General features: G+C 46.2%; 1 protein-coding gene across 1 annotated transcript; it reads right to left on the reverse strand.

Moving 5' to 3' along the window:
* Positions 1 to 5,653: 5,653 nt before the first annotated feature.
* On the reverse strand, positions 5,654 to 45,988 carry LOC109887635 (uncharacterized). The gene is made up of 23 exons (XM_031815764.1): positions 45,983 to 45,988; positions 45,802 to 45,870; positions 45,713 to 45,759; positions 45,533 to 45,626; positions 44,661 to 45,392; positions 42,760 to 42,927; positions 36,585 to 36,787; positions 36,216 to 36,396; positions 35,337 to 35,585; positions 33,321 to 33,443; positions 31,874 to 32,000; positions 31,433 to 31,590; positions 29,344 to 29,585; positions 28,523 to 28,721; positions 24,929 to 25,082; positions 21,424 to 21,579; positions 20,112 to 20,274; positions 19,832 to 20,022; positions 19,494 to 19,657; positions 14,910 to 15,069; positions 14,017 to 14,086; positions 13,803 to 13,873; positions 5,654 to 9,329 (listed from the first exon to the last, which is right to left on the reverse strand). The coding sequence occupies exons 1-9, from the start codon at positions 45,986 to 45,988 to the stop codon at positions 35,412 to 35,414; spliced, it is 1,674 nt and encodes a 557-aa protein (XP_031671624.1). The 3' UTR covers positions 5,654 to 9,329; positions 13,803 to 13,873; positions 14,017 to 14,086; positions 14,910 to 15,069; positions 19,494 to 19,657; positions 19,832 to 20,022; positions 20,112 to 20,274; positions 21,424 to 21,579; positions 24,929 to 25,082; positions 28,523 to 28,721; positions 29,344 to 29,585; positions 31,433 to 31,590; positions 31,874 to 32,000; positions 33,321 to 33,443; positions 35,337 to 35,411.
* Between the last annotated feature and the right edge of the window lie 26,101 nt (positions 45,989 to 72,089).

A 72,089-nucleotide genomic window follows, 5' to 3' on the forward strand; every position in this document is an offset into this window, starting at 1 on the left:
GAGTGACATTGTTGCCACTTTTAGCGTTGAATGCAAGGGAAGCCAGCGAGCATTTGGCCTCTTGATATTTTTGTATATTAAATAATAGTTCATCAGTGTTGAGCTAAACAGAGTGAGCTCAGCTGTGAATGGTCCTGGCGCCCCCAAAAAAGTCTTAACGGAAGCCAGTTTTGATTTGTCTTCACACCAATCACATCACATTAGAAGCCAAACGTCATTAACAAGACTTGAATTGTTCCATCTCCTTGTGTCATTGTCCTCCAGTGGCTAGCTAGCTAAAATTGTCCCTTTTCTAAATTAGCCATGGATGGAGATAGGGATTTGGACTTATTTAAACTTAATTCTCTGTACTGGCCAATGATTATAACGGTGATTCTGATCCAACCATAAATTCATAAATTTTCTCCTGGCCTGAGAGGATGGAAGTTAAACATGCAGTTAGATGTAGTAACGTTAGGCTAATGTTCACTAGCTGGACACGGCTCATCGTTGCCCATGAAAGGAATCTAAGCTAGCGAGCAAGCATTTTAGCCAGGTAGCCTAGGTAGGACAACAAAAACTAAAAGTGTATATGACAGAGTCATAGACCGCTTAGGCAACCTGAAAGAGGAGGATGGCATTGGCATTTCTCTAAGTAGGGTGAGTAAAAATATATATAATTTACTTACACACACACACATCAGTACCATGGACAGCCACATCATATTTAGCTTACGTTAATTGGACTAAATCATTTTTGGTATCTTTTAGTTGTCACTGTATTAGACTAAGCATAGGTGATTGTTAAACAGCCAGAGAGGCGGCTGCCTACCTACAGACTTGATATCATTGGCCACTTTAATAAATGGAACACTAGTCACTTTAATAATGCCACTTTTTAAGAATGTTTACATATCTCGCATTACTCATCTCATATGTATATACTGTATCCTTCACTATCTATTCTTTACTGTCTATTGCATCTTAGCCGCTCTGTCACTGCTAATCTATATATTTGATACTTACATATTCTCATCTAATTTCTTTACTAGATTGTGTGTATTAGGTTTTGTTGTGGAATTGTTAGATATTACCTGTTAGATACTGCTGCACTGTTGGATCTAGAAGCATAAGCATTTAGCTACACTCGCAATAACACCTGCTAACCATGTTTGATTTGATTTGCTGTTGAAATGGTGCTGGAATAATAGTGGAGGCAGCTCTCCATGGTTCTAAATCAATAGTTGTTCAGTAGTCCAAACATGTTGGAAACATTAACTTGCTTGACAATGCTGTAGGTCATGTAACTGTTTGTTACATGCAATATGTTCTGTGGACTTCACCGGACAGATGTTGCTCTCGGGTTTTGTGATGAAACAAAGGTGTGGTTCAATTTATCCTGCCACTGTGTCTTCTTATTGTCTCTGCCATAGGCCTATATATCATGGTGTCAAGGCATATGAACTAGCAGGTTATAGAGCAAACAACCCAATTACCACAACACAGATTAAAATATGCCTTTTTTCCCCCCTGGCTTGGCTTCCCTGGTGATTTTACCCACACACCACTACTGTTAGAGTAGACACACCTCTGACACCCCAAACAAATACCTGTCTGGCACATGCGTTTCCACGAGGTCAGAATATGTGTCTCGAGCGAGTGCATAAAAAGGGAAATAAGTTCCATTTACGTGCACGTAACTCAGGTCTGAATTCCTCCCATAATGCAGCAACAGCTTTACATTAATGATTCCAGTGCTTTGGATTTTCTCAGCTGTGAGATGTTGAGTGTAAAGAGAGGAGCTAAGTAGATGTGTCTCTTGAGTCTGAAGCCATATGTAAATCCTCTGAGGTCATACCCAGTATGAAACAAACAGCCTTAATGATGTGCCAGTGTCATCATCGTGTTTCTGGTGACATGTCTTGATGTCCTTGTTTTCTAGTTGAAACCTTATATTCTCCTTGGCAACCATTTGGAGGACTAGATGAAAAATAGATGCTTAGTTGTGATTTATTCCTTCTTGAGTGGTGTGCAACAACTTGCTGCCTATTCCCCTGTGCTGTGTGGAGGCAGCCTCCCTCTTGAATTTTAATTTCTACTTGGTCAATCTAGTTCTCTCTCCCAGTAACCCTTATGCAAATGCAGATAATTGTGAACATTTCCTTCAACCTCTCAATTCCCCAAGTCTGCTTGATTGAGAGTAGCCTAATGAAGGAGAGGGAGGCTATAATGGACTCCACCAACATTAATGAGACAAATCTGGGCTATAGGCTGACATTTTGAAATAGTCCTTGTGTGTTAGTGTCAGCAGTCACCGTTTAAAAAAATGTATTTGCCAATTTGCCAATTTACATACAAAATACATACTGTACACCCCAACATTCTATTCAATCAACCCCAACATTCTATTCAATCTCAACTACTACTACCATACCCCGTTCAAAGGCACTTAAATACAATCCATTTCTCAATTGTCTCAAGGCTTAAAAATCCTTCTTTAACCTGTCTCCTCTCCTTCATATACACTGATTGAAGTGGATTTAACTGACATCAATAAGGGATCATAGCTTTCACCTGGATTCACCTGGTCAGTCTATGTCCTGGAAAGAGCATGAATTCCTAATGTTTTGTACACTCAGTGTAGACAAAAAGGCAAATATACACGCATAGAGAATCCCTCCAATAGAGCAGGGTGGTTTACATTATTAACCAAGCCCTGCAGGGGTGTTTGAACCTATGACTGTCAGAAACTGTTTTCATCGCAGCCGGGATTTTGTTCCACTCTACCAATGCCATATATATATATAAAAACATGTTTTCCCCAGTACAGCTCTTAAAATAACATCACATTTGATTTGTCACATGAGCCAAATACAACAGGTAGACCTTTCTGTGAAATGCTTACTTACAAGCCCTTAACCAACAATGCAGTTCAAGAAATAGTTAGTTAAGAATAGTTAAGAAAATATTTACTAAATAAACAAAAGTAAAAAATATGGCACAAAGTCTGTGGCACTGCCTCATGGCATAAGAGTGTGACTCCCTCACTGAAGTAAAATAGCTTTTTAGATACCGGGGACTGTGCCATACAGGATTTTGTGAGTCAATCCCAACAATTCCCTTTTATCAACTGTTAGCCACTGGAGTTCTCTGAGTTGAGAAGGGCCAACCTGAGAACGAGAGCTAAGATTCAGTATCACCCGTACCATTTTATTCTGTGCCGTTTGCAGTTTGTTTTTAAAACCTTTGGGGAGCTACTGTACCAGTAGTACAAGCATAATCATAGTGAGGCTGCACTAATGCTGTTGAAAGTACTTTCAAGGTACCCTTATCCAGAAATGTGGCTTTTCTGGCAAGAAATGTGACTTTCTGGTTCACCTTGGCAATAACGTTCTGTCCACTGCCCTCCTTGGTCAAAAACCTGTCAAGTTCACAGCCTAAGTACCTAACACAGCTGTCACCAACCATGACTCTGAAGCGTGGTGATCTTCCTAGCCTAATCTAGAGACAATAAAATTGACTCAGTTTCCCCCCAAATTGATAGACAATTTGTTATCTGACAGCTGGTTACTGATACCCTCCAGTTCTGCAAAAGCTGGCTCCCTAGTTGCTACCATACTCTTGTCTTTGTGTGAGACCAAAATAGCTAAATTGTTTGCATACAAAAAAAGCTGACAGGAACAAGATGATTTCATATAGTTGATATATAACAGGAAGAGGGGCCCTAAAACACTCCCTTGTGGAACTCCACAGCTGATTAACCTGGCAATAGACAAAAGTGCTATTGACATCAACCCTCTGATACCTTCCTGAAAGATACGATCTGAGCCAGTCTACTGCCATGCTGTTAAAACCTAGGGCCATTTGCTTGTAGAGTAGAATAGGGTGGTCTACTGTATCTAAGGCTTTCTGGAGGTCCAGCAACACCATGCCACAGAAATTTCCTGCATTATTTACCAGAGATTGCAAGAAGTTTCCAGGGAAAGTCTGTGTAATGATGAAAGGAATTAAAATGGCCTTCAAGGGAGTTGCAGGATTAGGGGGTAAAGACTGGTCCTCAACCTCAACACCCCTGAATGAAGAAGAGGTCTGTCGTCCTCTCACAGCACTGCAGTATCTACGCCCACCCCCCACCTACATCCTCAACAGATGTTGTTGACCGCTGAGAGATTTGTTGAAATATCTGTCCCTCATACCTCGTACCCACTCTCTTCCCCCTCTCCCCTGCTGTGTGGCAGACCAGGACAAGCCCCACTGTCATTACAAATGTAATAAGAGCACAAGTGAGATTGATGAGGAAAACAGTGGCATCAACTGCTCTTTTAATTAACTCCAATCCCACAATGGCGCTGGGACAGAGCGGAGGGCACAGAGTGGAGCGAGGCATTTATTTCCTTTCCACCCCTGTTATGTTGCCTCAATAATGAACAGCCATGATAATGAACAGCCTTCTGGGACCCAATTACATCCAAGGCCGCATTAGGAGCCCAGCAGGCCCAGTGGAAACTTAAGTTGAGTTTTCCCTCATCTCCCTCATCCGTCCCCTCGCTCTCTCCGTGTCCCTGCCTGCCGGGGATGGCCTTCGCTTGATTGAATTTAGAACACCCCCCGCACTGGTGGTTTTCAATGGAAAGAGGAGGTAGGGAATGTATGCTTGGAGTTTACTGTCCTTCACTTTCCACTGCTAGAGCGGCTGTTTTGTCGTGTGGAGGGGTGGTGCTTGAGTGAATTAAAAGCAATTCCGAGGGCCCCTCTCCCTGAAGCGGTCCTACTCTTTCTGCTGCAGCCCACACAATGGGAGATCTTGTCCTTGTAACACCTACGTACAGTATGTATTTAGGCCTTGTGAAATGACGATGGCTTACATTTAAAAGCTGTGAACTCTGACCCTGTGCTTTCAGAATGAATTAACACACAATTGGATGGAATTCCAAAATCCATACAGGACAGCCCATGTCCATGCTGGAGTAGATACTCATGGCAAAGTCAATTTTGAAGTTGTATTCTTTGTTACTTCCTGGAATCTTAACAGACAATAGATGAAAAAAGGACTTCAGGAGGTAGGGTTGATGGGAGAAAGGTCAAATTGACATATTTTAATGTATGTAATGCGATCTTATTCATATGGCAGGCAATGCCTAGAATTCAATTCTTTTTTTTAATCTTCCTGACAGAGCAGCTTCAAAGTGGCAGAGGTATAATTATGATCCTTGAGCAATCAGACAAAATAATCAATGCCTTTCTTTGGCTCTCAGAAAAAATCCTCTTGATCTTAGAGGCAAGGAGAAAGGCATTACAATGTGCTATTTCTTTAATGTCTGTCATCATGTTTCATAACACTCCACAATCAACACAAATCCATTCCTCAGCACGTGGCCGGAATAACACCTGCTATTAAAGACACACACACACAATGTTCAACATTTTATTAAATGCCATTATAAACTGGGCAGTTTGGGTCCTGGATGCTGATTGGCTGAAACAGCATTCCATCAGAGCATATATCAGACATACCACAGGTATAACGCAAAACTACTTGTTAACTGGTTTATAACAGCAATAAAGAATCTCTGGGTTTGTGGTATATGGCCAATATGCCATGGCTAAGGGCTGTTCTAACGCACGATGATTGCGGAGTGCCTGGATACAGCCTTTTGCCATGGTATATTGGCGATATACTACAAACCCCTGAGGTGCCTTATTGCTATTATAAACTGGTTACCAATGTAATTAGAGCAGTAAAATTAAATGTTTTGTCCTTCCCGTAGTATACGATCTGATATACCACCGCTGTCAGCCAATCAGCATTCAGGGCTCGAACCACCCAGGGCTGTATCCAGGCACTCCGCATTGCGTTGTGTCTAAGAACATCTCTTAGCCATGGTATATTGGCCATATACCACACCCACTTGTGCCTTATATATCACACCTCAGGCCATATTTTTTTAAATTTATTTCACCTTTATTTAACCAGGTAGGCAAGTTGAGAACAAGTTCTCATTTACAATTGCGACCTGGCCAACTGCAAAGCAGTTCGACAGATACAACGACACAGAGTTACACATGGAGTAAAACAAACATACAGTCAATAATACAGTATAAACAAGTCTATATACGATGTGAGCAAATGAGGTGAGAAGGGAGGTAAAGGCAAAAAAAGGCAATGGTGGCAAAGTAAATACAATATAGCAAGTAAAACACTGGAATGGTAGATTTGCAATGGAAGAATGTGCAAAGTAGAAATAAAAATAATGGGGTGCAAAGGAGCAAAATGAATAAATTAATTAAATACAGTAGGGAAAGAGGTAGTTGTTTGGGCTAAATTATAGGTGGGCTATGTACAGGTGCAGTAATCTGTGAGCTGCTCTGACAGTTGGTGCTTAAAGCTAGTGAGGGAGATGTGTTTCCAGTTTCAGAGATTTTTGTAGTTCGTTCCAGTCATTGGCAGCAGAGAACTGGAAGGAGAGGAGGCCAAAGAAAGAATTGGTTTTGGAGGTGACTAGAGAGATATACCTGCTGGAGCGTGTGCTACAGGTGGGAGATGCTATGGTGACCAGCGAGCTGAGATAAGGGGGGACTTTACCTAGCAGGGTCTTGAAGATGACATGGAGCCAGTGGGTTTGGCGACGAGTATGAAGCGAGGGCCAGCCAACGAGAGCGTACAGGTCGCAATGGTGGGTAGTATATGGGGCTTTGGTGACAATAATAAACTAGCACCTAGGACAAATTATTGAATTTCAGTGTGACCAATTTCTCCATAAGGCCTGAATGGGCCAAGGTTTTACCCAGAGCATGGTGCAGTAGCTCACTACTCAGTACCATTATAGTATCGGACTCAAAAGAGCAATACCATTTATAAATCAGGTTACAAACACAATACTTATTTGAAAAAAGGATGCACATCCATTTTGTAGATTTTTTTCCCATCTTTGTATTTGTGTATAGGTTTCTTAATGTATACACTACGTCTCCGGAGGGCATTGGTGTTGTGTGTGATGTTGGTTGAATGTCTGTTACACTGGAATTACCCTATAAATGCAGTACTTGGGGAAATCCTAGGCATTAATAACAATTATTGGCATTCTTTAGTTTCCACAGACAACTTAAGTGTTGGGTATTGACTGCTGTGCTGGAGAGAATGTTGCCTATTGATCTGACCAAGGCAGAAAAAGATGGTGTCTTCCTGTAAGGCTGGGATTAATCCTAGCAGGCTGCCAGTGAACAACAGACACTGCTCGATCCCATTGGCTGACTAGGGCCTCTTTAGGACACAAACCTTCCCTGTGAATACTCGAAAGTTCACCCTGCATGCTGGTGTGGATCATTACAATGTACAATGATGGGCATGGTTTATTACTGTAATTGGGGGGCACTATAGTTTGGATATCTTTAATATCTGCAAACAATAGTATTACATTTGGCTTTTGTTTCGCCTTCACCACTGCACTATGTATAGTATTCTGCCATGTCTCTCTCCCAGTGGACTGTGTGCTTACTAACAGCTCATCTACTATTGCTTAGGGCTCTTATTTTCTTCTAGTCAGAAAAAATACTTTCTACTGTCAAGCTCCGACATCCCCAGTTATTGAAAGCTGGTGGGCATGGAACTCAAGAGTTGCTCTCAAAGCTGCAGCAATGCCTGGATTCACACAGCCGACTCATGATGAATAGAGTAGTGCTAGAACAAAGGGACACTTGTTATGGGTTTAGATGTCTTTACCAGACTTTTATTTGGCCACAAAGACTTCTCTGCCTACACAATTCATTAGGACTTACATGAACTCAAGGATGTATTGCTCTAGGTGACTGAAACCATGAAATCCCCCCCCAATACATGTTTAGTACTTTGATCTAGACATCAATTAATCCTTTGACAACCTCAGAAATAAGCAGGACTATTTCTCATACCACAATAAAAGGCTGGACACTTTTTTCTAATTCTTTCTAGGTTTCTATAAAAATGTAAATCAAAACCTTGAATGGATAGATACAAATATTTGTCAGATGGGTCGTTCCACGAAGAGTGCCTTTTGATATATTAATTTTAAAAGCCTGTTATACTCAATGAAGTGCCCTTTAATATAGACGGCATGGAGAATTCAATTAATCTGATTTTTAATATGAATAAAGGCTTGCTAAATTCAGCATTTTGACATGTCCCTCTGTCAACCCTGTGTCACTTCTAGGAAGACTTCAACCCATGTAATCCAACCATTTCTCCATTGTACATCCCTAGTTATTTTAAGTCAGTTCTGAAGATGATATTTATTTCATTTGATTAGTGATTCATTCACATCTGTCCCTCATTTTAAGGTCAAACCTCTAGTTTTAATATGGTGAAACTATTCATTTAAAATGTATTTTTCAAAAGAAACATTGAACATCAAATAGTCAAATCATAGTGTAAAAACTTGTTGGGCCATTTTCTGTTTTGTGATAGAAAACTAATGGGTTTAAATTGCCACTCCCTGTTGCACACAAGCTTCCATTCCCCCTGTCACGAGAGGATTTATGGCTGATTTAAAACGAGATCGTCAACCCTGATACCGTCAACCCTGATACTTTCTATAGTATCTTTTTATGTAACCTATTGGAATGGCAACATGTGTTTTTTATGAAGTTGAACATGTGCTCTTTTGGACAGAATGTCAACATTTTGTGAAATCACTAGTTACACTTCTAAAAAGGCACCGAACTGGTGGAAGGACCCAGATACTGTACAGGTAAGATTGTAATTGTCTACTTATTCACAACACAGAATCTGTGTTCAAAACAGAATCTGTTGTGAATAAGTAGACAATCATAATATAGAACTGGGCTGAAGGAGTAATGGTAAGACATTACAATATTATTATTATTATTACAATATTGTGCCACAAAGCTTTTGAAAAAATATATACTGAAAATACCAAAGAAATTTAATTATTCAAGTTTAGTATTGTCATTAAATAATCTTAAATATAATACAATAATTTATTCATATCTATCAAGCTACAAAATCATAAATATTTGTGTGCTGTATTCTCTTGAGTCATAACTACCTGTACTTCCCTTCTCACTGGTTCATACTATCCCCCACCAGTGTCCCTCCCTGAGATGTGTAGGGCGTGGCTTGTCCCAGCTGAGAGAGCGGGTCTGCTCCAGCGGTGTTGGCCACATGGCAGGGGTCTGCGCTCCAGGGTCCTAAGGGCCACTCTTCTGACCCACTCAGCAGCAAACTTGGCCCCCCTCCCTAGCCCCAGACACAGGCTGAGTCTGGGGCTAGTGCAGATGCAGGTTGGCAGCCAGAGCACCTCCTCCACAGGTTGTCTCTCTGGCCACTGAAGGCTCCTGTCGCAGTCAGAGCAGATCTGAGACAGAGCAGAGGCAGACAGAAACAGATTATTCAAATAAGATACCTTCAATAGTCAGCCTCAGAGCTCAGTGTTACTATTTCATATGTTGGCATCGCCATGGACCTTAAGTTTGCATATTTGTCATCATGAATATTATCCATATAATTACTGTTAATACATGACTCATGAGGTATCATTCACCTCCTACTGCAGAAATACTGCCAATCATTCACCTACCTAATACTATCCCACTGTGTCCTCTGTTGGTGAGTTGATGTCCATTTCAGTGTATTAACCTACCGGTACACTACTGAACAGGTCTCCTGCTGCTAGCTTGTATCTGCTCTGGTACTGGCTCTGTTCTCTAAACTGCTGAGTCTCTCTAGAACTCCCCTCTTGGTGTGGGGCAGGGGAGGAGAGAGCTGATGGTGGTCAATGGGTCAGAGTGGAATGGATCTGCACTCCCCACCTTAACCATGACCTGTATTGACTACAACTAGTTTAGCTCCACCTCGCTGCATATATCCACATCAAAACAGAGCCTGTCTCATTACCTGATGGACCAAATGTTGATGGCTCTGTTCGTCAACAGCCCTCTAACCAAATGCAAATTCAGTCTGCTGATTTTGGTAAACCTTCCACGATGTCCCAATCCCTGTTAAGCTTCTTGTTGACCGCGTCTGCCAGCTTTGTGTACACAACTGGCTCCTCGGCTATTCCAGACGCATCGTTAATGTGGTGCCCTTTTGTGCCGTTTCAGTCCGCCGGGATAAACAGGCTCACAGATGCAAAATTATTCCAACACAGATAATTAGACGAAGAAACAATCACAAGTATGAATAATAATCTGCATTGGGAACATTAGAACTTTTAAACATGGGAACAGGGGGGATTCTGGGCACCAAGGGAAATGAGCTTATCAAATAAAGCTTGGCAAATGTGCAGTGAATGAAATAAGTCAATCATTTTAATGTGAGAGAGGAGCCCTGAGGAGAATAAATAAGCAATCGCCACATCATGCAGGGAGAACAAATTAGCATGGCGCACAATTAGGCAAGGTTACATTCTGCTGGAGCTGTGAACACGGGGTGCGCTAATGAGCTCCCTGTGTGTGTGTGTGTGTCTTGAGGGAGGAAGGAAGAGTAAGCAATCCAAACCCCTTTCCATCAAAATTCTGATAATGTACAGGCTCCTTTAAGAAAGACAGATAAGCTAGGTGGTAATTCAGGCGAGGGACAGGCTTGAAAGTGAGAGGGCTTGTAGAAGAGAGAGGTGGGCTATCAGACAATCTGGCATCTGGGCCAAGTAGACATGTAGGCAGGCAGTCAGTCAGTCAGTCAGACAGACAGAGCAATAGGCAGGTGTGTCAGCCAGACAACAGGCTGTTCAGTAGGAGCCACGTCACAGGCTTTCAAAGGAAAGTCAAAGTTATTAACTATTCAATCACATGAAGGGGAGGTGAAGGTGTGAAAGGTTGCAGACCAAAGCACTTTCTCTCCCGCGCATTAAGAGCCTGGTCCAGCGCTCCGGTGCTCTGAGTGGAAGAGAAATAGATTGCCTCCCAGGAAAACGACTGCTCATACAGTCTCTTTTCACCTTTTTCTCCTGTAATAACAGCAATCTGCTGTGAAAATCTAATCCCAAGTACCATTTACGCTGCATCTAGATAACTTCTGCTTGGGAAAGCGTACGACATGAATATTTCATTCGCTGATATCCAAATAAACAGTACAAGCCATCAATCAGCCGGCCTTCTAACAGGAAGTGAACTGGAAAGGGACATTGATAATGAACACCTTGCGTAGAAGGAAATGCACATCTCACATCAGCTGCATGCCTTTATTTCTGCGACTGGCCATTAGGGCTGGGAATGGCCCGGCATCTCACAACACAATATTATTGTGATACTTAGGTGCCGATTACGATATATACTGCGATTCTATATGTGTTGTGATTCGGTATTTGTGATTTTATTGTGATTTGATGTTCCAATCATATTGCTCACCATATGTCTGCTGCAGTGACAAGAGTCATGAGAAAACGAGTTTTGATCATTCATGGAAATAAAAAGTGCTGAATTTGTTTTGGCTCCCACATTAAAAAGAAAAATACTGGTGTTTTGGTGCAGGTACAGTCAACTAGAATATCCTGATATGTAACTGTATCGATATGCATCCTAGTCATCCTGATCTACAACACACTGCAGTGTACATAGCCCTTACAATCACCAGTGTACAAATACTTTAAATGTGCATAACCTGACCCGTATGGCATATTCATGACAACCAATCAGGCATGAATTACTGTCCTCCAGTAATAGCTATATTCTGGCCATTAAAGTCAGATATGTCTGCATCCTCCTCTCCTCTCCTCTCCTCCTCTCCTCTCAACTCCTCTCCTCTCCTCTCCCTGGCCTAATTCTCCCTCCTCAGTGGCGGATAAGAACGATCAGCAGTCCATCCATATGCACACATATCTATGGAGTGGATGTCAGGTCTCAGCTTGGCTCTAGCGCTGAAAGCCCTGGTAATGACACTTAATGAAAGCTGGGGAGCAGAGCCAGGCATGCGTAAGGAAGGAGAGGCCCAGTGTCCTCCCCCAGCACCCTCCTCCTCCCCCCATCAGCCCTGCTCAGGCCCTCAGACACCATAAATAAACAAACGCGGTGCGTACACGAGAATGGACGACTGTTCCCTCTGCTCCTCTCATGCCATTCACTTATTTATCTATTTATTTGTATTTACTCTCTCTGGCTGCTTTTTAGCGCTCCTCTGTGTTCTCCCAGCTCCCTACAGGCTTCCTGGATGTCCTGGAACATTAGCTGAGTGAAGTCGCAGCCATCCAGTGGGCCTTTATGGGCTGAGTTTGCATCTGCCCTCCATTGGTATCAGGCAAGGCACAACGCACGCACACACTTATTAGCGTACGGTACTCTCTCCAGAGCAATGTCCATCCTCAATGCCTCAGTGCTCCTCAACTACATATTGCAACTTTTTAAATGTTTTTTTAACACTCAGCCAACCAGTGAATTTTTTCCAAAGCATGTCAACTATTCTTTCAAAGCAGGTTTAAAGTCCTAAAGGGTCTTTTGGTACATTACCCACCTTGCATAAGACATTTGAGAGAGATCAGTGTGGTGTGCTGTAAGTGACAGCATGAGGATGAGGTTAGGGACATGATGAGTGTTGAGGTTCCGTTATCAGAGCAAACAGGGAATGATGGGATAGAATGGATCCCACTCACTACAAGCCTCTAATCAGCACAGTCAACACAGGGCTCTGATTGGGTTCACAACCAGTCTAGTCTCTTTCTCTCTCCCTCCTATCTCACACTCACCAAAAGTAATCCCTCCAATCAGTCCTAACTTTACCGCATTTCAATTTAGAAGGAAATCAGACGGGAACGCATTACAGGGAAATGCCAGTGAGCACAGGACTGGCTTACTTTAAAGCGAGGAGGTATAGGCAGCGCAAAATGAGAAGGCTTCAACTGTCAAACAACCATATGGAACACAATTTCACCAATAAATCACATTTTCTCAGCATCACATATAAAATGCAAGTTCAATTTTAAAAAGCTATAGTCGGTACCATGGCAATGTGTGGGTGACGTCTGTCTGAGTGTCTGAAAACAGACACGACTAAGACATGTCTGGCCCAGAGGAGAGGAGACCGTGTCCTTGGATGGCTCTGTCTGTCCGTCCGTCTGTTGGGATGATCGGCCATGATAGGAGGCCAGACTAGAGGTCATCTCTAAGCCCTCCTCCAGTCCTCAGTGTCAGAGCACCAGGCCTTTGATTACCACCGTCCATAGCCACCTCTAGGATTTCCTGCCTGACTGCACAAATGTATCTTCGGTGTTAACAAGCTGCAGTGGTCCTGTGGGGCAGGAAGGGCCGGTGGCGTCTAGGCCCAGGCGTGGGGAGACTGCAGTGGGGGTCACCCAGGGTGAGGAGGGGGAACTCGGGAACAGCGAAACTGTTCTACTCTGGGAGATGGAGAGAGTGGCTGAGACAAGCTGTGCTGCATTAGAGGGGGGTGGGGATTTGAAACACCAATCTGCAGGCTTCTCAGAGGCTCTCAGGCCACTGATTTCACAGCCGGACGACACGGACCATTAGCCCCCAGAAACACAGATGCTAATCCCAGAACAACAGAAATCAACATGGCTGCCAATAGCTCTTATGAGTTATAGACGGGCTCCCGCTCTTAACCAATACTGTCTGAGATGTGTTGCTGATTGTTGCTATTGACCCATGTCTCAGCTCTACTCTAGAAACACACAGAGAGGAATTCACTCAGTCCGGGAAGTCACTGCTTTGTCACTGATGCTGTCTCTAGAGCCCCAACAAAGAAACTAGTGAAGAGTTAGAGGACATGTAGTCATTTGCCTCGTATGGACCTGCTGCAGCTTGTTCCTGGATAACTGGGAAGTTGCCAAGCCCACAGATCCAGTGTCTCAGGTCAGTGCCAGTAGTACAGTACTCACTCTGTGTGGAGCAGCTGGACGGGAGGTCTGGTCAGGGCACTGCGCTGGCCACTCATACTGGCTTGAGAGGCCTGATACAAAAACAAGTGACATTACTCAATAGAAAGGAACAATGCTCTTCAATTGGTGTTGTTTTTTAATACTATATCAGGGTTGTAAATGTGTGGAGGTCTAACAGTGTTATCCAGTGTGTGTAACTGTGTATGGTACGTACCCTGAACCTCTCGGCTTCAATCCTGCTCTCTTCCAGCTCAGCCTTTTCATCTCCTCCTGCAGACCCTTGCCTGTCGATAGGGTTAAGACAGGGTTAATGCTGCTTTGTGAATGTAGAGTAGAACGTGACTGGGCATCAGTGTGTGTGTGGAGTTAGGTATGCTCTTACTTCTGCTCCTTTACCCACTGGTTGACGTTGGTTATCACCAGCTCACTCTCCCTGTGTGTGTGTGTGTGTGAGTGAGTGAGTGAGTGAGTGAGTGAGTGAGTGAGTGAGTGAGTGAGTGAGTGAGTGAGTGAGTGAGTGAGTGAGAGAGTGAGAGAGAGAGAGAGAGAGAGAGAGAGAGAGAGAGAGAGAGAGAGAGAGAGAGAGAGAGAGAGAGAGAGAGAGAGAGAGAGAGAGAGAGAGAGAGAGAGAGAGAGAGAGAGAGAGAGAGAGAGAGACTACAACTCTAACAGTGTCTATCTGACATATCTGGAGATTTTAAGGGTTCACTACCTCATTAGCTGCTGTGCTGTACTTGTGCTCCATGGAATCGTGCTGTGAGTGTAAGGCCTCCACCTGACCAGAGACACATGAACAAACCCCTGCTGCACATCCTAATGGCTATACAGCTCATTTTTCATTGAGAGGTGATTACTAACTATGCTGTTTGGCCTTTCTGTGCCAGTGCAAAGTGTGAGGATATGTGTCATAACTAGAGCCAAGAGGTTTTCATGAGCACATCAATTGATCAGGAAAACTTTGGGCCTAGTTAGGCAGTAAGGCTTCCGGCTATTATAAGGGCCCAGAGTTTTTCCTGATCAGGTCACATGGTCAGCAAAACCTCCTATCCTTAGTCATAAACCCTACCAGAATGTCCCCAGAACCCATTGTGTAAGTGTGTGTCTGACCTGGGCCACCTTGGCATGGTAGTTCTCCCTGAGAGAAGCCATCTCCACCTTAATCAGCACCACCTCCTTTTTTCAGGGCTACCAGCTTCTCCTGGCCCCAGCACTGAGACCTCCCCAGCTGGGCACTCAGCTCTGCCAGCCTGCCCTCACAGGACCGAGTCTAGGTGGGAGAGGGATGATACCTGTCATTGGCATTTCCTAATATCATTTTTGTTCTCATTTCTGAAAACTGATAAACCTTTTAAATGAATGGTGAACAATGAGTCACAGCAACATGCAATGTATATTCATGAGGGTTTCCTATAACCCTGCCCAGGTAGGAAACTGGGAAACGATAGTTCATTAGTTAATTACATTGTAGTGAACTCCTCCATAAACATCTCCTTCTAGTAACATTGTCCTGTCATAGTCACATTCATCTGACTCTAAATCACTCTTAACAATACTTGTACATGTTACATGCATGTACATGTTGAGCCACTACATCAAAGAACTGGTCACCATAAAATACACTTTTTTCTTTATAGGGACAATGTGAAGGACAGCAGTAACCAGTCCTCCCTAGCCACATCCCCCGCCCTATCCTCTGTCTGCTTGGCTGGGACACACGGAGTCTGTGCAGTGTTCACATCCCCCACCCTATCCTCTGTCTGCTTGGCTGGGACACACTGAGGCTGTGCAGTGTTCACATCCCCCGCCCTATCCTCTGTCTGCTTGGCTGGGACACACAGAGGCTGTGCAGTGTTCACATCCCCCGCCCTATCCTCTGCCTGCTTGGCTGGGACACACGGAGGCTGTGCAGTGTTCACATCCCCCGCCCTATCCTCTGCCTGCTTGGCTGGGACACACGGAGGCTGTGCAGTGTTCACATCCCCCACCCTATCCTCTGTCTGCTTGGCTGGGACACACAGAGGCTGTGCAGTGTTCACATCCCCCACCCTATCCTCTGTCTGCTTGGCTGGGACACACAGAGGCTGTGCAGTGTTCACATCCCCCACCCTATCCTCTGCCTGCTTGGCTGGGACACACGGAGGCTGTGCAGTGTTCACATCCCCCACCCTATTCTCTGTCTGCTTGGCTGGGACACACGGAGGCTGTGCAGTGTTCACATCCCCCACCCTATCCTCTGTCTGCTTGGCTGGGACACACGGAGGCTGTGCAGTGTTCACATCCCCCTCCCTATCCTCTGCCTGCTTGGCTGGGACACACGGAGGCTGTGCAGTGTTCACATCCCCCACCCTATCCTCTGTCTGCTTGGCTGGGACACACGGAGGCTGTGCAGTGTTCACATCCCCCACCCTATCCTCTGCCTGCTTGGCTGGGACACACGGAGGCTGTGCAGTGTTCACATCCCCCTCCGTATCCTCTGCCTGCTTGGCTGGGACACACGGAGGCTGTGCAGTGTTCACATCCCCCACCATAATGACCTTTCCACAAGCCCAGGGAGCACGCAATGCAGAGGAGAGGCAATACATGTAATGAAAGAAGCAAAGGCAATTAAAGTGGTGTGTGGGGAGTGGGGGTGAGCCTGACTGGAGGCTCCAAACTGCAGTACTGCAGCTCTGTATTCCCCCTAACCCCTGTGTGACAGTATCGCAACCCCAGTCTGGTCATCCTCTTGCTGCGTTCACCTGCTAATCCGTGCAAAAGGACAGCCGTGCACACACACACACGTACAGTATGTAGATACACATCAAGCACATAGACACCACAAACAGGTTACATGCTGTACAAACACACTAATGTTAACACATTCACACACACTCACATTTAGGTGTGTGAAATGAGTTGCTCTCCCCCAGCCCTCCCCAGAACCCAGCCATACCACACAGCCAGAGACAATCATTATACCCTTCCTCTGATCCCACCGAGCAACCAGCAATTATTTCTAAAAGTGGAAAGTAAAAACTGACAAACACACACACACACAGCTGCACATAATCATTTTTTTTTTTGTGGGATGGGTTGTGCGGGGAGGGTGCAACTCACACTTCATTTTCTCTGGCGGAGTTTGCTGACCGCAAAATGACAAGGATGCTCTTCCTAAACCAATTAAGAGGGCAGAGCGCCGCTGTTACCATGCAACATTGACAGCACTTAAGGAGGATGACGTGAGACCACAGCGATGAGCCACAGAGATATGCCCTCGGCTAAACACACATACAAACACATTGTAGAGGTTTGGCACTGCAGGACAAGCACACACAGCTCTTATGTGCCTGTGTACACAAACAAAGTGCTTTGGATTTGTCACAATACAAACACAATGCTGAGACTATTTGAACCATAAAGCCTCAGACATTTTCACTTGAAAACCTGTTACTACATTTCTGTACTGTATGAGTATCTCAGTTAAACTGACTATTATGTGAGGTAGTTCCTCTAAGCAAAACTGTGTGTTTAAATGTTTGCGTCTTTGCAAACTCTTTCTGTATGTACAGTTGAAGTCAGAGGTTTACATACACTTAGGTTGGAGTCACTCCACAAATTTCTTGTTAACAAACTATAGTTCTGGCAAGTCGGTTAGGACATCTACTTTGTGCATGACACAAGTAATTTTTCCAACAATTGTTTACAGACAGATTGTTTCAATAACAATTCACTCTATCACAATTCCAGTGGGTCAGAAGTTTACATACACGAAGTTGACTGTGCCTTTCAACAGCTTGGAAAATTCCAGAAAATCATTACATGGCTTTAGAGGCTTCTGATAGGCTAATTGACATCATTTGAGTTAATTGGAGGTGTACCTGTGGATGTATTTCAAGGCCTACCTTCAAACTCAGTGCCTCTTTACTTGACATCATGGGAAAATCAAAAGAAATCAGCCAAGACCTCAGATTTTTTTTTGTAGACCTCCACAAGTCTGGTTCATCCTTGGGAGCAATTTCCAAACGCCAGAAGGTACCACGTTCATCTGTACAAACAATAGTACGCAAGTATAAACACCATGGGACCACTCAGCTGTCATACAAATCAATAGTACGCGTTCTGTCTCATGGAGATGAACGTACTTTGGTGCGAAAAGTGCAAATCAATCCCAGAACAATAGCAAAGGACCTTGTGAAAATGCTGGAGAAAACAGGTACAAAAGTATCTATATCCACAGTAAAACGAGTCCTATATCGACATAAACTGAAAGGCCGCTCAGCAAGGAAGAAAAGAAGGAAGAAAACTGCTCCAAAACCGCCATAAAAAAAACAGACTATGTTCTGCAACTGCACATGGGGACAAAGATTGTACTTTTTGGAGAAATGTCCTCTGGTCTGATGAAACAAAAATAGAACTGTTTGGCCATAATGACCATCGTCTTTGGAGGACAAAGGGGGATGCTTGCAAGCCGAAGAACACCATCCCAACCGTGAAGCACGGGGGTGGCAGCATCATGTTGTGGGGGTGCTTTGCTGCAGGAGGGACTGGTACACTTCACAAAATAGATGGCATCTTGAGGAAGGAAAATTATGTGGGTATTTTGAAGCAACAGCTAAAGACATCAAGTCAAGAAGCTAAAGCTTGGGTCTTCCAAATGACCCCAAGCATACTTCCAAAGTTGTGGCAAAATGGCTTAAGGACAACAAAGTCAAGGTATTGGAGTGGCCATCACAAAGCCCTGACCTCAATCTTATAGAACATTCGTGGGCAGAACAGAAAAAGTGTGTGCGAGCAAGGAAGTCTACAAACCTGACTCAGTTACACCAATTCTGTCAGGAGGAATGGGCCAAAATTCACCCAACTTATTGTGGGAAGCTTGTGGAAGGCTACCCGAAACGTTTGACCCAAGTTAAACAATTTAAAGGCAATGCTACCAAATACTAATTCCCACTGGGAATGTGATGAAAGAAATCAAAGCTGAAATATGTAATTCTCTCTACTATTATTCTGACATCTCACATTCTTAAAATAAAGTGGTGATCCTAACTAACCTAAGACTGGGAATTTTTACTTGGATTAAATGTCAGCAATTGTGAAAAACTGAGTTTAAATGTATTTGGCTAAGGTGTATGTAAACATCCGACTTCAACTGTGTGTGTGTGTGTGTGTGTGTGTGTTGTACATGCAGAATCTATGGGGGTCTGAGAGAGAGGTCTCATTATCCAATCAGCTTTAGGAATATAGCCCCGCACACACAGAAAGGGCACTGCTACAAGTCACACCTCTTTTCTCTACAACAGAACCTGCTCTATCCTGTAGTGGTCAATTAGTGTACAGCGCGACCTGTGGAGGTTAAGTCTCTACTTCAGAGGGGCTGTGTGCTCCACACTAATGACCAGGCATAGTGTTCATTTCCAGCCCTGGGTATATATTACACTAGATAACCCCCTTTCCTATTATACAACACATAAGGTTGAAAGATTGAGCCATCACACTTCTAATCATGTGATGGTGTAGTGGTTGGCTACAGGCTGTAACAGTCTAGGATTTAATGTGAGGCTATCTGGTCCATGACCTAATGGTTGGCAGTTGGCAGTGTCAGATCTAGAACCAGATCAGTGGTTATTGGATATTGACAATGAAATGAATGGTTATTGGTTAATTGCCATGAGGATGAATGGAAATGTTGATGTGTAGATCCTTCTCTCTCACCTCGTCCAGTGTCTGCTGACAGTGCGTAGTCTGTGGAGCTCTGCAGCCAGCTGCCTGGTCCTCTCCTCCTGGCCCCCTCTCTCCTCTGACAGCTGGGAGCTCCTCTGCTGCAGGCGGGACAGCTCACTACGTAGACCTGCAGCCTCACCACTCTGCTCAGCCAGCTGAACAGTACCACCACACGCACAGCCGCACACCACAAAACAAACATCCACACAAAATATACATTGTTAGTCCCACTACACATTATTTCCTCCACAGTCATTAACCTAAAACAAGTTGAGAGTTAATGTCATCGTTTTAACGTCAGTATTTTCAATACATGCCTGACAGAGTACCTGTGTGTAAGCAGGGCACGCACCAGCTCCATGCTCTCTCTATGGGAAGCCTGGGTGGAGGCCAGCTCCAGTCTCAGCTCTCTGAGGCTGTGTTGTGCTGCTGCTGTGTCCCTGGTCCCCTGCCTGCTGCTGGCCTGGGCCTCCTCTACACACTCCCTCAGCCTGCACACCGTCTCCTGAAAGACGCTCATCTGAAGAGAACACACACATGGAACATGGGCCCCAAACTACACACAAAATACACTCAAAATATGGACAGTATGTGATTGTGACCTCTGACCTCTTGGCTGTGTCTCTGGCCCTCCCTGCTCTCCCGCTCCCTCCTTCACTGCTGCAGCTGAGCCTGGCTGGCTGTCTGTTCCTCCTTGCAGCCTCTGGGTGGTGCTCTGCAGCTCTACCACACGCTCCTGCAGGCACCCCACAGTCCTCTCCCGCTCCCTCAGCTGTAGGACAGACAGCAGACACACCCCTATCAGAGCTCCCATCAGGTGTGTGTGCCACTGTGTGTATATCAGGCTCAAAGATAGATGGGACTAAATCTGACAATCGCAGCGCCATTTTAGCTCTCTGTTCCAGGATTAAGTCACATGGATGGGCAGATAGATGAGAGATCTGCACTTATATGCATGACAGATTTTAAATTGGGATTAAGGAGATTAATTTCAGGCTGTAATTGAGTGGGAAACTTTTTGATCAGATTGATTTAACTTTCTAAAGATATGAATTATGTGCTTCAATTTAATTTCCTAGCAGCTGAACAGTTGGTAAATTGCCGTGCTTCAGGCTTGTATCCCTTTGGCTGGTGGAAAACTATTATTTCACAAAATTCATGACGTGTGCAGATCTGACTCGTTTCTCTTGCTTCCTTTGGGGTTCAAAAATAATTACTATTTTTGAAACACAAATTCAGAGACGGAAACTAATTCAATTTGCGAGCATGGCTGGAGGGGGAATCTGAGTGGATTGTAGATGAGTGTAGCCAGGTTTCAGTCAGACACTATGTGAGGAGAAGACGCTCTCCTGATGAATAGAAAAACAACATGTAAAGCCAAAAAATGCCTCTTGAAACTTTTAACTGTCAGCAAGCACAGGTTAAATTCATGACGTTCACTGACACTAAATTATTTGTGTTGGAATATTGCCTTTAGTCATAAATCAACAGACAAACACTACAGTATAATTAACATTTGTTGGTTGTGTGAGTGTGACATGCATTTGCAATATGTGTGAATTTATTGACCGCATATTTGTAGTTGAGCGCTAGCTTTTGGATACATTAGTATGTGTGTGAAAGTTAGTTTTATATACATTATAAACTGGTTGGTTCAAGCCTGAGATTGTCTGACAGCAGTGGTATATCAGACCGTATACCACAGGTATAGCAAAACATTTAATTACATTGGTAACCAGTTTATAATAGCAATGAGACACCTCTGGGGTTTGTGGTTTATGGCCAATATACCACGGCTAAGGGCTGTTCTTATGCACGTCGCAACGCAGAATGCCTGGATACAGCCCTTAGCCGTGGTATATTGGCCATAAACCACAAACCCCGAGGTGCCTTATTGATTAATTATAGTGTTTGACTCTACCTGGCTGTGAGCTGCTTCCATGCTGGTTCTGAGCTGCTTTTTCTCTGACTCCAGTCGACCCTCTCTCTCCCTGGCCCCCTGGTTCCTCTCCTGCAGCTACTGCTGCTGGGACAGCTCTGTCCGCAGTGCCTGGCTGGCATCAGCCTGCTCCTGCAGCTGGAACACAGAGAGACAACCATAGTCAACCAACCGACCACACGTTTACAGGCAATATTCTGAGGTTAGGCTACATTTACATTTTAGTAATTTAGCACAGGGGTTCCCAAACGTTTTCACTCGGGGGCCCCCCTTCCAGCATTGGGGAACATCCTGCCCCCCCCCCCCCCCCCCCTGCACACGCGCAATGTCTATTTCTATGGGCACAAGCACTGTTCATGACAAATGATTCACACCCCTCTTGTTGGTGGAGAGAACTTTGCAGGTGTAAAGTATCATGACACAAGGTGAGACCCAGATGCAGAAACAGGAGGCAGATGGTTGGAGTTTAAGATGTTTAATAAATCCAAAGGGTTTAGGCAAGAGAATGGTCGTGGACAGGCAAAACCAGTTCAGAGTTCAGGAGGTACCGAAGGACAGGCAAGCTCGAGGTCAGGGCAGGCAGAATGGTCAAGCAGGCAGGCATGGAGTCCAGAAAACAGGCAAGGCTCAGAACCGGGAGGACTAGCAAAAGGTGAAAAAGGCCAAGCAGGAAACTGGGAAAACCACTGGTAGGCTTGGACATACAAGACAAACTGGCACAGAGAGACAAGAAACACAGGGATAAATACACTGGCCCAGAGAGACAGGAAACACAGGGATAAATACACTGGGGAAAACAAGCGACACCTGGAGGGGGTGGAGACAATAACGAGGACAGGTGAAACAGATCAGGGTGAGACAAAGCTTATTTCATTAAATTCTACACATTGTGTAATGGGGTGTACATTTTGCATTTTGCAGTTTCAAAGCATATTTTCTTGCAATTCTAAAAATAAAAAATGTAATTAAAATTACAACAATACATATCGGCAAAAAAATAATAATAATAATAATGTTAGCTGACATGGGCTAGTTGATCTGGACATTTCTGACAAGATATAAATAGCTCTAAGTTTCTTCAGACACATTGGTGCAGCTAGCTTCCGGGTTAAGCAGGCGGGTGTTAGGAAGCGCGGTTTGGCGGGTCATGTTTCGGAAGACGCATGACTCGACCTTCACCTCCCGAGCCCGTTGGGGAGTTGTAGCGATGAGACAAGATAAAAATTGGGGAGGAAAAGGGGGTACATTTTTAAAATTCTAAATAATTTGTATAAAATTATTCAAATGGAAAACAAAACAATTCTCAATAAAGAAGTTATCAGCAAAGTCACTGCTAGTAGGAAAAGTCAAGTGCAAGGCTGCTGGGTCATTAGCTATCCCAAATCAATATATTGATCTAGTGTAATGCAACACCCTCTTTTCACGCCACTTCGATACAAAGTGATTTTTATGGCAGGTTAGGAGAGTATTTTCCTAACCTTAACCTCAAGTCTCCTAACCTGATACGACTAATTCACTTTGGTATCGAAGTGGCGTTAAAAGACTGTTCCTCTAGTGCAGTGGTTCCCAAACTTTTTATAGTCCTGTACCCCTTCAAACATTCAACCTCCTTCTGAGTACCCCCTCTAGCACCACTCTCAAATGTTGTTTTTTTGCCATAATTTTAAGCCTGCCACACATGCACACTATACAATATATTTATTAAACATAAGAATGATTGTGAGTTTGTCACAACCCGACTTGTGGGAAGTGACAAAGAGCTCTTATAGGACCAGGGCACAAATAATAATATAATAACAATCAATAATTTAGCTCTTTATTTAACCATCTTACATATAAAACCTTATTTGTTCATCGAAAATTGTGAATAACTCACCACAAGTTAATGAGAAGGGTGTGCTTGAAAGGATGCACATAATGCAATGTTGGGTTGTATTGGAGAGAGTCTCAGTCTTAAATCATTTTCCACACACAGTCTGTGCCTGTATTTAGTTTTTATGCTAGTGAGGGCTCTCTTACATAGGTACGTGGTTGCAAAGGGCATCAGTGTCTTAACAGTGCGATTTTCCAAGGCAGGATACTCTGAGCGCAGCCCAATCCAGAAATCTGGCAGTGGCTTCTGATTAAATAACATTTTCACAGAACTGCTTGTTGCAATTCCGATGAGGCTCTCTTGTTCAGATATCGGTGAGTGGACTGGAGGCAGGGCATGGAAGGGATAACGAATCCAGTTGTTTGTGTCATCCGTTTTGGGAAAATACCTGCATAATTGCGCACCCAACTCACTCAGGTGCTTTGCTATATTACATTTGACATTGTCCGTAAGCTTGAATTAATTTGCACACAAAAAATAACCATACAGTGATGGAAAGACCTGTGTGTTGTCCTTGTTAATGCAGACAGAGAAGAGCTCCAACTTCTTAATCATACCCTCAATTTTGTCCTGCACATTGACTATAGTTTTTTTATTACATTTTTATTTCACCTGTATTTAACCAGGTAGGCCAGTTGAGAACAAGTTCTCATTTACAACTGCGACCTGGCCAAGATAAAGCAAAGCAGTGTGACACAGACAACGAGTAAACAATAAACAAGCCAATAACACAATAAACAAGTCAATGACACAGTAGAAAAAAGAAAGTCTATATACAGTGTGTGCAAAGGGCATGAGGAGGTAGGCAATAAATAGGCCATAGTAGCGAATAATTACAATTTAGCAGATTAACACTGGAGTGATAAATGAGCAGATGATGATGTGATAGTTGCAGAGAGTCCCTGTAATCCTAGATTCAGATCATTCAGGCAAGAAAAAACATCACCCTGATAGGTCAGTCGTCTGAGAAACTCGTCATCAAGCAAGCGGTCAGAGAAGTGAAAATGATGGTCAATAAAGAACACTCAGCTCGTCTCTCAGTTAAAAAAAACTTGTCAATACTTTGCCCCTTGATAACCAGCACACTTCTGTATGTTGTAAAAGTGTTACATGGTCGCTGCCCATATCATTGCACAGAGCAGAAAATACACGAGAGTTCAGGGGCCTTGCTTTAATAAAGTTAACCATTTTCACTGTAGTGTCCAAAACGTCTTTCAAGCTGTCAGGCATTCCCTTGGCAGCAAGAGCCTCTCGGTGGATGCTGCAGTGTACCCAAGTGGCGTCGTTACCACTCCACCATGTCTTCTTGTCATGGTTTTTGCTCCATCAGTACAGAGACCAACATGAGCAGCAGCTACGTTTGGCTACATATTCCCACGAGAGAGTAAGAGTTAATGTGATTGGATGTTAATTATTTGACTAGGCTACCTGTATTTTACATTGTGTTGTTATTTCGCTGAACACCTAGATGGTTTAATTGTATTTTTGGCGAGAAAAAAACCTCACCCAAATGTATAGCCCCGTTGTAAAATAAAAATGTTTTCTTGGGGGGGGTGTACCCCCGACGGGGAACTTGTTGGTTGGTTTGTTGTATGTGTTAATTTGAGGTCTTACCTGTTGCTGTAGAGTCCTGAGTGTGTCCTTGGTGTTGGTCAGCTCTGCCTCCAGCTGCTGAGCCCTCTGCTGGTGTGTGTTGGCCTCCTGCTGAGCACTGAGCTGGGCCTGCCTGCTCTCCCCTGCCTCCTTCTTCAGACTCTCCACCTGGGTCCTGATGCATGCACACGGCCACAGACACACCATCAGTCAGGGGCTCCCAGTCTTTAAACGACCACTACTTTCAAACTGGCATGTTTGATACCTCTCTCTGCCAACGCTACCCCCCACATGCTGTAAACTTTGTTTTCACTCTTGTCTACATTTTCAAAATCAAAGGGAATTTCATTTATCTTGTGATGTAATGCGAAAAATGTGCTCATTTGAGAGTAATGCGTGTGTGTTTGTGTCTGCCAGATTTAATCTGAGCAGGCAAGCCTGAACATTTAATGAGAGGCCGTTGCACTAATTCTGGCTGTGCGGTGCTTTGCGGTGTGGCATGGTGTAGTGGGGTGAGCGTTGGGCTGATGGGGCGCTGGGGCGTGAGTGATGGGATCAGAGCTGTGTGTGTGAGGGGTGGCCATGGCCTGTTTACCGTCAGGTGAAGCAGCTAATCAAATCCCAGTTTGCGCCCTCTCTTCCTGAGACATTAACTCAGCCCACAGTAAAGCGTCAAAGCCCTCGCTTGCCCAGGGAGGGACATACCCCGAGTTAGGGAGGGGGACAAGGGACACACCAGCAAAGTGTGAAGGAGAAACTTATACTGTACGTAGAGCAGAGTGTGAAGGAGAAACTTATACTGTATGTAGAGCAGAGTGTGAAGGAGAAACTTATACTGTATGTAGAGCAGAGTGTGAAGGAGAAACTTATACTGTATGTAGAGCAGAGTGTGAAGGAGAAACTTATACTGTACGTAGAGCAGAGTGTGAAGGAGAAACTTATACTGTACGTAGAGCAGTGTGAAGGAGAAACTTATACTGTATGTAGAGCAGAGTGTGAAGGAGAAACTTATACTGTACGTAGAGCAGAGTGTGAAGGAGAAACTTATACTGTACGTAGAGCAGAGTGTGAAGGAGAAACTTATACTGTATGTAGAGCAGAGTGTGAAGGAGAAACTTATACTGTATGTAGAGCAGAGTGTGAAGGAGAAACTTATACTGTATGTAGAGCAGAGTGTGAAGGAGAAACTTATACTGTACGTAGAGCAGAGTGTGAAGGAGAAACTTATACTGTACGTAGAGCAGTGTGAAGGAGAAACTTATACTGTATGTAGAGCAGAGTGTGAAGGAGAAACGTATACTGTATGTAGAGCAGAGTGTGAAGGAGAAACCTATACTGTACGTAGAGCAGAGTGTGAAGGAGAAACTTATACTGTACGTAGAGCAGAGTGTGAAGAAGGCGTTCCCTAGGGACATGTTCTACCAAAGAGCTGCCCCTCCTCTCTGCCAATACCCATCCGATAAGCAACACCTTCAGACAGTCTAAGACAAAGAGAGAACGAGAGATATAGAGAGGAGTTGGGTGGGGGTTGAGGGGTAAAGCCCTTCCAGAAGTGAGTGAGTGTTTGAGAGTGTGTGTGGTGTGTGGGTGTGTGGGGGGGGGAGCCTTCTCAGTGCTCACCTCCCTCTCCCATTGACAAGGCGGCCGCAGTAACAGCAAATCGATGGCTTGTGAATCCCCTGCATCCCCCCCTCGCCAGGCTGATCAATATCCCTGGCAATTAGAATCCCCTATCTGCATGGCTGTGGGGACCTCTGGGTGGCTCGCCAGCCCACAAACACCCAATTTAGTCCTCAGCCTATCACTTAATTACTAAATCCTCCCTAATGCCTATTGGCAGGCGGCGGGCGCACTCCAAGCGGCAGGACGGCTGACTGAACAGGAGACCTTTGGCAAGGTGTTGGTTAAGACGCTCCCATTTCTCTTCTCCTGGCCAGTTAAACATATGATTTCACAAGAGGGCCCCGACCTGGAATGATCCGCCTATCGAGCGGCCGGAGCACACACAGCCCAGATGGACAGGGGAGAGGAGGAGGAGAGCGGGGGAGGCAACGTGCCACGGGTCACAAAGCCAAAACACTTTTCTCTCTTTCTCTCAGCCACTAAGATACAGACAAGGTTGAGAGTGTGTGTGAGGCACAGTGGGTTTTTAAACACATTTAACATCAGATTTTCATCAGATCACATTTTCTTCACAGGCATTATTTAGAGTGATTGTTTGAGAGGCTTGTCTGAGTCATAAAGACACTGTGGCCTTACTGGTCAAAAGGTTCAGTTTGGATCTAAATGGGAATAAGACAGTCTTACAGACTCACGGCAATCAGCAAATACTCAAGTCACAAGTCAATGGCTCAGGGTTAACAGCCTGTTCAGGGGCAGAACGACAGATTTGAACCTTGTCAGCTCGGGGGTTTGAACCTGCAACCTTCCGGTTACTAGTCCAACGTTCTAACCCACTAGGCTACCCTGCCGCCCCTGAACATGATGTCATGCTGTGTGCTTGGCGGTGGAGGGCTGCATGTCCCGACAGAGATCATTGAGTCACGGTCCGGCATTTTTCATCCTGTGGCCAAATCTTTCCAAGGAAATTAACTTAAATATGATTAGGCTGTAGTTTACTACAAGTGTCTGTAAATAAATATTGACAATAATGGCAAGAAGCAGAGGGAGCTCAACCAAAGTGAGTCGAGGTGCAATCCAAAAATGTGATCATCATTGAAAAGGAAAAGGCAAAATGCGCAAATACCATGGTGAGCATTCTGCTCTTTTCTTTTTCAATAAATATTGATTACTCGTTTATTTGTATCTGCCTACAAATCGTACTGCTCCTAAAAGGTATAGCTATATCCTATATGCAAAATGTAGCTCAAGAGAAAGTGCAAGTGTCAGCTGTCATCATTCTTGCTGCTTCAAGTTCAGTAGCCATACCTTGCCTAGTTGGAAGTGTGAGATCAGGTGCGCGTTTGGTCTCAATTTAATAGAGTAGGCTGTAGCCTATGCATAGGTGGAGAAGCACGGGGCAGTTATCTTTCCAAGGAAATTAGCTTCATAAATATAATTAGGCTATAGTTTACTACACTGCCTAGTAATAAATATGAATCACCCATATTATTTTGTCACCGTCTGAAAATCGCCCCGCTCCTAAAAGGTAGGCTATTAAACGTAGCTCAAGAGAAAATGCAAGTGTCCGCTCTCTCTCCAACTTCGCTCTCTTCAAACTAAGTCTAGCCTATTGGCTGATATAGCCCAGTAATATAGATAGCCTAATATAATGGAGAATGTGAGACTCTCTGGAAATGTTACTTATTTCGTAGGTTATTTTTGGGCATTATGATATTGACAATAGAGCACAAAATTGCTAGGACCATGGCTAGCAAGCTAGCTGCATCCCATACACCTAAAATAACATTGCAGGGCCGCGGTTGGGTTCGGGACCAGTTCTTGCGGGTGCAGGTGGGAGTTAGACAGAAAGCCAGCGGGAGCGAGTAGGTGTGGTATGAAAAGCTGCGGGTGCAGGTGGGAGTTAGACAGAAAGCCAGCGGGAGCGAGTAGGTGTGGTATGAAAAGCTGCGGGTGCAGGTGGGAATGGCATGAATAAATCAGTCATGCGCAGACCTCTACTTGGAGCCAGATAGAGACAGACAGTCAGAGTGCTTTAGGGAACCCAAAGCCCTGTAGAGTATCTGTAGCCCTGCAGGTCATGTTCTGTGGTGCGGAGTCTATCCTTTAAGTTGCGTAGCTCTGCCTGTAGCTTCCTCTGGGCCTGCTCCCCACCCCAGCAACACCTTCTCCTCCTGACGAGCCAGCTCCTAGGCTGAGACACAGACACATAACATATTTTGATCATTTACTATCAACAACACTATTATATTACATATCTTATCTGTTATCTTGTGTGCTGATTTGCCCTCCTTCTGCATTCATGCATGTTCCGTTGTCTCTTATTTTGATGGTCCCTCTGAGTGCATATGCATATGTTAGTATGCATGTGTGAGTGTGTGTGTCAGACAAATGGCCCCAGGCTGTGAATTGATGGTCTGTTTCATTGCTGGCTAGCTGCTGAGGCTTCTGGGGCAGGCAGGACGTAAACAGGTGACTGTCTCATACTGATCATTAAAGTCAGCCCTAGAGGCTGCACTGCTGCTGCTGCCACTACAACCATGTCACTCTCCTCTTTCTCCCCTTCCCTCCTTCCATCAGCATTACTCTCATTCCTTCTTCCTCATGCATCTACTGCTTTTAACTGTTTTTTAGAACCTCTTCTCCATCAAGGAAGAGGCAAGGAGAGAGAGAGAGACAAACAGTCAGACAAAGAGAGACAGAGCAAGACAGAGAAATAGAGAGAGAGAGCTACAAAGGTACCTGACTACACACGAGTCCAGCTTTATAGACACCAGTCTCCCAGCCCACCCCCCAGGACTGTGTAATCCTCCTACCCGTGTCCCTGCAGCATCCTTGGGCCTCCTTTAGTTCCTCCCTGAGGGTCATCAGCTGGGTCCTGAGAGAGCCACACTCTGCCTCTCTGCTGTCCGTCCCTCCTGCCCCTCTGGACGTCAACCTCCAGGCCCCTGGCTGCAGCTGCCTGCCGCTCCACCTCCACAGCCCGACTCAGAGTCTCCCGGGCCTCCAGCAGGTCAGCCTTCGAACGCCTCAGGAGGTTATCCCGCATCTGCACTGCCTGGGAGGGAAAAGAGAGAAGGCTCAGTCAAAGTGTGAGTGTACGTGTGTGTGAACATACACTACCGTTAAAAAGTTTGGGGCCACTTAGAAACACCAGTCTCAACGTCAACAGTCAAATCAAATGTATTTATATAGCCCTTCGTACATCAGCTGATATCTCAAAGTGCTGTACAGAAACCCAGCCTAAAACCCGAAACAGCAAGCAATGCAGGTGTAGAAGCACGGTGGCTAGGAAAAACTCCCTAGAAAGGCCAAAACCTAGGAAGAAACCTAGAGAGGAACCAGGCTATGTGGGGTGGCCAGTCCTCTTCTGGCTGTGCCGGGTGGAGATTATAACAGAACATGGCCAAGATGTTCAAATGTTCATAAATGACCAGCATGGTCCAATAATAATAAGGCAGAACAGTTGAAACTGGAGCAGCAGCACGGCCAGGTGGACTGGGGACAGCAAGGAGTCATCATGTCAGGTAGTCCTGAGGCATGGTCCTAGGGCTCAGGTCCTCCGAGAGAGAGAAAGAAAGAGAGAATTAGAGAGAGCACACTTAAATTCACACAGGACACCGAATAGGACAGGAGAAGTACTCCAGATATAACAAACTGGCCCTAGCCCCCCGACACATAAACTACTGCAGCATAAATACTGGAGGCTGAGACAGGAGGGGTCAGGAGACACTGTGGCCCCATCCGAGGACACCCCCGGACAGGGCCAAACAGGAAGGATATAACCCCACCCACTTTGCCAAAGCACAGCCCCCACACCACTAGAGGGATATCTTCAACCACCAACTTACCATCCTGAGACAAGGCTGAGTATAGCCCACAAAGATCTCCGTCACGGCACAACCCAAGGGGGGGGCGCCAACCCAACCCAGACAGGATGATCACATCAGTGACTCAACCCACTCAGGTGACGCACACCTCCCAGGGACGGTATGAGAGAGCCCCAGTAAGCCAGTGACTCAGCCCCTGTAATAGGGTTAGAGGCAGAGAATCCCAGTGGAAAGAGGGGAACCGGCCAGGCAGAAACAGCAAGGGCGGTTCGTTGCTCCAGAGCCTTTCCGTTCACCTTCCCACTCCTGGGCCAGACTACACTCAATCATATGACCCACTGAAGAGATGAGTCTTCAGTAAAGACTTAAAGGTTGAGACCGAGTTTGCGTCTCTGACATGGGTAGGCAGACCGTTCCATAAAAATAGAGCTCTATAGGAGAAAGTCCTGCCTCCAGCTGTTTGCTTAGAAATTCTAGGGACAATTAGGAGGCCTGCGTCTTGTGACCGTAGCGTACGTGTAGGTATGTACGGCAGGACCAAATCAGAGAGATAGGTAGTCTAAAGAAGGCCAGTTTTATTGCTTCTTTAATCAGGACAACAGTTTCAGCTGTGCTAACATAATTGCAAAAGGCTTTTCTAATGATCAATTAGCCTTTTAAAATGAAAAACTTGGATTAGGGAACACAACGTGCCATTGAAACACAGGAGTGATGGTTGCTGATAATGATAAAAATGATAAATTATAAAAAATCTGCCGTTTCCAGCTACAGTAGTCATTTACAAGATTAACCAGGACTACACTGTTTTTCTGATCAATTTGATGTTATTTTAATGGACAAAAAAAACAGCTTTTCTTTCAAAAACAAGGACATTTCTAAGTGACCCCAAACTTTTGAAAGGTAGTGTATACTCCTGTGTGTGTATCCTCTTATCCAGAGAGTTCTATTTATGTGTGTGTGTGTTTTACACTTCCTGAAGTTCTGAGTGAGTAGGTGTATGTAAGGTCTTTTATCCTATCCTCCAGGCATGTTGGAGGTGATGGGGCCTGGCCTGGCATCGTGCCGCAGTGTGTACCTGCTGTCTCTTGGCACACTGTCTGTGGGCGGCCTGCAGGTCCTGCTCCAGCCTGGCAGCCCTCTGCTCTTGAGCTCCCACCTCCTCCAGCCTGCGCTGGCCCTCCATCATGGCCTCTGCCTGGAGCTGCCTCCCAGCCTCTTGCAGTCGCAGCACCTCTGCAGCACACACACATGGATGCACACACACACACACACACACACACACACACACACACACACACACACACACACACACACACACACACACACACACACACACACACACACACACACACACACACACACACACACACACACACACACACACACACACACACACACACACACACACAAGGAGGCACACACAAATACACCCACACTAGGCAGTAAAAAATTTACCCTTTATGTATTCTATCATAAACACAAAGTTATTGGTTGAGTTGTGTCATGCCCACCACACCTGCCACAGTGTTGTCCTTGAGCTGGGTGAGTCTGGACACCTCCTCTCTCAGCTGAGGAACCTCTGACTGGCACACACTGAGGTCCTGGCTACCCTGGGCACACTGCTCCACGGTCTGGGAGAATGCCTAGACACACACACACACGGACACACACACACACCTGTCACACACCTATGACTATGCCTGAGGGGAAGGGGAGGACCGAAGCCCAAGGCTTTCCACATCCTCACCTGAGAGACCCAGCATAGCAATGCCTCCCCCCTCCTCCACCCCCCAGGACATCTCCACACCTGCTCTAGCGCATTCAGTGAAGCGCCTGCCCCTAATTTGGCATTTCCACCATGATGGCATGAGTATCAGTGTGTGGAGGAAGCATCCTGTGTTAGGGGAGCACCTATCTGACAGGTGTCACATCCAATCTGCACAGACCTACTGATGTTTTAACTATTCAATTAACCAGCCAACTGCACTGTGTGGCTGCCATGACATATTTACCTAAGATAAGTTGTGTGTGTGTGTGTGTGAGAGCAGGCAGCTGACAGGTCAACATGTCACTGTCACTCTTCCTCCGGTAGAGTGTGTGTGTATGTGTGTCAGCCATCTCCCCACTGCTCTCAGACCCTATCAAACATGGTGGAGAAAATACAAGCCAACAGCTTTGAGTGAAATATGTACGTAAACATTAAGTGAAAATAATAAAAGTATAATTCAGCCATGTTGAGGAGGGAAGATCCTGCCATCTTCCCCCTTCATCGCAGACCATTAAAATAACGAGTTGTCACCAGGCTCTGCTTTCACTACCCCCTGACGCTGACACCCGTCAAGACAAATCTAGATTTCATGGCCACTTACAGATGTATAAATAGTCAAACGAGGTGCTCTAACCATCTATAAAACGCAGCTAAAAGGTTGCCAGAAGATGGCGGGCATCGTGGGCCAGCCGGGCTGGGTAATCAATCTGGGCTGAGTCGGAGTGGAGCAGGGAGCGGTGGCTGCGTGCGTTAGGAGCAGGGCAGTAAATCACGTCAGCGTAGTGCGGGCGCTCCTCTGACACGCTAGCCACTCCAGCTGACACTGGGACTGTTTGACAGCCTGATGGATCGCCCCACTACACTCCATTAAAGGCAAACGGGCACACGCACGCTGACATAACAAACAATTAGTCACCGTGGCCGTTATGGACCTTGGTTGGTGTGGGTCAGGGTCTGTCTGGCGATGGCTGCTCTGACTTCCTGTCTAGGGTCAGTTTAAAGCCAGGGTTGGAATACACAGAACTACAGTGAACTTACTGAACATACAGTAGGACCAAACTTCTAACTATAGTTGATGAGTGAAGTTTTAAAGACAATGACTTTCTCTGGTCACTGTGATTTCACTGGCCACAGTGACTGGTTGTGTTAGCAGGACTCCAGCATGAAGAGGTGAAGTGTTCTGCCCCTACTGTACCTGTTGTAGTTCCTGGATGCGGCAGAGCTGGGAGTCGTAGTCTGAGTCAGAGTGGATGTGACTGGCTCTGTAGACAGAGAAATCAGCTTGGCTCTTCACCACACTCTCCTCCTGTTCCTCCACCTGAGAGAGGCACACAGGAACAAACATAGTACACAGATATATCTGTTGACAGACCGGTACAGAACCACTGTCATGCGGTTGACTTTAGTAGGTCTCTCCTCCCATTTCCTTCCTGTGTTGTGTAGTTGAGTGTTGCGAGGTAGAGACAGAAGGACTGGCTGGAGCTCTGTGAGACTATGGTTGAAGGGCAGACTGCATGGGGTCCTCCTGTCTGACTGTGGGTGAGGCAGGCCGGGGGTCACTATGAGACTAAGTTTGGGGCTGAGGTGCTGGGTGAGTTCACAAACAGTTTCCCCTCAGTCTCCCCCGTCTGCACGCTGTGCTGGGCCTGATGGCTCGTGACTGGAGCACATTCTGCTTCTCACCGATGAGTTGGCCTGTCTGAGGGGCACACACACACGCACACGCACACAGTAAAAATGTCCTATTGGGTGTCGGTGGTTTGTCAGGATTACTTTGTGCTGCTGCACTTATAAAACACTCCCAAATGGCCTCTAAGTTTATGAGGCTAATATATCTATCTGAATATGGTGTTCCTCTCATTACCCACTGTTGTTATTTGTTGTCTATGTTTTCCAGACAGCCTTCACTACCTCGTGTCTGTAGTGTTCATAAAGCCAGGGCCCGTTACAGGCAGGATGAAGATGGAGTGAGAGGTGGTGAAATCAGCTGGTTGTATTGATGTCTCACAGCAGACTCAGAGCGATCGGCTCATTAAATGAAATCAGACTCTCTCTCCCTCTCTCTCTCACACAGACATACACACACCCCAGTTTCCAGACAACAAATGTAAACTTAGGAAAGAGGTAAAGAAACATTGGTGTGAAAAAATAACTTGGCAGGAAGTGATCACTTAAAAGTCTGAACCGAGCGGGTGGTGTGTCGCGCTGTTTGCACTAAGGACCCAGCTGAGGATGGGAGAGATCAATACTGTGTGTGTGATTGAGAGCCTCTGTGTTACCAATGGAGCTCTGCTGTGTGGGAGGGGGTGTTGTTAGGGACCCAGGTGGTGGGGTGTGGGGGTAAGAGCTGAAGGTGATGGGAACGGCGCCTCCATTGTGGGCTCACAGAAGGAGGTAAGCGCCCCACTGGATCTCAAGCCACCCCCACACCACATAAACGCTGAGCTCCACTGGGCACGGCTGCTATTATTTCAGCCACATATCGCATCCCCAGCATGATTTTCCACTTTGCTTCTTCCGTGCATGGAGCTGTCAACCACCCCGTGTCTCACACACACATGCATGCACACAACCACACACACCCAAACAAGTCCAAACATCCATCCTTCCTCTCCACTGCTCTGCCCATGTAATCCAGTCTTCCCCTCCTCTCTGCTTCCTCCTGCCAGCCATTAACGGTGGTGCTCTGTGCTGTGTGCTGTGCTGTCCAGGGAGCTCACACTGCCTGTGTTTTCTCATTGTGTTTCCTCCTGTATGGGGGCCATGAAGCCGATCAATAGGAATCAGTGAAAACACTTCCAGAGGTCCCCAGGCCTCCGACTCCCAGTGTGTTGTACCCTGTCTGACTCCACCCGTTTACAGATCAGTAGCACAGATGGAGCCTTACCTACAGAGGTGTGGCACGACAACTGACCTGCATGTAGCTTCACTCACCTGAGAGGCCAGTTGGGTATACTACAGTGCTAGTACTACTTGACTGGCTTTGACTTCACCGCATGACTGGCACTGTTCTAGGTAGCAGGGGTAGTGAGCAGGACGAGTGGGCCTGACTGTGTAGAGGGAAACCACTGAGTGGACTAGTATGTTAATCTATGTTTGTAGTGGAAAGGGAGTGATTAGCACAGCGTGACCGTGTTTGTCTGTGTCTGTGGACGAGTCTGTCATTGGGAAGCTACATCCCTGTAGATGAGGATCGGCCTGACTGACTGACCTAACTGGTCTGACTGACTGTCCGACCTGTCGTCTCAGTGCGGCGGTGCTGTCTCTCATAGTGCTGATGACCATCTCACACTCCTGGCAGTGTTTGCGGCTGGACTCCAGGTCTCTCTGGGTGTCTCGGAGGTGCTGGCTCAGGGCACCATCCCCGCTCTCCAGCTGGGCACTGTGGGCCTTCAGCTCCCCCCTGCAACACCACCGCCTGGGCACACAGACGCAGCACATGCTTGTCCCGCTCCACCACCTGGGACACAGACACACAGGGACACGCAGGCAAGCACACAAACACACATATACATAAAAAAGGCATGCTATTAACACTCATAATTCAGGCCTAGTGATGTATGCAAGAACAACTCCTGGCAGCAAGGGTATAAGCAGCAGAGATGAAAAACACAACAATTGGAGAGCTAGAAGGTTCTATCTGCATTTTAGTCTAAATGGAGTTAATGACAGCCTTGTTCTGTTCAATGTTCCCTACCTACAGTGGGGCAAAAAAGTATTTAGTCAGCCACCAATTGTGCAAGGCCTGTAATTTTCATCATAGGTACACTTCAACTATGACAGACAAAATGAGGGAAAACAATCCAGAAAATCACATTGTAGGATTTTTAATGAATTTATTAAATGTATTTATTTAAGTAACTTTAACGCCAATTATCTTAGAATCATCTTCTATCAGATAGAACCTCTAGCAGATAGAACCTCTAGCAGACAGAAGCTCTAGCAGACAGAACCTCTAGCAGACAGAACCTCTAGCAAACAGAACCTCTAGCAGATAGAACCTCAAGCAGATAGAACCTCTAGTAGACAGAACCTCTAGCAAATAGAAGCTCTTAGTTTTCCTGCAGGGTGAGGATGGCGTGGAGCTGACCTGAGCCCTGGCTTCCTTCAGGTCCTCGTCCTGGGCCTGTAGAGTGCTGTCCTGCTGGGAGATCTTGGTGAGGCAGGCCTGGTACTTGACCCTGTACAGCTCCAGGGACCTGGTCAGGGGCTGCAACCTTGTCTCTGTGTCCACTGCTCTGCTCTCAGCCTCCTGCAGCACAGCCCTCAGCCTAGACAACACATTCTCAGAACACTGTAGTCTACTTCAATATGCCTGTATAATGGCTTACATACACCTGCAACAGGAACAGTACTGAGGGTACTTCACTGCTTATTAAAGTGAAGAGAAATCCATGTTCCTGTCTTTCTGTGTACTGTACTCCTCTCACTCCTCCCACCGACCTCCTCCTCTGCCTACCTGGTCTGTCTCTGGGCGTGCTCCAGGTCAGAGCGGAGGTGCTTCATGGTTGCTCTACACTGCTGCAGCCTGCCCTGGGTCTCCTGTAGCTCAGCCCTCAGGCCCGACATCTCCTCACTGCTCTCCTGCTGAGACCGGACCTCAGCCTGCCACCACTGCAGCTCCCCGCGCAGAACACACACTGCCCCCTGCTGGTTGTCCTGCTGGAGAGAGAAGGGAGTGTCAGTGAGGGAGTGTGTAGGGAGAATGTGTGTGTTTGTGTATGTGTATGTTTGTGTGTGTATGCATGTGTATGTGTTTGTATGTATGTGTGTGTGTATATATGTATGTATGTGTGTATGTTTGTTTGTTTGTTTGTTTGTATGTATGTACAGTGGGGCAAAAAAGTATGTGTGTGTGTATATATGTGTGTGTGTGTGTGTGTGTGTGTGTGTGTGTGTGTGTGTGTGTGTGTGTGTATATACACATGAGGGGTGTAGGACACACACAGACAGAACAGACAGATATGATCCAGTACACTCCTTCAGCCTTCCTTCCTCTCCCTGCAGCTCCACCGAGGCACTTTAATGACACCAGCTCTACATTACATTACTACACTCCAGAGTACAATATCCCAGATGGGATAATATTAGTTTTCCCCTGGCTGATGATGCATTACAAAAATAAGGAGCAGTGTAACAGATGGCTCTCAGGGTAAAAATAATAAATCCCAGACTTGTAACATGGCTGGGAGACACGCACCCACACCCACAAAACACTTCTGTGATTCATCTACTCCTTCGTTCTTACTGACTTCTAAGCCAGGAGTAAGAGAGAGAGAGAGAGAGAGAGAGAGGAAGAGAGAAACATTAGTTTGCATTTAACTTACAAACATCATTAAGACCCCAGTGCTAATTGTGTTCTTTTAAATGAGTTAAATCTGATGACTCCATTAGAGACTCCATTGATGTCTCCCAGGAATGGAGGGAGGGAGGAAGTGAGAGGATGGACTGAGGCAGTCTGTGACATCACAAACCGTGTAGACACACAAATGTGGAGGTAAAAGATACATGCAGACAAAAGAGGACAGATGAAGAGGATAAATATAATAATAATAATGGGACAGATATAGGGGAGGGAGGGAGGGAGGGAGGGAGGGAGGGAGGGAGGGAGGGAGGGAGAGAGAGAGAGAGAGAGAGAGAGAGAGAGAGAGAGAGAGAGAGAGAGAGAGAGAGAGAGAGAGAGAGAGAGAGAGAGAGAGAGAGAGAGAGAGAGAGAGAGAGAGAGAGAGAGAGAGAAAAAGAGAGAGAGAGAAAGAGAGAGAGGGAGAGAGAGAGAGAGAGAGAGAGAGAAAGAGAGGGAGAGAGAAAGAGCGAGAGAGTTAATCCATAATACTGCCTGCCTGCCTGGCCTGCTGCATACATTACTGCATCAATCAGTGCTAAGCTGCAGTGTAATTTTCTAACTCCCTATTTCTCTCCCAACCTCATCACACAGACAACACCCCATGGCTATTTTTGATGAGATTCATAGCTATAGAGAGGGAGAGAGGAGGTGAGGGAAGGGGGGAGGGTGTTTATAGAGCAGCCTCTCTCCCTCTCCCTCTCTCGCAGCTCAACCACTGATTAATTTCCAACTAGATCGCTTGGCTAGCAGTATTATTAGCATAACATTTCCATGGATCAGGCCCTGCAATAAAACCCTTTCATCAAGTCGCTTGTCAGACATAACGTTTCAAATCTCATTTTGTTTCTAATATAATTTTCTTACTGGGTGTGTGTGGAAGGTAGCGGGAGCTGGGAAAATGGACAGTGGGGGAGGAGGGTTGTTATGCAGAAGATAAACGGAGTCATCAATCAAAATTAAAAGAGCTCTGGGTTGGGAAGGAGGCGTTGGTGTTAACCATGGCCGCTTCGACACACACACACACACACACACACACTGTTACACTGGGCCCCCCGCCCAAGGTCAGTGCTTTCAGGGGCTGTCTGTAGAGTGGACAGAGGCTGAACTCTCCGCTAAAGACAAAAGAACAGTCTGACCATCTTATCTTGTGACTGTGGCAGAACATAATGGCAGGCAGACATGCAGCAGGAGCTCTGTCACCAAACTTAATCAATCACACAGGTCCACAAACTCAAAAAACGCCTTTCACGTCACAACACAGGCATTGAATAACGATAAACCTTGCCTTGATTCCAAAATTGTCAAAGCTGTCACTATTACAACCCCCTGCCCTAGTCCCACACGGTACCATTAATTATGAAAAATAACACAGCGGGGGGGGGGGGGGGGGGGGGGGGGGATTTCATTTGAATAAGGATACAGAATCAATGCAATTGAATCAATCTTAGCTAATTAAAATAAATCTATATTGTGAAACAATCAAGGTGCATAAACAAGATTCAAATAAATGAAGGAACTGTGCCAAGAGGCTGCCCACTTCTAATTAAATGATACTAATTGGAATTCCACGGCTGTGTGCTGTGCTGTGTGTTTGTTGTTGGCATGGAGAGAAAGAGAGAGGGATCGCTGACTGCCCACTCCTTTGTCTCTGCTGCTTCTCCTCAACAGCACACATTACTGCACACAGCCACACCATGGGTCATTTCTCATAGTCTGTGTATACAGTGACCTCCATAAGTATTGGGACAGTGACATTTTTAGTTGTTTTGGCATTGTACTCCAGCACTTCTGGATTTCCATCCATATCGGGTGAACTGTTTTAGAAATTATACTACTTTTTGTATATAGCCCCCCATTTTAGGGGACCAAAAGTACTGGGACAAATAATATGTGCATTAAAGTAGTCAAAAGTTGAGTATTTGGTCCCATATTCCTCGCATGATATGATTACATCAAGCTTGCAACTCTGCAAAACCTGGAAGTTTTGGTAAAGTTACCAGGATTTTACAACCCTATATGGGGATGAGAGGGTTAGACATGCTGTAATAGGAGGGATGAGAGGATTAGACATACTGTAATAGGAGGGATGAGAGGGTTGGACATGCTGTAATAGGAGGGATGAGAGGGTTAGACATGCTGTAATAGGAGGGATGAGAGGATTAGACATACTGTAATAGGAGGGATGAGAGGGTTAGACATACTGTAATAGGAGGGATGAGAGGGTTAGACATGCTGTAATAGGAGGGATGAGAGGGTTAGACATGCTGTAATAGGAGGGATGAGAGGATTAGACATACTGTAATAGGAGGGATGAGGGTTAGACATACTGTAATAGGAGGGATGAGGGTTAGACATACTGTAATAGCAGGGATGAGAGGGTTAGACATACTGTAATAGGAGGGATGAGAGAGTTAGACATGCTGTAATAGGAGGGATGAGAGGGTTAGACATGCTGTAATAGGAGGGATGAGAGGATTAGACATACTGTAATAGGAGGGATGAGAGGGTTAGACATACTGTAATAGGAGGGATGAGAGGGTTAGACATGCTGTAATAGGAGGGATGAGAGGGTTAGACATGCTGTAATAGGAGGGATGAGAGGATTAGACATACTGTAATAGGAGGGATGAGGGTTAGACATACTGTAATATGAGGGATGAGGGTTAGACATACTGTAATAGCAGGGATGAGAGGGTTAGACATACTGTAATAGGAGGGATGAGAGGGTTAGACATGCTGTAATAGGAGGGATGAGAGGGTTAGACATGCTGTAATAGGAGGGATGAGAGGGTTAGACATGCTGTAATAGGAGGGATGAGAGGATTAGACATACTGTAATAGGAGGGATGAGAGGGTTAGACATGCTGTAATAGGAGGGATGAGAGGGTTAGACATGCTGTAATAGGAGGGATGAGAGGATTAGACATACTGTAATAGGAGGGATGAGAGGGTTAGACATGCTGTAATAGGAGGGATGAGAGGGTTAGACATGCTGTAATAGGAGGGATGAGAGGGTTAGACATGCTGTAATAGGAGGGATGAGAGGGTTAGACATGCTGTAATAGGAGTGATGAGAGGGTTAGACATGCTGTAATAGGAGGATGAGAGGGTTAGACATGCTGTAATAGGAGGGATGAGAGGGTTAGACATGCTGTAATAGGAGGGATGAGAGGGTTAGACATGCTGTAATAGGAGGGATGTGAGGGTTAGACATACTGTAATAGGAGGGATGAGAGGGTTAGACATGCTGTAATAGGAGGGATGAGAGGGTTAGACATGCTGTAATAGGAGGGATGAGAGGATTAGACATACTGTAATAGGAGGGATGAGAGGGTTAGACATGCTGTAATAGGAGGGATGTGAGGGTTAGACATACTGTAATAGGAGGGATGAGAGGGTTAGACATACTGTAATAGGAGGGATTAGACATAGTGTATGTACAGTTGAAGTCAGAAGGATTGAGGTCAGTGCTTTGTGATAGCCACTCCAATACCTTGACTTTGTTGTCCTTAAGCCATTTTGCCACAACTTTGGAAGTATGCTTGGGGTCATTGTTCATTTGGAAGACCCATTTGCGACCAGGCTTTAACTTCCTGACTGATGTCTTGAGATGTTGCTTCAATATATCCACATAATTGTCCTTCCTCTTGATGCCATCTATTTTGTGCAGCAAAGCACCCCCACAACATGTTGGGATGGTGTTCTTCGGCTTGCAAGCCTCCCCCTTTTTCCTCCAAACATAACGATGTTCATTATGGCCAAACAGTTCTATTTTTGTTTCATCAGACCAGAGGACATTTCTCCAAAAAGTATGATCTTTGTCCCCATGTGCAGTTGAAAACCGTAGTCTGACTTTTTTATGGCGGTTTTAGAGCAGTGGCTTCTTCCTTGCTGAGCGGCCTTTCAGGTTATGTCGATATAGGACTCATTTTTACTGTGGATATAGATATTTTTGAACCTGTTTCTACCAGCATCTTCACAAGGTCCTTTGCTGTTGTTCTGGGATTGATTTGCACTTTCGCACCAGAGTACGTTCATCTCTAGGAGACAGAACGCGTCTCCTTCCTGAGCGGAATGATGTCTGCATGGTCCCATGGTGTTTATACTTGCGTACTATTGTTTGTACAGATGAACGTGGTACCTTCAGGCGTTTGGAAATTGCTCCCAAGGATGAACCAGACTTGTGGAGGTCTACAAAAAAAAATCTGAGGTCTTGGCTGATTTCTTTTGATTTTCCCATGATGTCAAGCAAAGAGGCACTGAGTTTGAAGGTAGGCCTTGAAATACATCCACAGGTACACCTCCAATTGACTCAAATTATGTCAATTAGACTATCAGTAGTCAACTTAGTCAACATAGTGTATGTAAACTTCTGACCCACTGGAATTGTGATCTCGTAAATTATTATTGAAATGATCTGTCTGTAAACAATTGTTGGAAAAATGACTTGTGTCATGCACAAAGTAGATGTCCTAACCGACTTGCCAGAACTATAGTTTATTAACAAGACATTTGTGGAGTGGTTGAAAAACAAGTGTTAATGACTCCAACCTAAGTCTATGTAAACTTCCGTGATATGTGTGACTGCATACTGTACATGCCCTGAGGTGGTGTAGAAACGTGTGAGTGCCAAGTGTATGTAGATTATGGTGTGTACATATTTTATAGTTTATATAGATGATGGTGTGTGTATACATATTGTATAGTTTATATAGATTATAGTGTGTGTATACATATTGTATAGTTTATATAGATTATGGTGTGTGTATACATATTGTATAGTTTATATAGATTATAGTGTGTGTATACATATTGTATAGTTTATATAGATTATAGTGTGTGTATACATATTGTATAGTTTATATAGATTATGGTGTGTGTATACATATTATATAGTTTATATAGAATAAGGTGTGTGTATACATATTGTATAGTTTATATAGAATAAGGTGTGTGTATACATATTGTATAGTTTATATAGATTATGGTGTGTGTATACATATTATATAGTTTATATAGAATAAGGTGTGTGTATACATATTGTATAGTTTATATAGAATAAGGTGTGTGTATACATATTGTATAGTTTATATAGATTATGGTGTGTGTATACATATTGTATAGTTTATATAGAATAAGGTGTGTGTATATATATATTGTATAGTTTATGCAGCTATATAATAAAGCCCATCATTATAAAGATCATAATTTCAGTAGCTACTGTACACAATGTTGCATAAAAAACATGAGTCTCACTAAGGATGTGTGAGTGTGTGTGTGTATAGCTGACCTTTGTGAGCAGGCTGACCCTCTCCTGCTGTAGCTGGCCAGTTGTCTGTAGTTGTGCCTCCATGTCCTCCTCTCTCTGACTCAGGCTGCCCTGGAGACAGCTCACCTCCTTCTGCAGTTTCTGCATCTCCTCTCCAAGGGCCTGCTCCTGCTGAGCCTGCACTGACAGCTACACACACACGCACACACACGCAAACACACACACGCACGCACGCACGCACACACGCACACACACACACACACACACACACACACACACACACACACACACACACACACACACACACACACACACACACACACACACACACACACACACACACACACACACACACACACACACACACACACACACACACACAGATAGACACACACAACATACATATTATTTAATGTTCAGTGAAACATTATCCCTTATCAGGAAACAATTGCTGCATGTGTGGGCACAAGTGTGAAATTGAACAAAATCCCAGTCCATATAATTAAAGAAACTGGTGCTATGAGCAGACAAGAAGAGAAGGAAGGGGAGCATGGAGACAACCAGAGACAACCACAAAACCACTGTGTTCTCCTCTATTCTGCTTGTAGTCAGACCTGTAGAGCTTGTTGTCTGGAGAAGTGGAATCTGATTCCCTGTAATATATGTTTCCCCCCTAACCATCACCCCCTCCAGTCCCCTCCAGCAGCAAGTTTCAGAGGTAGTAGGCTAAAAGAATGATAAACTCAACCCCCTCTCCACCCCTCCTCTCCTCTCCCATCCCCACCCCACCTCTCAACCCGACCCATCCCATCTCTCTCTCTCTCTCTCTCTCTACCCCAGTCCCTCTCTTCACCCGTCTGCTCAGATTAAATGACATCTCCCTGTGAGTCTCAGGAAACGCCAAGTAAAGCAATTACTAATAAGCCTGATGTCCCCCCTTCCCTTTATGTAGGGGGTGGGGGGGGCATGTGCCCTTCAGCAAAAATGAATTTTCCAATTGCAGTTAGTTCTGCCATGAATAAATAAACAAATGAATAATTGAGAGGGCAACATAAATAAATAACATCACAAACATTTCACTGGCACTCATAAGTATTCTGCAGATAACTTGGGCTGCATGCTAATGACAAAAACAGTAGATGTAGCAGGTTCCCAATGCATTATTCACCGCTCCCCTCCAACCCAAAATTAAATAAATAAAGATCTTTCAAGGAAGTCAAAACATCCTCTCAGCATTGAAGTGACAGGCCTGTCCCATTTATAACACAAGGACACTCTGGCAAACAAATATCTGACCAGTCAGAGAGAGAGGAATAAATAAACCAGCACAACACAGCGTACGGCCATTGACAGATCCTCCACAAGTTCTCCTTTAAGAAGAAAACTCTGAAATAACACAGAGGGTACATGGGACACAGTCAGGTGTCTTTTCTAAGTCCCATGGTACAGGGCTGGCTGGACACTAACAAGGTCACCATGTCCTTGAGCTTTCTTCTCAGTGATATACCGGGGGGGGGGGGGGGGGGGGGGGGGGGGGGGGTCTGTGCCCCTGGGAATTCTGCTGGATTTGAGTTGAACTAGCCTCTCCATATACTGGCAGCACTAGGACTCGTCTTCGAAGGCTGTAGAGACTAGGCAGGTCTGTCCAACCACGTCCTTGTCCTTGTTGACTAATTAAAAAGAGATGCGTTAGATCTCAGGCCTCACCTCATCCTGAGCTGATTTCAGGTGTTCCTGGATAAAGACATTTTGTATTCGACATCCATTATGAAACATCCTGATACAAGGCCATGGCATTTCTGATTGCCTGTTTGTGAGCTGACCAGCTAAGGGGCATCAAGACGAGGGTTGGTTAGATGAGAGAGAAGACACAGAAGGAGGAGAGATGGAGTAGAGATGTTGAGTGATGTTAAGGCCAGTACCTTGTGCTGTGCAGCCTTGTGTTTCTCAGTGAGCAGGTCCAGGTCATGGTTCAGGTCCAGGTCATGGTTCAGGTCCAGATCATGGCTCAGGTCCAGGTCAAGGTTCAGGTCCAGGTCATGGCTCAGGTCCAGGTCATGGCTCAGGTCCAGGTCATGGCTCAGGTCCAGGTCATGGTTCAGGTCCAGGTCATGGTTCAGGTCCAGGTCATGGCTCAGGTCCAGGTCATGGCTCAGGTCCAGGTCAAGGTTCAGGTCCAGGTCATGGCTCAGGTCCAGGTCATGGCTCAGGTCCAGATCATGGCTCAGGTCCAGGTCATGGTTCAGGTCCAGGTCATGGCTCAGGTCCAGGTCAAGGCTCAGGTCCAGATCATGGCTCAGGTCCAGGTCATGGCTCAGGTCCAGATCATGGCTCAGGTCCAGGTCATGGCTCAGGTCCAGATCATGGCTCAGGTCCAGATCATGGCTCAGGTCCAGGTCATGGCTCAGGTCCAGGTCATGGCTCAGGTCCAGATCATGGCTCAGGTCCAGATCATGGCTCAGGTCCAGGTCATGGCTCAGGTCCAGATCATGGCTCAGGTCCAGGTCATGGCTCAGGTCCAGATCATGGCTCAGGTCCAGGTCATGGCTCAGGACCTGGTTCTCTGTCACCTGAGAAGCCAGTCTTTCCCTCTGTTCCCCCACCTCACGCAGCTCCTCCCTCAGCCTGCCCAACCCAGCCTCCTCCTGGACCAGCTACACACAGACAGAGAAATAGTATGGGTCTAACAGAAGAGAAGCTAATAAAAGAGACCAGCAGAGGTACAGTATATGGATAAACCTATAGACTATTTTAGAATATTATGTACTGGTGACTTTCTATCAAGGTTCAACACCTGGGCATAGCAGGTGGTATACTGCTGCTGTAGTTGGACCAGATCAGCTCTGATCTCAGGCAGTCTCTCCTCTTGTCTCCACACACTGGCTATCCTGTAACAAGTGGCACGTGTCATTCCATTGTCATAAACATGTCAACACATGGCTCTTAATGGGTCAAATGAAACTTATTTTCTTACCTGCTTTCCCTCTCTCTTTTACATGACCTCAGCTCGGCAGTAACTTGCTACGGTGCATCTTGGGAGGAGAGCAGTTGTTGGCGGAGAACACGGAGGTCTTCTTCATGGTCCTGCAGCTTCACTCTGAGAGCCACGACCATCTCCTCCTTCTGGGCAAGCTGCGGGACAGGAGGGAACGTAACACACTGAAGAACACATCAAGGACAGGACAGAGAACAGGCTGATTGTACAGTAATAGCTATATGGAAAGCACTTTCCTGTTCAAATCACAGGCATCATTTGCATTCAGCAAGGAACAAAAAAGTTCAAATCAAACGTTTATTTACTGTTGTTCTCTATGTTCCGTCTTACTGGGATACAGAAAAACCAATGACAAAGAGCGTGATGGTTTTAGTTCCATCCTATAGACACACATAATAACACATAAAGAGGTAAAAGTCCAACGAACCATTTAATGGTGGCAACACTCACAATTGTACATTAGAAAAGAACACAATATATATATATAGACGTTCTGTCCAGTTAGTTTCCCATTTGGACAAAAAACATGTCCTAGATAAGCAAGACAATGTTTCCTGTTTTAGGGAAATGAGTTTTTCTGCTAGCTACATCCCTCCATTCCACTGCAAATTGGAGAATTTATATAGAATTTATAACAGTTCTGCTGCTGTTATTGAGCTTCTGTGAAATTGTTGTGGATTACACATAATTATTGATAAAGCAGCTTTCTCTCTCTGTTTTTGTTGCCCAAATCTGTTAAAATATGATGAGACTCCACATTGGTACCCGAGTAATGAAAACACACGGCTATAGTGATAGTGTTATTTTGTCGTGAGTAATCATACGCATGAGAGACAGAGAGAGGCTGACTGGGATGAGGCAATTAACAACAACACTGATACCCGAAACATGTGGAATGGGTGAATGGGCTGGGGAGGAGAGGGCTGGCTGTAGACTGGGGTATCTAAAGAGTGGCTGAGGATTCCAACCCCAACGCAGACAGACAGACAGACACGGGAGAATGAGCAGACAGACAGACACGGGAGTATGAACAGATAGAGACAGACAGACAGAAAGACAGACACGGGAGTATGAGCAGACAGACAGACAGACAGACTCAGGAGTATGAGCAGACAGACAGACAGACAGACAGACAGACAGACAGACAGACAGACAGACAGACAGACAGACAGACAGATAGATAGATAGATAGATAGATAGATAGATAGATAGACACGGGAGTATGAGCAGACAGACAGACAGACACGGGAGTATGAGCAGACAGACAGACACGGGAGTATGAGCAGACAGACAGACAGACACGGGAGTATGAGCAGACAGACAGACACAGGAGTATGAGCAGACAGACAGACACGGGAGTATGATCAGACAGACAGACAGACAGACACAGGAGTATGATCAGACAGAGAACCACAAGGTCAGTCTGAGGTTCAACACACATGCTTTCACAGAGCGCTGTGCCTTCCAATGAGCACAGGCCTCACTCTGAAACAGAGGAGCCTTATTTCCACATAGAACATTCTGATTGTGAGAGGGTTATGGCTGAGTGATTTTCAGTTGACCTACAGGAGTTATTCCTAACAGTGGTAGTTAACTGAGTTATAATGTCCCTTTTATCACAAGAAACAATAAAAGGACAAGAAAGAAACACATCAGTAAAGAAAATATATATCCTTTCTCCTCTCTGTGAGGCTAATTTCCACAGAGCCCATTAAGGAGCGTCATTAACCTGCCTGCTAAGCACAAAATGGTAATTAAAACCACGGGGGTCATATGCATTTTAACACGACCATGCACTTGAAAGCGAGGAGTGGGAAACAAATCTAATTTCTTGTACATGTCTGCAGATTGCAGCCTAACGTGGAGCTCAGCTTAATTAGACCCCAGTGACCTGATGTGATGGAGCCTGACCGGGCTCTCACTACACACACACTGCAGCCACACCAACCCTGCTCCCTCCCTCCGACCCCCACAGCTCCTAGAACCCTTCCACCTCCCCAGGCCTAGACTCCCTTCCACCTCTCCCCTCTTCTTCCTACCCGTCCCTCGATCCCCCCCACACCCTCAACCCTGCTCCCTGTACCTCCCCAGCCCCAGCCACTCACCTGTCCTGTAGGCCCTCCAGGCTGTGCTGCAGCTCCTGCCTCTGGGCCCCCAGACTGTGGGTCTTCTCCTCCTGTAGTCTCAGGCTTCTGATGGCCGTGTCCCTGGCCCTCTACACCTCCTCAAGCCCAGCCTCCCTCAGCCTCAGTCCCTCTGAGACAGCATGGTAGCGGTCCCTCCACTCCCACAGCTCCCTGTCCTGCTGGGCACTCTCCTCCCACAGCTCCCTGTCCTGCTAGGCACTCTCCTCCCACAGCACCCTGTCCCACTGGGCACTCTCCTCCCACAGCTCCCTGTCCCACTGGGCACTCTCCTCCCACAGCTCCCTGTCCTGCTGGGCACTCTCCTCCCACAGCTCCCTGTCCCACTGGGCACTCTCCTCCCACAGCACCCTGTCCTGCTGGGCACTCTCCTCCCACAGCTCCCTGTCCTGCTGGGCACTCTCCTCCCACAGCTCCCTGTCCCACTGGGCACTCTCCTCCCACAGCTCCCTGTCCTGCTGGGCACTCTCCTCCCACAGCTCCCTGTCCCACTGGGCACTCTCCTTCCACAGCTCCCTGTCCTGCTGGGCACTCTCCTCCCACAGCTCCCTGTCCTGCTGGGCACTCTGCTCCCACAGCTCCCTGTCCTGCTGGGCACTCTCCTCCCACAGCCCCCGACCCACCACGTCTGCCTGGCTCTGCAGCCACACAGCTTGCACATCGCTCTCCCTCACCTGCACATAGACACACAGTCCCAGTCAGTTATATCACCAAATAGACATCTTCAGTCATTCATATCAGTCAGGAGACATCTAGTAACACAACTCACACACACTAAGAACATACACGTTAACGGTCAAGGACATAGTACAGACACTCATGTAAACACGTCCGACGCTCGTCATCACAGTGACTGCTGTGGCACAGAGCAGACTGTCCCTCCTGTCACAGCTAGTTCCCAGGATGTTAAAACAACACATCTATAACAGCCCTAGTGAGTTTCCACTAAAACCCACTTAAAGCGCAGGCCTATTCTTTATGAACTGACAAACTCACACAGTAACAGGATCAGCACATAAAAGTCCATGCGAATGAAACAAACGAGTGTTAGCAGGGTGTGAATAAACACTGTGGCGCGCACCTCTACAGACCCTTCTATCAATCAACCTGTCTGCACTTTGTTTTGAGAGTAATCTTGTCCAACCACCAGAGAAGCACTCAGCAGTTAGTGGAGCTTGGCTGTGCTTTGAAGGCCGTGGTTTATTGCGGTCCCAGAGCACAGTGAGGCCGCACTGCAAAAACACGCAGGCCCAGCGCTCGACACTCGTCCGGGGTTACTCACCTCACATAGGGATCTAGCGCAAACCTGCAGACCACCTAAAACGCCCGTCTGATCCTTTTCTATTTCTCTCTTGTTCCCTCTCTCCCTCTACAGATTATCACTCCTTCTGTCCCAGGTCTTCCCTCTGCGCTGTCCCAGGTCTTCCCTCTGCTCTGTCCCAGGTCTTCCCTCTGCTCTGTCCCAGGTCTTCCCTCTGCTCTGCCCCACTTTCACCCACTACCTCCCTGTGGCTCTATTGACTGGGACAGGTGCCTGTCTGAGCCCTCATTAGTGTGGGCTGCCAAGGCCATGCCCAGTAGACATGTGCATACACGCAGACACACACACACCACACCAATCCCCGGGAACGCTCCTGACCCACTCTTATGGCCTTTAAGGGCCGACCAAAAGCCTCATTACACGTCGGCTCCCACTGCTTAAGAGGCGAATGTGAAGTTGAAGGGTTGAAAGCAGGCGTTAGAAGATGCCCACTCTGTGTCAGTCAGTCAGGAACCTCACAACACAGCAGCGTGAGAGGAGAGGCCTTGTTAAGCAGCATTGTGTGTCATCCTGTTCGGCGGAAGCACAAAGGTGTCAGCCAGAGCCCAGAGCCACAGACCTTGTCCTTGAGCTGATGCTGCTCGTCTCTCAGCCTCTTCAGCTCCTCTTCTCTACCACAAAGCTGAGGAGAAACACACACAACATGTTAAGTACATAGAGTGGGAGGTTACACAGAAGGGCTGTTATAACAAGCACATTATTAAAGGCCCAATGCAGCCAATTTATATCAATATCAAATCAGCTCTGAGTAACAATTAAGTACCTTACTGTAATAGTTTTACATTAAAATGATCAAAAAGAAACAAAAACCCAAAAACAGCTTTTTACCCAAAAACTATTTCTCAAGCAAGAATTTTGCTAGGACTGTCTGGGAGTGGTCTGAGTGGGGAGGGGGGAACTGAAAACTAGCTGTTATTGGCAGAGAGGTTTGGAACTCCTTGTTATTGACCTATTAACTAATTTACCACCTGGTGATGTCACCAAGAAAGCCAAAACTCCACCCATGCAAAACCTGCAGATTAGAAGGTATTGTGTAGATTGTATTTCCAACCAGAATTAGGAAATAACAATGATCACATTTACAGACTTTTTCACACATTTACAGTGCTAATTTCATCAGCTGTTTCACAATATGAAACAAAAAACTGAATTTTGACTGTACTGGAACTTTAATAGCGTTCACATACTCAATAGTGCTAAGTCTCCTGGCATTCAACAACAGGTCCAGTCCAGATGAATAACTAATGCTGTTATCTAGTCCTACTGAGTGGTTGTACCCCTTACCCCCCTCTCTCTCCTCAATAGACCTGGAGTGAAAAGCATCTGAAACCTTAATAAAACAAAGTGCCTCTCCTTTCTTTCTTTGACCTCTTCAGGAATACCTCTTTAAATATTTAAATATTAAGAGAGAACAGCAAAAACTTACGGGAGGAGTAGAAAGTGCTGAAATATTGAAGGGGTGCTGTGGCTGGGCAGTTTGGGAGCGGTAATGCAGGGAACGAGGGAAGGCAGGGGCGAGGCATTGCGGGGGCGAGGAAGGCCGGGAACAAGGGAGGGCAGGGGCTAGAGGGGCCCGTGGGCGAGAACGAGGGATGGCGGGGGCGAGCGAGGGCGTGGTGAGGGATGGCAGGGGCGAGGGTGTGTGTAGGAGAAGAGTGGGAAGCGACAGCGATAGACCTGACTACCGGGACGGGAGAGGCTGACGCAGGTACCTCAGACCCCTGGGGCCCCCGGGCTTTATTAACAGTGGTCCCTGGCAGGGAGGTGACATTCAGCTGCACTGGAACTCTGGCAGTTAGGGAAATGAAGCCGTACTGAGTGGAGGCCTTAGAGAGCTTTACGGTAAACAGCAGATATTGAGCAAGGAAAGACTTGCCTGATGGAAATGAAATCTTCAGAAACGTCTTAAGTGATAGTTCAATCTGAGTGTGAACATCTTGAGAGTCGGAGGGCAGAGAATGGCACATGAACCCAGTCTGGGTGGGATTGCTCTTATAGAGGTGACCTCTCTTCTTTCAGATCCAAGGAGGATGACATCACTCTTGACCTCTTCTCTCGCAACACAAATACCCTGTATCTGAATGCAACATTCCTGCCCCAAGGACACAAATAGGTAATGTTTTCTCCCTGCACTTGGGATGAAAAGAGCTTTAACTCACGCCTTGAAGGTAGCAGAGTTGAGCCTCATCTTAAAGCAGACGTCTTTTTCCCCCTCAATAGCGCAGGGTCGGCAGTGTCAAGGCACATAGCCCCACAGCAGTTGCAGTCTTTTGTGGAGCCTCTCTTTGAGCTCAGTGAAAGGAAGGGATGTGCAGTCCAGTCAGGCAGTATAAAGAATCACAACTTATTGAGCAGTTGAAGGTACTTGAAGGTACACACATGTTTATATGAGTGGGGTTACTGTTCTTCATTGAGCAAAGGAAGGTTGTTATAGACAGCGTGTGTGTTTTTCAAGATTTATGTTTTAATACAGTGAAATGCCTTTCTTGTAAGCTCTTTGTGTGTGTGTGTGTGTTACTGATGCTGTCAATAGACAAAGCACTCAATTACCTTTTTTCGCATCTCCTGTCTCCCATTCTTCAGTCTGTCCACCTCCCTCTGCAGCTCACCAAACAGCTCTTCCTTCTGCTGCTGTGCCTGCCTCTGCTCAAAACACACAAATGCCCACACACACACCCGGAGGGCAGAGGTGAGGCACAGATGGGAGAGGGAAGTGTCTGTTTTTAAAGGTGTCAGCGGATATCTTTGCATTATGCATATCACACCTCTGAAATGATCCATTAGCAGGTTAGAGCGTGAGAGCTGCTAAATCAGCTGACAGGACACTACGCCAGCACAGACAATATCCTCTACTTTCACTGCCAAATGAGAGGGAGTGTTTGTCCCTACGGAGCAGAGAGAGGGTCGCTGAGCCAGAGAGGAGCACTTTCTCCGGGCCTCTGTCCCTGTAGGACCAGGCCCCCTCTGCTGTCCCCAGAGAAAGAATGAGACGCGAGAGAAACACAGACAGACAGAGAGAGAGAGAGAGAGAGAGAGAGAGAGAGAGAGAGAGAGAGAGAGAGAGAGAGAGAGGGACATGGGAGAGAAAGAGAACATTCAGCCTCTCCTCAACACCCCCTTGCACATCCAGACACTGATTTATAATTTTAATATCTCTAATTTCCACAGCAGCGGCCGCTTTCCAAATGTCATTTTCCAATTTATGTCAAAGCGTGTGACCATTTTTCTTAATACGGCTTATGACAAGCCTGGTCGCCAGGCGGATATGCAATTCAGATTGAGTGTTTTACAGGGGCGGGAGCCAACAGGCTGGGGTGTTTGTGTGTTTATCTTTATCAGTGCCCGTTCAACATTTTTGAGGGGGGAGACCGAGAACGCCATACACAAGGGAAAATTTGGTTTTACGGGGAGGAAATGGCTGCAGGGAACAAAATAATAATTCTGTCATAAATCGAATAATTACAGTTACCATAATAAGAATTATGATGGCGGTAATGATAATGTATTAAAATAGGTATTAACACTAAGAGCCTGAAATGGAACGTGGGATGGCTTCACGTCATTATACTAATATTTATGTTAATTAAAACAGGGCCTCCCCTTTTATGTACCACTATATCTCAGTACTAATCGTTTGAGTGGAACACAATGGGGATCGCTGCGGAGGGGCAGGATGCAGTTCGGGGCTCACCCTGAGGATGGCGCTGTGAAGCTCCTCTCTGGCAAGGCCCGGCTGGCCCTGCAGGGCGGATGTCTCCCTCTCCCACTCCATTTCTCGTTCGATGTAGCTCAGCCAATGACCTCTGGAGCTTCTGCACCTCAGCACTTCTGTCCTGCAGCTAGAGGACATAGAAAGAAGAATAATGTCAATCACACACACACACTGTACAGACAACTTTTGCTCATGGGAGGTAAGGTATGGTCACACATCCTGGTCGAAACCACAACCAACAGCATCCTGCTAAACTAAAGGCTTGACAACAAGCAGCTCATCAGACTAGAGAACATCATCAGACTAGAGAACATCATCAGACTAGAGAACATCATCAGACTAGAGAACATCATCAGACTAGAGAACATCATCAGACTAGAGAACATGTTGGGTAGTTCCTCACAAGACTCTTCATTTGGCTATAAAACTCCATACGATCCATATGATTGAGAGGTCTGGATGTTGGCGCTGAGGTCCAGCTCTCTCTGTGGGTGTTGGCTGGCTCTGTGATGTAGCTGTGACTCTCCATTCAGCTGGCTGCTGAGAGGCCTGAGAGAGACCCGGGCAGGCTGGCCTACGGCAGGCCCTAATAGCCCATAATGATCACTGGGAGCTTATTCAACGAGGAATTCATTCCTGGCTAGGGCCTGTGTGTGTGGCTGGCCTGTTTATGGTTGTACATTACGGTGCGGTCTGGTATGACATAGCGAGCCTCGCCCCACTGCTCCTCCCTCTGCCAACCACCTATCGTCTCGCCAGCGCAAGTTCCCCACCCTCAAAAAATGGGTAGAAATAACAGGAACAAGTTGTCGGAAATGAAATTTCAATTCATCCAGTCCCTTTATACACTGGTGCGGGTAGCCTGCCGTCGAGAGGGAGGGATCAATAGTGTTTAGACAGCAGAGCAGATTTCCTAAGCGCCGGATCAATAGGAAAGAGAGAGGGGAAAAAACCCCGGCTTTTCTTTGGGTGTTGTAGTAAATACGAACAAATCAGTGGCCTTAGGCTAAATGGATTGACCAGCTGTTTCCAACTTCTGTGCTGTAAATAAAGATCTATTCTGAAGTCTCTGACGGAGGCCCAAAGGGGAGAGTGCCACCAACAGCACTAGGCTGCCTCAGACACACACCTGACAGTACAAGGGGAACAGGGGACATAGGGGTAGTGGGGGAGCTATAGAGAGGCTTCAAAGCCAGGGGGCCTGGAGCAACTAGGACTAATAAAATGCTGCTAGAAGAGCTACCCTCCGTAGGACAGGTGAAACAAAAGGGTTCCCAGAGCTAATCAGACGGGCCAGTGAAATCATGGAGGGCGATATATTTTGATGATGTGTATTTTAGTACGTCTGTGACCTTATCTACTGAAAACTCTGAAAATGCCACAACAAAGAGATGGATGTTTTTCTTCTTTTCGTAAGAGATGAATCCGATAAACAAACTTGATTCACGATAGGTCACAAAAGATGACTTTTTGGCTAACTTAAAAATAGTCATCAGGTGAACCGGAGTCAGTCGTTTGACATCGTGGAGTGTGGCAGGTCAGATATGTCAGCCAGAGTACTGGGCTAATCAGAGTCGAGCATCCTGACAGGATGACTGATCACATGGTGTGTTCCCCTCACCTCTAGACTTATTAAAGAAAAACACCACCGGGCACATTACCCTAGACCCACACCACTCATTGGTCAACCACCCTGGAAAATGTGAAATTCATCAGCAAGACCTCAGCCCAAACAAAACACACATTGGACGACAAAACAAGAAAATAACCCCTGGTCACTCCTGATTGCCTACAAACACAGTGAAACGACACATTAAAAGAGAACGAGAGTGTGTAAGGAGGGCTGTTGACTCTAGCTGCAGGACGAGGGGGGGGGGGGGGGGGCTGAGGAATGATTGGCTTGGCTGTGCTTGGACACTAAGACAGGGGTTGACTAAACCCCCCTCATGGTCTTCTCCCTGGCAGGGGTGCTGCTGATGGAAGAGGGTTACAGCAACAGAGGCACCGGTGCTGCTGGTCTGGTCCAACGGTCCATCTGATACTGGAACACACACTCACTAAGTGATTTATAATTGCTCTCATTCTGCCACTCTGTCAGGGAGAATGCCGGTGACATGAAAGGACTCCGCTCTGCATATCAGCTGACAGACAACCTGGAGTTTGGTGACGCTGTGGAGGCTGCAACACTCCAGACTAACTGATCCCAGACAGACACAAACCTCCAATTACACACTCATATCCACACTGGACGGATCTTTATCTCGAAACAAATAAAACAGTCATCATTTAGAAGCCATTTAACACAATAATCTATATGTTAAATGTGTACATTATATTTGTTGTTCAATATGTCTGGTGGGCTGTGTGTGTGTTTGTGTGTGAGTTCCTAAGCTCTCTCCTCTCTCTGCGGTAAAGGTCACTGTAGATTGGCCATTTAAAGCTTCTGGTGGCTGAGCCGAGGAACCTGCCCACGTTAGATCTCAACTCATTCCCAGGCACATTACCTTAATGATGCTATTCCTCACACCTCCATCTCGGCAGGTGGGGAGATACAGAAATGAGAAAGGCAGTAAAGACATTCTAATGTCCTTCCCAGCCATTCAATTGCGTCTCTCTCTGCCTGCATCCACACAAAGGAGCAGTGAAGCAATACTCCTTGTTTTTCCCTCAACAACCAACCAAGCTATATATGTAGATACAAAAGCTGTATGCAGAAACTGCCATTAAACATTTATATTGCAGGTTTCCCGGTATCCTTGCTCTATTTTTGTTCGGTAATAGGATTGTTTTTTAAAATATTAAAACTGTTGGTCTTGACAAATGATAAAGCCGGCCTATGAAAGCAGCTTATTCTGCTCCTTCCTGGCGCCTGATCAAAACCCATTTACTCCACCGGGGGGATTGAACGAGACGTCTGATCGTTAACCCCGTCTCACCCTCTGCCGAGGCCTCACCCATGGGGGAGATGTTTACTGCCTGTTGTGTCTGCTGTTCACCCCCAAGATGTCAGCCCAGTGCACCCTGTACACTGCACAGTCCCAGCTCCTTCTCATACGCCCCCGTTTAGTCTATGCTGTCTTTGATGCCACATGTCAAAAAGCGCGCCCCATCTTCTTCTCCCTCCGCCCCTCACCCATCCTCTCAGCATTTAAGTGTTCATTATTTCCACAAGTGCTTTTCAATTTCCACTAGATGAAGCTCATTAAGTAGTGTATTTGTTAGCAGACATCTGCCGTGTTCTGAGACGTACTAGGTGTTTGTCTGCTGGGACAGGCTACATAAGTAAGAAGGGGTTACTGTGCTAAGCTAGGTAGGTAAAAGTCACAATGCTTTGAATTGGACTGAATATCTCCTCATTCTCTAGAGAAAAGCTCTTGAATGCTTTTTAAATATGTAATGGCAATTTAATTTAATCTAGGCATTTTCTCCATATTGTCTATGAAAGCTCACCTCAGGGTTGAGCTGAGGAGGTTCTCAGAGAGTGGTCATTAACGTAGTCACGTCCCTAAAGACCATCTGATCCACACTGTGGCCTGTCTGTGTGAGCCGTTTCCCCTCTCTGTCTTTGAGGTATTTGGGGTATCCGGGGCGGAGGGGGAGACAGAGGCTGTTGAGAGTGTTTATGTTGCTGACCTGGACACAGGCTTCTAACACAGGACACTCCAGTATGCAGATGCCCCGGGCTATTCTCTAAGTGGTCTTTACTTTGAAAACACAGGTACCCTCCAGGGGGATGGGGTGGGGCTGCTGATGCAGGATGGGATGGGGGGCAAGAGCCCTGCTCAGAGCCCCATGCAACGCTCGGAATAATATATCCATACATCATCAGTCCGTGTCAGACTTTGATTCACGGCAGAGGACTTGCCGAAACCACTGTGGTATTAGCTTTAATAATGCAAGATGGGGTTAGGCGCTTACTCTTTTCTGACAAATATGGGCAAATCAATTAATTCCACTGACATTCCCCCAAAGCACACATATAAATCCAACATGGACGCTTGCTTTCGTGTCTTTGTTTTATCAAGCAAAGCAAGCAAGAATAATTTCACATTTTTATGTTCTAATTCTAAAATACCCCGACAGGATAGGGCATTTGTTATCGTTACAAACACAGACTCATTTGAGTTACAAGATTTTGAAAGTAGATATTGACTTTAAAATCTCAAATGAGGTCTGGAACGCTTTGATGAGAAAATATGTTTTATATGCTAGTGCATTATGAGAATCATTCAAAGCAGCAGGACGTGATAATATGACACATATCGACCAAGTCCAGAATGCACTCAATGCACCTAACATAACAAGCACACTAATATCCCCACCCCACTTTAATTATGCACATAGAACATATCCAACATCTTGTCAATAACCTCAGTAAACAAATGCTACCACAGCCAATTAAAGAAATGCATCATTCTTATTCACTTCAGTAGCTGGCTTTCACAGCTTTCTGGCTTTCACAGCTTGCTGTCAATTTCAAGCTATACAGTGAGAATGAGACCAGCTCTCTCTCTCAGGCCAATAATGAACACAGCACCGTGACAAAGGACATTACGTTTGCTGGTCTTATCAATACTTCTAAAAGCACAACATCAATAGTTGTGAGGGTCACAGGATGTTTAGGACGTTTCGGCTAGCGAGACTGTCTTGTAGAACTGATTAAGCAGAGAGATGCTCACCAGAGAGGCGACATGGAGGAGAGGGTGACCCAATTAAAACAATGGAAATTCAGACTCCGCTGCCAGTCACACAGGCAATGAGCTAAAGCCCGTGAGACAAAAGGGAACAAGCTTTATCAGTCCCAAAAAGGCCTTGTCCCTGCATTAATATTCTATCCTAATGAAACCTTTCTACATTTCTTCATCTCTCTACACTTGTCTGTCAGTCATTTGGCTCATAAATATTGTCTTATTATTATCATCATCGTAATTTCTTCCGTGATGCGCTGGAAAATTCTGTGGCAATTATCGAAGTGACAGGTGAAATAGGAACACGCTGAAAAATAAATGAAGCGTTGCCATGACGACACGGCCGGCGAGAGGGAATCAGATGTGCGTGTGGGCGTGCGCGTTGGTCACGTGACCCAGCCAGCCTCGGCTGCACAGCGCTACATTGAAGCCCCGCAGACCAAAGGACACTTAACCTCAATAGCTGGCAGCAATCGGAGGCCCATTTATTAGCTATTTCTGTCCAAAGGTCAGTGTGGCTGTATGTCTGGGGCTGGGGCTCCAAGCAGGCAGGACGCTCTTCTCTCCCCAAAGACAGGCTCTGTGGGCTGGGCTGGCTAGAGTCAGGCATCGGGGCAGGCCGGTGTGCTGTGGCGTATTTACAGCCTTAAGGGATAATCTGCATTTAAAGCAGATTGACAGTGTTATAACATAGCTGGGCTGGGAATGCAGTAAATCAGACAATGTGGGCAGGTGGAATGTATACGCTCATGAACAGACAAACACATATGTCTGCGGTACAGGACAGCCTGCTACAGTGATATGCAGTGAGTCAACAGGGTTGAGGAGGGCGAGATGTTGAATATGACAGAGACAGATTGAAGTGGCTTGTGAAAGAGCAAGGATGAGAGCCAGGTGCCTAAGGGTGCTGTTAGGAGTTGAATTATGGATCAGGGTCAAGCCATATAATAAATGTATATGTTCCATTAACATGACAACCCCGTGGATGTCAATACCTTATGCACAGACCAGGCTTAATATTTGAGGACGTGTAAAATGGAATTGGAAACTACATTTCTTGGATCAGATGTTAGTGAATACAGTGAAAGGCCACATAAACAATCTTCCATATAGACAAAGACTTTGTGGAGGAGTGTTTTTCTTCCAACCACAATTACCACTGATTAGCATTGACTTAAAAACGCAAAACAACAACATAACAAAACAATTCTGTCGATTCTGACGCCGGAGCGAATGGAGAAGCTTAAAATATACATATATATAAAAGAAACAAAATTCAAACGAACGGGAGAAATGCTTTCATCCCACTGAAGCAATTATGGATCTAATCAGAGCTTTCTGCATGAAGGTACCGCTCTCCTATCTCGCTCCCATTTGCATCATAACACAGCGTGCAATATTAATTTCCGAGTTTACTGCTTATTGGAAGTGCAAAGTATGAAAAGCCATTAAGGGCCGCAAATGGGAAAGCTATTTGCTGTTACACGGATTCGGCTCTATTAAAAAGAAAAATCTTGTTAACTATTTGGAATTAGAGTCATTTGGCAAAAGGCATTCTGCCGCACTCCACTAAAATACGTAATTATGCTTCTCTTCTTTCTCTCCCCTATTCCTCTTTCATTTGCACAAGCGACGGAGGCAAGAACGGTGGATGGAGTTTGAGGGCATCAGGGGTGAGTAAGTGGAAGCAAAGGTAATTAAAGTTGGTGGCTATCTGTTTGGTTAATGCATGGAGCAGGCCAACAGAGACAGAGGCACTCACACACACACAGCCTGGGGGGTTGAAGGAGAGAGATGAGGAGAATCAGCCTTCTGTCTCTCTCTGTCTCTGGCAGGTCCCCAGGCTCTCATCTGGAACACATCTTACCCACTCCAACCCTGCTGTAGCCCAGCATACTAGCACAATCCAACCCTGATGTAGCCCAGCACACTAGCACCATCCAGCCCTGCTGTAGCCCAGCATACTAGCACCATCCAGCCCTGCTGTAGCCCAGCATACTAGCACAATCCAACCCTGCTGTAGCCCAGCATACTAGCACCATCCAGCCCTGCTGTAGCCCAGCATACTGAGCATACTGGCACAATCCAGCCCTGCTGTAGCCCAGCATACTAGCACCATCCAGCCCTGCTGTAGCCCAGCATACTAGCACAATCCAGCCCTGTAACCCAGTCCACAGTAAAACACTCCAGACTAGCGATCCCAACACAAGAACTAAACAAGTGTGCTTGTTCTGGCCCAAATCAAGGAGTGTATGTTTATTTTCCAAAGACACAACACAAATCCCAACCTGTCCTTTCCCTGGCCAATGCTTATTGATTATAGGTCTCTAAGGATACAGATTAACAGCTGGAACCACCCTAGTGTCATACTCCCTAACCTCTAGACCTCTGTTCATGGACCACCCTATCCTAACCCAGCCCTGCTACTCTTGGCTCGCTCCAATAGAAATAAAAAAAACTGTATGGATTTATGGGTCCGCCAGGCTGGCCTGTGAGGTGTTTTATAGTGGGACCTGCAGGGCCTATTTAGGAGGCGTAGCACAGCAAAGCACGGCGTGCTCCGTCCTGACCACAGGTATTGATCTGCAGCGATGGCCTGGTTGCGGCCGCATGGCTAACTTAGAGCCCTGATCTCAGCCTCAGCCTGCCTGGCCGCGAGATGAAAACCAGGCCTCTGTGTGTAATGATGTGTGTATGAACAAAGTGAGTAGGCCACTGAGACAAAAAGGAGACGAAATTAAATCATTATTTTTCCTCTTTCAGGATAGCCACTGCAGCCAACCATGCTTGGCCACTTGATGGGAGATCTTTTTTTTCAGAGGAGATGAATGGTAGGATCTGGAGGAGGTAAATGAGAGCATCCTGATGCAGAGAGATGTGTGGATGTCCCTAATGGGGCCCTGCTCTGACGAGCTGTGTGCTGCCTCTGTCAGTCTGGGAAGCTGGCAGACGGACGGACGTGGTTAGGGCGGAGGCTCAGCGCCTGCCCGCCTGCTCCCTACCAGGGCTCTCCGAGCGTCACGTCGGGCACGCTCCGCGCTAATTGTCGGAGGTCGACAGAGCATAACAAGTAGAGGAGGCATCGGCTTTCATTTGAGAGGAGAAGAAAGGGTGGAGAAAATGCATCTAATCATGTGAAGTGTTTTGCTGTCTGAGAGAGCTAGGGGCTCTCTCTCCCCTGGTGGACCATGCCCAGCATCACCAACCACCCACCCCCCAGCCCCTGGCCTGGCTAACAGCTCTGACCACACAGAGGTATGGATTACCCAGAACTTTACTGCTACGTTACTGTATCTTACTGCTCACACAGGACCAGAGCTAAATAAACAAGAGAGCAGTCTAGTGGAACAGGAGCCCCCACAGAAAACACATGGACACACAGTCATGAGGGGAAAGATAGGAGAAATGCTGATAGGAGAAACAGACAGACACATAGACACACAGACAGCAAGGCATACAGACAGAAAGACAAATGGACGCACAGACAACCACACAGACAGACACCAAGGCTGCAAATGAAACCGAGGTGGTGTGTGGTGAGGGGAGGTGGGAAGGAGGGGTGAAGGGGTGTGCCTGAAAGTGCCCTTGTCAGGCTGGACCCCCCCACCCCTACCTCTCCACCACCAGAGCACTGCTCCCTGAGCCAGGGTCATTGACACAGACCTCTGACATCATTAAGACGTTTCCAGGAAAATGTATTGAAAGACAGATTAAAATAAATTAAGAAAAATGTGTAGCAGAATGCCTACGCGCACTTCATAAATCATTGGGCCAGGCCAGGAGCTGGCTCCCCATGATTAACTGTAGACTATTTATTTTATCCTGACGGTATAAATTAGTATTCAGACACATAGATTATATTAGGGATATCTGCGATGCGGAACTGCTGCGGGATGTGCAGAATATTTTAAGGATACAAAGAGGAGTGGAGAGGGGGAGAGGGAAACGGAGAGAGGGAAAAGAGGGGGCAAGGAGGGATAGGGTTTTGAAAAGCAAACACTATTTAAATGCACACATACCAGGGAGATAGCATTTTACCCATGAAGCATCTGTTTATTCAAGCATTGACACTGAGAAAGGAGAAACAACTGAGTGAATGAAAAACAACAACCTCTGAACAGACTAGCAGCAGTATTATTTGAGACTATAAACGACTGCATAAATAGCATTAATTGCTCAAAATCCCCATTGTCCACTACAGTCTGCATATGTTCCATGCATCGAAAAATGCACAGACACTAAATAGGCAATGATGTCCATGGAGTCGCTAAGGCACATAATGACATGGCATGATCCAACATCAGCCATTTCTCTCTCTTCTCAATGCAATTCAATTTAAAGGCATTAATGGCATGGGAAACATATGTTTACATTGCCAAAGCAAGTGAAATAGCCACTACACTCACAAAAGTTCCAGAAGAATAAAGACATTTCAAATGTCATATTACAGTGGGGCAAAAAAGTATTTAGTCAGCCACCAATTGTGCAAGTTCTCCCACTTAAAAAGATGACAGAGGCCTGTATTTTTCATCATAGGTACACTTCAACTATGACAGACAAAATGAGAAGAAAAAAATCCAGAAAATCACATTGTAGGATTTTGAATGAATTTATTTGCAAATTATGGTGGAAAATAAGTATTTGGTCACCTACAAACAAGCAAGATTTCTGGCTCTCACAGACCTTCTTTAAGAGGCTCCTCTGTCCTCCACTCGTTACCTGTATTAATGGCACCTGATTCAAGTATAAAGACACTTGTCCACAACCTCAAACAGTCACACTCCACACTCCACTATGGCCAAGACCAAAGAGCTGTCAAAGGACACCAGAAACAAAATTGTAGACCTGCACCAGGCTGGGAAGACTGAATCTGCAATAAGTAAGCAGCTTGGTTTGAAGAAATCAACTGTGGGAGCAATTATTAGGAAATGGAAGACATACAAGACCACTGATGATCTCCCTCGATCTGGGGCTCCACGCAAGATCTTTTTATTTTATTTTATTTCACCTTTAAGTTCTCATTTGCAACTGCGACCTGGCCAAGATAAAGCATAGCAGTGTGAGCATACAACAAAGAGTTACACATGGAGTAAACAATTAACAAGTCAATAACACAGTAGAAAACAAAGGGGGGGTCTATATACAATGTGTGCAAAAGGCATGAGGAGGTAGGCAAATAAATACAATTTTGCAGATTAACACTGGAGTGATAAATGATCAGATGGTCATGTACAGGTAGAGATATTGGTGTGCAGAAGAGCAGAAAAGTAAATAAATAAAAACAGTATGGGGATGAGGTAGGTGAAAAGGGTGGGCTATTTACCAATAGACTATGTACAGCTGCAGCGATCGGTTAGCTGCTCAGATAGCTGATGTTTGAAGTTGGTGAGGGAGATAAAAGTCTCCAACTTCAGCGATTTTTGCAATTCGTTCCAGTCACAGGCAGCAGAGTACTGGAACGAAAGGCGGCCAAATGAGGTGTTGGCTTTAGGGATGATCAGTGAGATACACCTGCTGGAGCGCGTGCTACGGATGGGTGTTGCCATCGTGACCAGTGAGCTGAGATAAGGCGGAGCTTTACCTAGCATAGACTTGTAGATGACCTGGAGCCAGTGGGTCTGGCGACGAATATGTAGCGAGGGCCAGCCGACTAGAGCATACAAGTCGCAGTGGTGGGTGGTATAAGGTGCTTTAGTGACAAAACGCCCCGTGGGGTCAAAATGATCACAAGAACGGTGAGCAAAAATCCCAGAACCACACGGGGGACCTAGTGAATGACCTGCAGAGAGCTGGGACCAAAGTAACAAAGCCTACCATCAGTAACACACTACGCCGCCAGGGACTCAAATCCTGCAGTGCCAGACGTGTCCCCCTGCTTAAGCCAGTACATGTCCAGGCCCGTCTGAAGTTTGCTAGAGAGCATTTGGATGATCCAGAAGAAGATTGGGAGAATGTCATATTGTCAGATGAAACCAAAATAGTACTTTCTGGTAAAAACTCAACCCGTCGTGTTTGGAGGACAAAGAATGCTGAGTTGCATCCAAAGAACACCATACCTACTGTGAAGCATGGGGGTGGAAACATCATGCTTTGGGGCTGTTTTTCTGCAAAGGGACCAGGACGACTGATCCGTGTAAAGGAAAGAATGAATGGGGCCATGTATCGTGAGATTTTGAGTGAAAACCTCCTTCCATCAGCAAGGGCATTGAAGATGAAACATGGCTGGGTCTTTCAGCATGACAATGATCCCAAACACACCGCCCGGGCAACGAAGGAGTGGCTTCGTAAGAAGCATTTCAAGGTCCTGGAGTGGCCTAGCCAGTCTCCAGATCTCAACCCCATAGAAAATCTTTGGAGGGAGTTGAAAGTCCATGTTGCCCAGCAACAGCCCCAAAACATCACTGCTCTAGAGGAGATCTGCATGGAGGAATGGGACAAAATACCAGCAACAGTGTGTGAAAACCTCGTGACTTACAGAAAACGTTTGACCTCTGTCATTGCCAAAAAGGGTATATAACAAAGTATTGAGATAAACTTTTGTTATTGACCAAATACTTATTTTCCACCATCATTTGCAAATAAATAAATTAAAAATCCTACAATGTGATATTTTTTTCTCATTTTGTCTGTCATAGTTGAAGTGTACCTATGATGAAAATTACAGGCCTCTCTCATATTTTTAAGTGGGAGAACTTGCACAATTGGTGGCTGACTAAATACTTTTTTGCCCCACTGTATGTGCAATAAGTACAAAAGTGAAAATAAATGTGGGTTGTATTTACAATGGTGTTTGTTCTGCACTGGTTAGTCTTTTCTAGTGGCAACAGGTCACATATCTTGCTGCTGTGATGGCACACTATGGTATTTCACCCAATAGATATGTGAGTCTCTCTCTCTCTCTCACGCTGGTCCTGCCCACCCATCACACCCCAGGGGGGAGTGTCACTTCAACCCAGACTCCCCTGACAGTCAGTCAGTCCTCTTACCAGCCTCTCCCAATGTCTCTATGCCTCTCTGTCTGTGGCACAGCGCTGGCTACACACTGCCTCCCCGTGGGCACACTGCCCAGGCTGGCACAGGGCCAGACACAACAGCTCTCCCACACTGGCCTGGCAAAACAACGCTCCCTATCTTCATCTCTCCACACTCCTCCCTCCATCAGAGAGCCCCCGGCCCCAGTCCTCTCCTCATTCTCCCTTCTTTACTCTCCACTACAGCTGAGAACAACACTTTGGAAGCATGCCCTCTAACCAAGCAATGAAACATAACAGTGCCAGGAACAAATAATACACTCATGTACCAAATAAAACCACCAGCCTTCAAACACGTTGCCAATATCTTATCATATGGTTAGAGTTCTTGCACTCAGTGAACCCCTACATTATCAAACTATCAATGAATTCTAGCAGATAGGAAATATAAAAGACAACAACATCGCGATTACATCTAATAGCTTCTGTACTTCCAGGAGAAAAAGCTTGTGTGTGAACTCCAGCCTGGTCCGGAAGGTCACTCTGATGTACACGCTGACTGTAGTGGTTTGTGTCATGGGTCCACGTCTGTCTCAACTGTCACACACACAGTGTCTCTGCTAAACCACAGAAACCCACGACGACCACGAGACAAACACTCAGGCACACCACTAAAACACAACTTCAAACACCAATACAAAGCCAGTATGAGAAAATAATCCTATAGAAACCAAGCCATAGAGTTGTAGCAAATATCAGAATACATTGTCGTACATAGTCTACTCAGAGAGAAAAAATTGTTCTGAGACCAGCATAGAAAAGGAGAGAGAACGGAGCAAATTAACAATGGAAAATCTTCCCACTTCACAAAGACCAACGGGAGAATGGGGAAGAGATGAGGAGTATAACGCACATATGAAATCTAAATACTACTAGAATGGGAGAGACATAGAGCTCAGCCACCAACAACAGTGTCCCATTGAAAAACACTTCATGCTTTTGACAGTGTACAATAAGAGGCTTTTGCGCGCGCACACACAGACACACTGAAAGAGCGGGACACGCCTGAGACGTTGTCCTCATGAAAGAGCAGAGCGGAGGCTGCCTCCATCTTTTTTCTTCCGGGGTGCATTAAGTCAGTCTTTTGAGGCCAGAAATGTTAAAACAAACCCACATAGCTGAGCTAATCAATGAACAGCATCAGACACACTAGACCAAAAGCTTCTACACTAGCATTTACTTCTGAAAAAACATTGTTTGATTTGATTTTCTTTGTTCTATTCAGTGGTGGTCTCACAGAGGGAGGTTTGCGCCACAAGGCTCAGAGCACAGAATACATTTAAAGCCTACTGTTTCATGGGATTAGATCTACTTCCCCTCAGAGTATAATGTCCATTTCAGGCTTCCATCAACCATGTGTGTTTGTGTTAGTGTTTTTATTTTAAACCTCTTTGCATGGCTCCATCAGATCTCACTCAGGGGGACAGGACTGAAGATGGGAGGGGGATTGTGTGTGTGTGTCAGTGTGTGTGTGTGTGTGTGCAGGTTAAAGACACAGGGGGCTCTATAGGGGGTGTAGGAACACAGGTGGACCAGGATGGGCAATCAGAATGGCAGGGTCCGAGCCCCACAGCTATCCTAAATATACTAAACTCTGCCTCACTGCCAGACAAGGTGGCATTAGACTGGTATTTAACCAAGCCAACACCGAACATCACCATCTGTAAACAAAAAAAACACCATGCTGGAATCGGGGCATTTCATTTATACACATCATAAAAAACATCCAAACCCTCTCTATCAACTGGATAATATTGTGCCTCCGGTGTGTAAAAAAGCCTCAGAGGTGAGTGCATACGCAGCAGTCATGTTCATTAAGATACACTGCTGCCCTCTTTTTCCCAAGCACCGGAAACACCAGTAAATCACCACCGCAGAAAATAAATGTACACTTATTACATTCTACACGCTGCATATATTCACCTCCTTAACATATTGCATATGCACAGTGCCACCGCACAATGCTGCACCCGAAAACACGCCGTGAAAAATGACAGCGGCGAGGGGGGAACTGCAGACCTGGGATATATGGTGCGGCAGAGCAGAGGAGAAATAATCCTACCTTAGAGCGGCGTGGGGAAGAAAGAAGGGAGAGGGGGCGGGGGAAGATGAGCCCCTGCACCACGCCGGAGGAATGGAGCCCCCCTATTCCTATCTCGGCTGCCTCAGTCTCCCCTGCAACGCTCCACCACAATTACTGAGAAGAGCGGATGAACACACATATACGTGGACATACTATCTTTAATAATAGATCTCTATATACTCTGTCTGTATATGAGTAAAATGTACATGAATGTTTGGAGGACACAAGGACATTCCTAGTGAATGGCTCATTGAGAAAATAGGAATCGCTGAAAGCTATTGTTCAACCTGAACTTGTGGAACACACATACTCTACCACAGACAAAGCAAATTACACAGCACAACAACACATGACTGACAGTGAACTGACAACCGCCTTCCTCCATTGATTGCCAACAGAGCACAACCTGCCTGCAGTCCATGCCGTGGCCATTAGGTGTCTCTCTTCCACTGTGCATGGCCGAAGCACTGCCTCTCTCCCAGCAGAGCCCCTCCCCTCCTCAAATTCCATCTCCATGTAATATATACACCATCGTTTGAAAATGGCAGCTTTTTGAAAATTCACCTTGATTATCAGACATTAAAAGTGACTTCTCCAGCGCTGAGTGTCTGGCTGGGGGGATGGCTGCAGACGGCAGAACAATGCGGCTGGCTTGGTATTAACGCCTAGCTGGGGTGTGCAGGGAGGGAACGAGAGGCAGCCCTTTGTTCTCTCCCACATCCAATTATTTTTAACATGTGCCTCTTTTTACAACAAGAGAGAATTTAATTTTAATGCACTGGAAAAAATACATCAGTATTCTTAAGCAGAGATGGCGATGTATACATGTACAGAGCCCTGCACAGGAAATGGACAAATGACAGAGATGACTAAAATCCTCTCAGCCCAAACATAGCCGACACCAACACAAAAACCTAACAGAATGTAAACCCACACACCACCATACTATACACAGACCTGCACTATGTAGCAGTGCCTCCAGCCCCACCCTTCATTAGAAACCACACTGAGACAGACAACATTCACTACATAACTACATGGTAAATGGTTCATCAACATTCCATGGCCGTGCAATAAAATGTATATACACAATGGTAGGAAAACATACAATAAAAATAGCAAGGATTCCAGATCAAATGGCTTGAAAAATACAAGCCCAAGCTCCATTGGTAGGTAGGTGACCAAATATTTTTCTAATTGGATGAGCACTTTATCTTGCTGTCAGAGCGGCAGTAAAAAGCAGCGCTGTTGCCAGAAGCAGAGGAGCTCCAACATGGTTGGCCTTTTATTAGTTCTGCCTGGGCTGGAGTCTGATATATGCTTCTAACCCTTTCATTACCCTTTCATACCCCAGCCCCACTCCCCAATACATGGTTATTCCAGTATATACCCCACACACCCCAATACACCGGTGTTACACCCAACCACACCAACACCCCACCACACTGATGGTATATAACCCCCTCAGACGCTCAACTACCCCAACACACCCATTATGCATTTTATACACCCTGCAAAGAACCAACATACACCAGCATTAAACATAGTGGTCTTATACTGTATCAAGCTATATACCCAACACAGCAATCATAGAGCACCTTAAACACACACCAGGAATGCACATTTGTCCAACACACTGGCAACACACACCAACAAGACCCATCAATCCCATGCATCCATGCAGAATACTGTAGTAGAAATACATTCCAGTAAGCATAACAGCCTCTCAGGTTCACTCAGCAACAGCAACCAGCCATACAGTATGTGCCCTACCAAGACACTGTCAATAACCGCCATACAATATCTCTAACATAAAGAGCCCACAACATGCTGGTAAATGACTGTAGAAGAGCCACATCCTGTAGTCAAACACAGTAGCTAAACACTAGCCTGTACAATAGCTCATCACGACAGACCTGCCTCACAAACATGTAACACAAAGAGCAGAATGAGGGGAGATTGCAGAAGGCTCAGCAGTGCATTCACAGCTCTGCAGTGGACATCTTGGTAACTCTATGGTAATTTCCCCACTGCAGTATGAAATGACTGTTTTCTCTCCTTATCTGTAGCAGCACTGCTGCACCTATAGGGACGGGAGATTTCAAACCTAGAAAAACCCTGGCTCATTTCTATAAAATAGGAAAGTATAAAATACGCACACCGCATTACACCCGTACCCACATGCACATGAGCTCGTACACACGCACTAAATTAAATTCCAGTCCTAGGGAAGACAACTAACTGCTTGTGTGTGAGTCGCTCTGCGGCACAGCAAAACCAATTCTCTGGAGATGGCAAAATGAAAGGGCAGAATCCAGGATGTTTATGGTTCTCACTCTGTTCTCCTCTCAATCAAATGTTTTATTAGCAATCATTCGCTGTCCGCCTGGCCCTAACAGTCATCTAACCTGGGAGGGGCCTGCGTGATGCCAGCAGGCAGGTTCAGCAACCAGCCCAGTTACAGAGGAGACCATTTGGGTTCGCACAACTCTGGAGCAGGACAGAGCTGCTGGGGCAGGATGGAGCTGCTGGGGCAGGATGGAGCTTCTGGGGAAGGATGGAGCTGCTGGAGCAGGATGGAGCTGCTGGGGAAGGATGGAGCTGCTGGAGCAGGATGGAGCTGCTGGGGCAGGATGTAGCTGCTGGAGCAGGATGGGACTGCTGGGGCAGGATAGAGCTGCTGGGGCAGGATGGGGCTGGTGGAGCAGGATGGGGCTGCTGGGGCAGGATGGAGCTGGTGGAGCAGGATGGGGCTGGTAGAGCAGGATGGGGCTGGAGTGTTAATTAACCCCCAGGGCAGCCGGGCTGGGGAAGGGGCTCGCTCACTCAGACCCCATGCTCCGGTAATCTCCACAGGCCTGGACAGCGCCAACAGAGAGTGTGTGTGTGTTGTGTGTAGGTGCGTGCACACTGTGTGTGTGAGAGGGAGACAGACAGACAGATAGGTCCTAAATGGCAGCTGATCCTTCATGTTTCACAGTCTGTGAAATACATGACAAGCCGCATGGAGTCTGAAACAAGCTGAGCTGGGGATGTGTGTCTGTGATAGACAACACATAGTGTGAGAGAGAGATCAAACAAAGACATGTTTCACAAGGTATTAATGTTATATAAGAAAAGACATGTTTCATAAGACAAAAATCCTCAATAAATGACTTATTTGTTCAGAAACAGTGAGAATGGAAAAAGGCAACACAGAAGGTAAAAGCAGGGTGTGGTAGGGATGGTAACAGTAGGGTGTGACAGGGATGGTAACAGCAGGGTGTGGTAGGGATAGTAACAGCAGGGTGTGGTAGGGATGGTAACAGCAGGGTGTGGAAGGGATGGTAACAGCAGGGTGTGGTAGGGATTAGGTATTTTAACAGTAGGGTGTGGTAGGGATGGTAACAGCATGGCGTGGTAGGGATGGTAACAGCAGGGTGTGGTAGGCATGGTAACAGCAGGGTGTGGTTGAGATGGTAACAGTAGGGTGTGGTAGGGATGGTAACAGTAGGGTGTGGTAGGGATGGTAACAGCAGGGTGTGGAAGGGATTAGGTATTTTAACAGTAGGGTGTGGTAGGGATGGTAACAGCAGGGTGTGGTAGGGATGGTAACAGTAGGGTGTGGTAGGGATTAGGTATTTTAACAGTAGGGTGTGGTAGGGAGGGTAACAGCAGGGTGTGGTAGGGATGGTAACAACAGGGTGTGACAGGGATGGTAACAGCAGGGTGTGGTAGGGATAGTAACAGCAGGGTGTGGTAGGGATGGTAACAGCAGGGTGTGGAAGGGATGGTAACAGCAGGGTGTGGTAGGGATTAGGTATTTTAACAGTAAGGTGTGGTAGGGATGGTAACAGCAGGGTGTGGTAGGCACGGTAACAGCAGGGTGTGGTTGAGATGGTAACAGTAGGGTGTGGTAGGGATGGTAACAGTAGGGTGTGGTAGGGATGGTAACAGCAGGGTGTGGTAGGGATGGTAACAGTAGGGTGTGGTAGGGATTAGGTATTTTAACAGTAGGGTGTGGTAGGGAGGGTAACAGCAGGGTGTGGTAGGGATGGTAACAACAGGGCGTGGTAGGGATGGTAACCGCAGGGTGTGGTAGGGATGGTAACAGCAGGGTGTGGTTGAGATGGTAACAGTAGGGTGTGGTAGGGATGGTAACAACAGGGTGAGGTAGGGTTGGTAATAACAGGGTGCGGTAGGGCTGGTAATAACAGGGTGAGGTAGGGATGGTAACAGCAGGATGTGGTAGGGATGGTAACCGCAGGGTGTGGTAGGGCTGGTAACAATAGGGTGTGGTAGGGATGGTAACAGCAGCATGTGGTAGGGATTAGGGATGGTAACAACAGGGTGTGATAGGGATGGTAACAGCAGGGTGTGATAGGGATGGTAACAGCAGGGTGTGATAGGGATGGTAACATCAGGGTGTGATAGGGATGGTAACAGCAGGGTGTGGTAGGGATGGTAACAGCAGGGTGTGATAGGGATGGTAACAGCAGGGTGTGGTAGGGATGGTAACAGCAGGGTGTGGTAGGGATGGTAACAGCAGGGTGTGGTAGGGATGGTAACTGCAGGATGTGGTAGGGATGGTAACAGCAGGGTGTGGTAGGGATGGTAACCGCAGGGTGTGGTAGGGATGGTAACAGCAGGGTGTGGTAGGGATGGTAACAGCAGGGTGAGGTAGGGCTGGTAAACAGCAGCATGTAATAGGGCTGGTAACCGCAGGGTGAGGTAGGGCTGGTAACAACAGGGTGAGGTAGGGTGGTAACAACAGAGTGAAGTAGGGATGGTAACAGCAGGGTGTGGTAGAGCTGGTAACAGCAGGGTGTGGTAGGGCTGGTAACAGCATGGTGTGGTAGGAATGGTAACCGCAGGGTGTGGTAGGGATTAGGGATGGTAACAGCAGGGTGTGATAGGGATGGTAACAGCAGCATGTGGTAGGGATTAGGGATGGTAAAAGCAGGGTGTGATAGGGATGGTAACAGCAGCATGTGGTAGGGATTAGGGATGGTAACAGCAGGGTGTGATAGGGATGGTAACAGCAGGGTGTGGTAGGGATGGTAACCGCAGGGTGTGGTAGGGATGGTAACCTAAGGGTGTGGTAGGGATGGTAACGGCAGGGTGTGGTAGGGATGGTAACTGCAGGGTGTGGTAGGGATGGTAACAACAGGGTGAGGTAGGGATGGTAACAACATGGTGATGTAGGGCTGGTAACATCATGGTGAGGTAGGGCTGATAACAACTGGGTGAGGAAGGGCTGGTAACAACATGGTGAGGTAGGGATGGTAACAACAGGGTGAGGTAGGGATGGTAACCGCAGGGTGTGATAGGGATGGTAACAGCAGGGTGTGGTAGGGATGGTAACAACAGGGTGTGATAGGGATGGTAACATCAGGGT

The sequence above is a fragment of the Oncorhynchus kisutch genome, linkage group LG3 (genome assembly GCF_002021735.2).
Source record: "Oncorhynchus kisutch isolate 150728-3 linkage group LG3, Okis_V2, whole genome shotgun sequence".
In the NCBI taxonomy this organism is placed as follows: domain Eukaryota; kingdom Metazoa; phylum Chordata; class Actinopteri; order Salmoniformes; family Salmonidae; genus Oncorhynchus; species Oncorhynchus kisutch.

Excerpts from the sequence above, each read along its gene's own strand:
- LOC109887635 (XM_031815764.1), bottom strand. Across the intron at positions 42,928-44,660 it reads ACAAGGCTGCACAGCACAAG|CTGTCAGTGCAGGCTCAGCA; the intron begins GTACTGGCCTTA and ends GTGTGTGTGTAG. Across the intron at positions 35,586-36,215 it reads TGAAGGAAGCCAGGGCTCAG|GTGGTGGAGCGGGACAAGCA; the intron begins GTCAGCTCCACG and ends TCTGTGTCCCAG.